Below are 72,089 nucleotides of genomic sequence, written 5' to 3'. Positions count from 1 at the left end.
GTCGGCAAAGTCAAAGTCACCTCCGAAGATCTCCTGGGCTTCCTGGAGTGCTCTGCAGGGAGATGAAAAAGGTATTTATAAATACGAGTTTGTGGTTCTCCAAACTAAAAAAATCCTAATTTAGTTTGGTCAGAAATACTTACGCGTCTGTGTAGCCGGAGAATTTCTTCCCCTTCTTTTTAGTGATGGGTTGACCATCGTCATCAACAATGAAATCGTCAATATCTGTGTAACAGAAAGAATGCAAAAAATGAGCTTTTTCCTTTTTATTATTTATTTGTTATTAAAATTTGGAACATTTTTAACTCTCACTTTTCTTCTTAATGTGAATAAAAATAAATATCCTGACCTGACTCCTCATCCTCTCCTTCTTCATCCTCTGGATGCTGAAGGGGTTCTTCCACAGTTTCACCCTCCTCCAGGTCACAGTCACCGTCCGCCCTATGAAAGATCTCGTCGGCAATCAAATCCTTTTCATCATCCTCGTCATCATCGAGGGTTTTTACACGGTCGTATTTCTTTTTCTGTCAAGTGAGACATGAATAAAAAAAGAATTAGCTCCTGAAAGCAAACTTTACAACTTCAAAAAAGTTGAATGAAAATGCCAGCATTCTAGGGGTATTAAAAATATCCTCACCCTTCTTTTTACTTTGACTCCCAAGTTTTCCTCAATTAGGTCAAGATCATCATCATCCAAGTAGTCATCGTAATCTAAAATGACAAAAAGTGTCAGAAAGAGGAAATCGACAGATGTGATTGTCAGAGAAAATCAGACAAGTTCTCCTGGCACAACATAGAAACCACCAAAAGAAAGATTAGACTTTTCTTTCATCAGGATTTTTTCCGTTCTTTAGTTAATAGCAGTATGTATTATGCATGCATTATCGGGTGTTCACAGCTCAGGTTGAAACTCATTTTAATAAACATAAATACAGTAATTAATCATACAATATTTTTAGTAACATCATTTCAATCCAGTATTAACTTACTGCGCTTTTTACGCCGGTGTCTCACTTCTTCCTCAGAGTCACTTCCTTTGGCGCTACCACTAGCAACCGCCGGCTCCTCCTCTTCCTCCTCTTCACCGTCATCAATAAGCCCACGTAAATTTCCTTGCTCGTCTTGGTCCTCAGTGTTTTCCTCTTCTTCTTCATCTGGAAAACGATAGAATTTTAAAAAAAGACAAGATGAGATGAGTATTACTGAGTCTCTTTTCATTCAGCATAAGCTGCTATAGCAATGTGAAACTGATCGTACCATCTTCCTCCATAAACCTTTGGGTCTTCTTTGGCTTTAGGTCCTTCTCCTCAAACTCCTCCTCCGACTCCTCTGCTTCACTTTCAATAAAGTCTGACATTACTGCTGCTCCTAATGAAGTTTCAATGACAAAAAGCTTTGGTGAACATTCTTGACGGCAACCTCAGAAAGGATTCTATGATCTTGTAGGTTCTTGAAAAATGTCAAAAGAAACATAATAAAACAATCCCTCGAGCAACTTAGCTTAACATTTAGTATGTTTGTCATATAATTTTTATATTTTCCATTAATTTTGTTTTATCTATTATTAATTGTATTTGATTTTTTTAACCAGAATGTACCAGAATTAAAAAAAAATCTCAAAATCTACTTTTAACCTAACAATGGAAGCTATAAAATCAGACTACATTCAGAACTCTGCTTACCGGTACTTTTTGTAAAATAACAAGCTGAGTGAAAATGCAGACATTTCACATAATAGCTAATTTCTGTGTAGTTCAGAATCAGAACTAGAATCAACTTTATTGACCAAGAGTGTATGAATACACATGAGAAATTTGTCTTGGTGACCTGTGCTCTCTCAGTGTAACATTAAATAATAACAATCAACTAGAATAAAAAATAAAAAATAAAAAAAGTATAAACATAAATATAAGAGTAGTTAGACTAATATGTGCAAACTAAATAAAATAACAAGATAATAATAATAATAGTAATAATAATAATAATAACAAAATAAAATAAAAATACAATAATAATAATAAGATAATAGTGCAGTAGTGCATTGATGAGTAGTGCAGGTGAACATTTAAATGAAAATATGTCCATGAACATTTCGCAGTGACAGGTTGATCCAGGGTTGTTTGGTTTATTTCCGTGGTTATTTCACAGTTCTTCACAGTATTTCACAATTTTCACAGGTCTGACACTCTATGACTGTTTAGAGTTGATCAGAGTGACAGCCTGGGGGAAGAAACTGTTTTTATGCCGGGTAGTTTTGGCGTACAGTGATCTGTAGCGTCTGCCGGAGGGGAGGAGTTACAGATTGTATGCAGGGTGTGAGGGATCTGCAGTGATGCTACCTGCCCGTTTCCTGACCCTGGACAGGTATAAGTCTTGGATGGAGGGCAGATCAACACCAATGATCTTTTCAGCAGTCCTGATTATCCTTTGTAGTCTGTGTCTGTCTAGTTTGGTTGTAGATCCAAACCAGACAGTGATGGAGGTGCATAGAACAGACTGAATGATGGAGGTGCAGAACATGATCAGCAGCTCCTGGGGCAGGGTGAACTTCCTCAGCTGACGCAGGAAGTACATCCTCTGCTGGTCCTTTGATATGTGCTTATCAGTTATTTCCAAATTACAACAACAATTGTCATAAAATAAATGACACTGGAAGCCTGGGGGCGATCATAAAGAAAGCAGAAATACTAACTAAACTCTTAAAAAAATAAAAAAAAATAAAAGTGAATAAATAAACGTGTGACTGACGACTGCAGGCGCAAACTGGCAATTGCCAGTCTAAACGTGTCAAGTCAAACTTTAGACAGTGCAGAGTTGTTTGTTTCATTGATGTCTGAGATTAAGCCTTTGTTAAGTCTGTTTTCTTCTATTTTATTTTATGGTTTTCACCTGTCGCTAATAAAAGGAAAAGAAAAATGACTTGATCCTCATACCTGCAAAAACAGTAAAAGCACAAGTGACTCCAGCTTGTTTCGGTTGCATATTAACAGTCGTTAAGTACTCTTCTTTTGGTAGGTAAGCTTGTATGTTCGATGCCGACTCCAGCAGAGGGAAACGGGGCTCGTGCACGCTCTCCCGCACGCGTATGCGCAGTTTTTTTGGGGGGTTTTTTTCCCCCAAAATGTGGAGGGCGTTTCTTTTTTAAACATCGTCCACAATACCTTTAACACATAACGTCGCAATGCGCAAACTACAACTATCGATAAGAACACTAACACAATTAAACAGAGCCAAAGACGATTCATTACATACATATTAAAAACCGAGATACTCGTTGTATTTAGATCTAAGGAAATTGGATAATTTAAGGTAAATCCTCCTCTAAAATAGCGTCAACAGCCGCTCTCTACAAAGGATGCTAGCGATAACTTAAGCTAACAAAGCTAGCTTGGGACGACGAGTCTTTTAACAAAAGGGTTGTGTTTACCGTTAATTCAGTGCAATTTGGTTGTTTCCCAAATAACGTGTATATTAGTTAAATCATATAAATTAGTAAAACTAAAATGTATTTACTTTGGCAAAGGCCTTCAGACCTTCGAAGCCGTGCTATGAGTAGCATTAGCATACAGGCCGATAGCATTACCTTAGTCAAAACAACAACACTCTTGGCTAGATAATATGAATTTGCTGAGTAATTGCTCATCTCAGAACAGCAGCTGAATATTATACTTACTGTTGTCAGTGCCACAGTAAATCCTACAGTGTATTCACAGCAGACGCAAGGTTGTGTTGTTTTGTGTTTCAGGCTCGATGTGTAGCACTGGTAAAAGATGGACGATGAACATCCCGGAAGTTCCCGAAAGCTCTGGCCTCGACAACGGAAAACAGCGCGTCATCTACTGGTGACCTCCAGAACTACAACTAATAGTTCTCATGTAAAATACAGTAGTTGTTTAAATAAATCATATTATTATTTTGTTTAATCAAATAAATGGTATTTTGTATTTGCAGGATTAAATCTTTTTAAAGTGAAAATTGGTTTATTGCTTTATTGTTTGTAAATTCAACACAACTTGTGGTACATCTTAAACAGTAGTTCAGTTTTTGACTTTAAATGTAGTTTGTAGACAGCTGATTATACTTGTATATTTGTATATTGGTAATATATTTGCATGTTTATTTGGAGTTGTATTTTATCCTGATTTTAATCCATATTTAATATTTATTCCTTATCCTTGTCTTAATATAATTATTGTCTTGGTCTTCCTATGTTTACCTTTAAAAAAACTAAAAACTTTGTGTTTCTTTTCACCTTGTTATAATTTATATTTCGATTTCTGATGTTTAGTTTATTGCAGGGCTCACACCAAGAGAAAGATACTATACATTTTACGTGAAACCCATAAACTCCCATTAATTCCAATAAACAAGTTGATACTACAAAAAAATGAAATAAAAAAAAAACTCTTTTTTTTCTTTTTTGTGTTTGTTTGTTTTTATATATTTTTGTTGTTGTTGAGTGAAATGTTTTATTTTTTGATTGAATAATAAAGACACAAATGTACTACCCATAATATGGCCCAAATACAAAAACGGATCACTTTGATTAAAAAAAAACAAAAAACAACAACAACCTTTTCAATCAAAAAAAGTTTACTTCCATCAAAAACACTTTTCAATCCAATAATAAAAGTTTTCAAACACTTTTTTTCTTTGATTGAAAATATTTTTTATTGAAAATTTTTTTTCCAATTGAATAATAAAGACACAATTGTACTACCATAATATGACGCCCCAAAAAAGATGACTTGAAAAAAAGAAAAACTTTTTAATCAAATTTTTTTTTAATTCAATAAAAAAAACGTGTAAATCCAACAAAAAAGTGTTCAAATGCAATTATTTTAGTCTCAAATATTTATTTATTTTTTCATTTTAACGCTTTATTCTTTGACTGAAAATATTTATATTTGATTGAAGTAAATGTTTTTTGATTCAAAAGGGCTTTTGTATTGAAGTGATTTTTTTTAAATTGAAAAATAAAAACACAAATCTACCTCTATATTATTTCGGCCTAATTTAATAATCTCTTTGCATTGTTCGAGAATCAACCTGCAGTTTCCATTCCGGCCCGCTAGGAGCGCTGTTTCCTACTGAGATACGCGTCTATTTTTTATGACGTAGCGACAAGTGACAGACCGTCAGAGTCGGTTTTCCACTGGTGGACACGTCTCATTTTCCAGTAGTAATGGCTAAATCAGTTTATAATGTATTAATAGGTTTTTTACTTTGCTTAGTCTTGTTGTTTTCCTTTGTTTTCGGGGTGTCGCTGGGCACGGAGTTAAGCTTTGTGACCTGCGGGTCAGTCATTAAACTGTTGAACATCAGACACAACGTGAGGCTTCACTCTCACGACGTACGCTACGGCTCCGGTGAGTTTAACATAATATCTTTTCTTTACAGTCACACTTAGTTAATGACGTTTATTTGCTCTGGATTTCGTCTACAGAAAATGTAAAGAGTTATTACGTTGAAAATTGTTTGAAAAGACAAAGAAAACAGTTTGCGCTGCTAAAGCAGGTGTGATCAATCTATCGCTGGTTCTGCTAGACCTCTGATGGTGTGCTGTGGTGTCTGGCCCAGAGACTTACTAATCCCTGTTAGTTTGGAGGAAGAACAGATCAAATCAATCCACAGAAAATCGATTAGATCAGTGGTTTTTATTTAAACATTATAGGGGGTACTAACCCCCATTCACAGATCCCTTCAGAATTAAAAATAAATAAAATGCGATTTCTTAAAAAAAAAAAAAAAAAAGTAGATATTTCATTCAGACCCACACATTATTTTTCTTAATTATTATTATTTTTTTGCTTTGTTCAAAAGGCTTTAATTTTTTTTTTAATGAATTAATAATTGAAATTAGAATTCAACATTGTTATCGTAATATATCATTTAATAAGTCCATATTCCCCTGGGCAGCTCTGGCTACAATGTAGCTTACCACCACTGGTATGATTGATGTAAATGAATAATGGTTTAGGTAACGCACTTTGAGTCTCCTTGAATAAAGCACTATATGAGTCCAATAATTATTATTATAAAGGCCGTGGCTATGGGTACATTAAACATATCTATAGACTGCCACTCTATGCATACGCAGCGCTCCCAGTTTAAGTCACGTGATAGGTGCACCACGTGACTTAAAGTTCCGTCAGTTGTATTTTATCTTATATTTATTTTTAGCTACCGCACTAACCCTTTTATTTTAGCCCTAACCCAGAAATACCCTAAAGTGATTATTTTTGTTTTAAAGATGGAATTTGCCACGTTAAATATGGTAATATTGTAAGTATGTTAAAATGAAAAAAATTATATGTCAAAAGTGGGATTTGAGCCCACATTAGTGGTGTGGCGCCTAGACCACTGGACCACCCCGACACAGCAAAAACACAGGCACAATACACTTCTGTAGAAAAGGTCCTGAAACATACCCATAGTCCTGGGGGCTATGGCCACAGTAAATTTATCTCTAGACAGTTTTGTTTAAAAACTAGTTAATCATGGAAATGTTTGTTGTGTACAACGTTTTTACTGTGTGTGTCTTGACCCCTCCTCAACAAAACACTCGGGTTTGATTGAACCTAGGTTAAGAACCACTGGGATAGATCAAAGCAATATTCTTGGCTTCAAACAATACAACCCTTCCTTACTGTTAAATTGGGACGTGTGCGTCATAAAGACCCAGTTGACAACATGAATTAACCATATCACAAAACTGTCTTTTAGCCTGTGTAAAGTTACCTTCACTGGGACAGTAGGACACAGTAGAACATAGGCCAAAGTACTTTAAACACCGTCAGTTAATTTACCCTCTTACAATTACGCTTTTTTCCTTCTTTTTTCCAATAAATAGTCATTAATGCAGCAAAGATATTCTCAACTTCTGCTAGATTGATTAATCTAAGTCCTGAGTGCTTAATGTTGCAGTATTTAACATTTGATGGGTTCTGAATGGACTCCCTGAATGACACCTTAGCTATTTGCTAGTGGACTTTGTCCTGGTGATCAGACCACATGGGGAACCATTCTTCGTCATCTAACGTACTTGACTCTTGGGTCTCTTGCCAGTTTTCACGCTTCACTCCAAGGAATGAATCATTAAACACGGGATGTGATGTAAAATCGTCCTTTGTGCCAAAAGATGGTAGTTACATGAGGTTTACCATTTGAGAGTGGCGTGGAAGCTGTGTCTCAGATATGGGAAGGATGTCAATTTGGGACACATCATTAGTAGTGGTCTTTTGAATCAGAGGGTGTTTCGGCCTTTTACACCACACTCGGCACCCTCATCAATTTGGAACATTTTTAACTCTCACTTTTCTTCTTAATGTGAATAATTAAACAGCACACTATATCCACCAAATACTAAGTCTAAAACAGAATCCAAAATATCTGTCATTTTGATTTTCATGTGAGAGGTAAATACAATCAATTTACAGATAGAGTTCATCTAATAAACACACAATACGGCCAACACTGGCAAATTAACTCGATTTTCAGAGCAGCCAACCCCATATTGCCAGGCGTTTTAGATGATTTTCAGTGACCTTTCAAGACCCACAGAATATTGTGCGCTATAACTATTTAAACATAGAAACCACCAAAAGAAAGATTAGACTCTTCTTTCATCAGGATTATTTCCGTTCTTTAGTTAATAGCATCGGGCAGTCGTCCAGGACGGGGGCCTTGGCGATCTGATCCCCGGCTACAGAAGCTAGTGTTAGGGACGTGGAATGTCACCTCTCTGGCGGGGAAGGAGCCTGAGCTTGTGTGCGAGGTGGAGAAGTTCGGACTAGATATAGTCGGTCTCACCTCGACACATAACAAGGGCTCTGGAACCAGCCTTCTCGACAGGGGTTGGACTCTCTTCTACTCTGGAGTCGCCAATGGTGAGAGGCGCCGGGCCGGGGTGGCTATACTTCTTGCCCCCCGACTTAGTGCCTGTACGTTGGAGTTTACCCCGGTAGACGAGAGGGTAGCCTCCCTCCGCCTTCGGGTGGGGGGACGGATCATGACTGTTGTTTGTGCCTATGGGCCAAACAGCAGCTCGGAGTATCCACCCTTCTTGGATTCCTTAGAGGGAGTACTGGAGAGTGCTCCTTCTGGGGATTCCCTCGTTCTGCTGGGTGACTTCAATGCTCACGTTGGCAGCGACAGTGAGACCTGGAGGGGCGTGATTGGGAGGAATGGCCCCCCGAGCGGTGTTTTGTTGTTGGACTTCTGTGTTCGTCACAGATTGTCCATAACAAACACCATGTTCAAGCATAAGGGTGTCCATATGTGCACTTGGCACCAGGACACCCTAGGCCGCAGTTCGATGATCGACTTCGTAGTCGTAGGCATGTCTTGGACACTCGGGTAAAGAGAGGGGCGGAGCTGTCATCTGATCACCACCTGGTGGTGAGTTGGCTCCGATGGCGGGGGAGGATGCCGGTTAGACCTGGCAGACCCAAACGTATAGTGAGGGTCTGCTGGGAACGCCTGGCAGAGTCTCCCGTCAGAAGGAGCTTCAACTCCCACCTCCGGGAAAACTTCAACCATGTCTCGGAGGAGGCGGGGGACATTGAGTCCGAGTGGGCCATGTTCCGTGCCGTGCCTCTGTTGCTGAGGCGGCTGATCGGTGCTGTGGCCGCAAGGTAGTCGGTGCCTGTCGTGGCGGCAATACCCGAACCCGTTGGTGGACACCGGGGGTGAGGGATGCCGTCAAGCTGAAGGAGTCCTACCGGGCCTTTTTGGCCTGTGGGACTCCGGAGGCAGCAGACGGGTACCGACGGGCCAAGCGGAGTGCAACCACGGCGGTCGCTGAGGCAAAAGCCCGGACATGGGAGGAGTTTGGTGAGTCCATGGAGAACGTCTTCCGGACGGCTTCGATGAGATTCTGGACCACCATCCGGCGTCTCGGGAGGGGGAAGCAGTGCACCGTCAACACTATGTATGGTGCGGATGGTGCGCTGCTGACCTCTACTCGAGACGTTGTGGATCGGTGGGGGGAATACTTCGAAGATCTCCTCAATCCCACCGACACGCCTTCCAATCAGGAAGCAGGGCCCAGGGTCCCGAGAGTGGGCTCTCCTATCTTTGGGGCTGAGGTTGCCGAGGTGGTTAAAAAGCTCCTCGGTGGCAGGGCTCCGGGGGTGGATGAGATCCGCCCGGAGTTCCTCAAGGCCCTGGATGTTGTGGGGCTGTCATGGCTGACACGACTCTGCAACATCGCGTGGACATCGGGGGCAGTGCCTCTGGATTGGCAGACCGGGGTGGTGGTCCCCCTTTTTAAGAAGGGGGACCGGAGGGTGTGTTCCAATTATAGAGGGATCACACCTCCCCGGTAAGGTCTATTCAGGGGTACTGGAGAGGAGGGTCCGCTGGATAGTTGAACCTCGGATTCAGGAGGAGCAATGTGGTTTTCGTCCTGGCCGTGGAACTGTGGACCAGCTCTACACCCTCAGCAGGGTCCTTGAGGGGTCATGGGAATTTGCCCAACCAGTCCACATGTGTTTTGTGGACCTGGAAAAGGCATTTGACCGTGTCCCTCGGGGATTCCTGTGGGGGGTCCTCCGGGAGTATGGGGTATCGAACCTCCTGATAGGAGCTGTTCGTTCCCTGTATGACCGGAGTCAGAGTCTGGTCCGCATTGCCGGCAGTAAGTCGAAATCGTTTCTGGTGAGGGTTGGACTCCGCCAGGGCTGCCCTTTGTCACCGATTCTGTTCATAACTTTTATGGACAGAATTTCTAGGCGCAGCCTGATTGCTGCCTGGTTTAAACTTAATGTGCATGAACGGTCTGATACTGAAATTTGTGTAAAGCACTTTGTGGTTTTTTACCTGTGAAAAGCACTCTATAAATAAAGATTACTTACTTAATTAAGAGCTTAATTAAGTACTCTTCTTTTGGTAGGTAAGCTTGTATGTTCGAAGCCGACTCCAAATTGAAAGCAGAGCTGTGCACGAAGAAAACGTGGCTCGTGCACGCTCTCCCGCACACTCCTCTCAACACTCATAAGAACACATGAAAGTCATCAGTACATGCTTTGATACTTTCCTTATGAAAGAACTCATAGGGATACATCATGGGAAGTCATTAGATGCCTTTGAGGAAGACTGACAGTTGACAGTCGAAACATGCCAGGAGATCAAAGTCAATTTCAGAAATACATTTCCTGAAAAGAATTGTCTAAATAAATGAAACCATAACATTTAAAAAAAAAAAAAGAAGACTAAGCATTTCTTAAAGTATGTTTGCTGTTTCTTTTATTCTCTGTCGCGTACCTCCAACAGGAAGTGGACAGCAGTCTGTGACCGGTGTGTCTGAAATTGAAGACAGCAACAGCTACTGGAGAGTTCGAGGGACGAGCGACACCTCGTGCCATCGGGGCACGCCGGTCAAATGTGGGCAAACTATTCGCCTCACTCATGTCAGCACAGGCCGTAACCTGCACAGCCATCATTTCACCTCACCGCTGTCGTCCAACCAGGTCGGTCGACGTGTGTGAGTAAAACATTAGGATGTTTGAGTGTTTGCCTGTCTAGGATTCTACTAAAAAAATCTTACTATGTTCAAAATAGTTGCAAAAACTGGCTTGAATTAAAGAGGAAGTCTCAGACTTTACATAGTCTAAACCCGACGTGGGCAACTGGCAGCCCCAGGGCCACATGCAATTCTCATTCAAATTTTTTGCTGCCCCCAAGGTATGGTAATCGCACAAAATGACAGAAAAATACACTAAACAGCAGCAAAAATACCCAAAATTACTCCAAAAACACACATTGTGACAATAACAATATACAAAATGACCACAAAAATAACTTTAACACACATTTTGATGCCTTATATGCACAAAATTACTCAAAACACACAAGACAACTACAGGAATACACAATGAGAGAGAAATAAACACAATTACCACAAATGATTTAGTTTTTTTGTGTTGTGTGTTGCTCTTGTATGGACCTTGAATCTGAAATAATATATATCTAAAAGTACACAAAATGACCAAAAAAAGAAAACGACAAATTTTCTTTTATTTTCTTTCCTGTATTAATGCTCAGATTGGTCATTATTCTAAATAATCACATTTTTGTGGCCCCCACTGTGCTAAAACTTGTCCATCTCTGGTCTAAACTATATGGTGTTACTCACTGTGTTTTGAAATGATTTATTTCAAGTTTAAGAATATTAATTTCAATAACCTAGTACATAGAGGGTTGGTTTGAATAGAGATGAGAAGCTCTGCATCTTTTTTTAAGGTCACTTCTTCATCCCAAGTGCAAAGTACATGCAACACAACCTCCAAATATAAAGTATTTTGAGGTTAAAAATATAGTTTAAATGAGACACCAAATAGAATAATCATTTTACCATAAAAGATGACTAGATGCAGAGAAATCAATTGCTTATGTTCATCTTTGGGAATTAAAATGTGTTAAAGCTGTTTGTAACTTCTGACAAGGCCAAACTGGTTTGACAGCCTTTTCCTAAACATGTTTTTGTAAGAGACTTGCTGAGAGATTTAGTTTAATTATTGGTCCCACCCTAACATTTTTCACTATGACAGTAGTATAGGGTTTATCATATCACACAAGGGTTGGAAGTTGTTTTTTGAAAGAACTCATTTTCGCTTGTGTCTGTGTGCAGGAGGTGAGTGCCTTTGGTGAGGAAGGAGAAGGAGATTACCTGGACAACTGGACGGTCCAGTGCAGCGGATCCCTGTGGCAGCGTGCAGAGGCGATCCGCTTCCGTCACAAAGCCACCGACGCTCTGCTCTCGGTCACGGGGGAGCAGTACGGGCGGCCCATCCACGGTCAGTCAGAAGTCCACGCCATGTCCAGCCCCAGCGAGCACAGCCTGTGGAAAGCCATGGAGGGAATCTTTATGAAGCCCAGCGAGAGTCCAGCAGGCAGTCGAGACCACAGCTATCCACACACAGAGTTCTGAACTTCACTTTTCATTTCTTCCCATTTTGGTTTGCACCTACCTCTCTCTGAAAACATCAGTAGAAGCACGCACTAAGAAATGTTGGAACACTACTTGAATCTTCAACAATGGTGGGGGGACACTAAATAATGGACATGTGACATGAACCTTTTAGAGGTAAACTTATGATTTAGAATAAAAAAAAAATGTTTCTGCTCTTTGTAATGTAATTAATTACACAAAAAAGACAAAACGGGCTTCAAATATGAACAAATATCAAAGAAGGACATTGTTACATTTGTGCCTTTAACGTTCGGATGCTAATGTGAAGCTATCGACACAAGACCTTTACAAACATTCAAATTTGGTGTTTTTAAGTTATATTGTACAAGCATTAATTATCAGTATTACTCTAATAACAGTGTCACACTAAAGTGCTTTGAGAGAGTAAACAGGAAGTTTGGAAAAAGCCAAAGTGTTATTGATCAAGTTTAAGGAACAAGCAGCATTGTAAAAAATCCTCTTGTTTTAATGGTTTTTGTGCAAATAAAACATTTCGCACTTTTGCAGCAAGTGTCTTTCCATTGGCCTATCTGTTTGATGGATAATTCATTATTTTAGCTTGCAGAACAGCAGCCCTCAAGAAAGTTTGACATCTCTACGTTGAAATTATGCTAAACAAAAATTATTTTTTTTTTTTAAATCACCGTTCAATCTTACGTAATACATTGTGTTTTAGTACTCTTTTTTTTTTTTTTTATTTAAAGGTTGGCAAATGTATATTTCTTTCATTTTAAACTACTTAATTTTGGCCTTTTGTTAAAAACACTTTCCCTGTTTGGTGTGGAATGTATAGAATTTATATATTTTTATATAGACCAAATAGAAGTTTATATAAAGTCGCTGAAAAGCATTTATTCTGTGGCCTCTTGAAAGTTATATAACTTAACATTGATTTTTTTAATGCCAACTAGTTTTCAAAAAAGTTTGACTTTTCAAAAATATAAAATGCTTCTCTTCTGCTACTTGGTGAAGGCGGTCACATTTTTCTCTCCTCCCCTCTCTGCCCTTGCTGCTTGTGGATCTAATAGGAGAATTTCTCTGCATTTTATCCAAAAAGCAGAATTATGGATTTGTCAGCTGGTCAATGCAATCGATCAAAGTTTTTCGACAAAGACCGGGCAGAGGTGAGCTCGCGTGTCCGGATGGAACGTTTGCGGCCGGATAAACGATGGATTCCTGGAATAAGTGGAAGGTTGTCCATGCTTTCCGTGGAAGACGTCAAGGACATCTACAGGATTGGAGTTATGGTAGCAGGGATGTTGCTGATTGGAGCTGGCAGCGTTCTGATCTATCGCAAAGTCTGCATTACATTGGAAGCGGTTTTGGGAAGGCTGCAGGTCATTTCTGAAGGGTGGGGCAGAGCACTCAACACTCAGACTAATGTGATGAACAAACTCAAAAGTAAGCAGGAGGCTACTTTGGATCGTGTATGCTGGATTGAAACCAACTTGGAAGTCTGAGTGCTCGGCTTGCAGTTTGAGGTCACATTATTGAATTTTACTACTGGAGACCAAAGTCTCAAGGTTGCTGAAATTATGCTAACCTGGATCAAAAACAAATCCTTATCACCATTGGTTGCTCCCGCAAGACAGCTGCTCAAGGCAGTCTGTCTTCTATTTCACCAAGGATGTTATGCTGACTTGATGCTCCGTCACCCTCCATCCCCCCCTCTTCTTCCCCATCACCACCTGGAATTTTCGCTGTACCAGATCTACTAAGGTCGTCTGACTGTATCAGAGGGAATGCAATTTCAATTTCCCAATTTCAAATGACTACTCCTCCGTTAATGCTCATTGAATCAGGCTGTAATTTGCCATGGATATTCTATGAGTGGATGTCAAGAGCCTCTGAGACCTTTTTGAAATCACCAATTTGTTTCAATGACAGCAAAAGAAGTGGAAAAACCTTGCACCATCATGTAAGTATTTTAGTTTTTTGGTGCAGTGAAGACAAACCGTGAAATACGGTCAAGGTTCTTGTATTCTATAGATCTAAATAAAATGCACAAGATCAGTCCATTCACAAAGGCTTTTAAACAACATTTCCCTAAACCAATTAAGACTTATTTTGTGTACTCAGTCCATCAAATTTAGCACTTTATCATGTTGATCAAATTACTGGGAGTTTTAGGTGATTATCATTTGGTCGATAAAGTCTCCTGGTATTACACACACACACACACACACACACACACAGTTGATCAAAGCAGAGGATGCATTAAAGTCTCTCGCAGCAGACTCGGGGATATTACACTTGACTTGAATGGACTGGCAGACGGTGATGTCAGAGTGAAAGGCTTTTAGCTGGAGGCTACAAGTGAACTTATTTGACAAGTTGACTATCATTTCACAGACTCACAGTTTGCCTGCAGTGTGACCTGCTCTGAATATGGTCGTCATGCTGCTTTGTCTCCAGAAAATAAACCCTAAAAAGTAACATGAAATTATGCTTTCAAGTAAATAAAATATTCTGTTCATAAGTTTGTTTGAAAAAAAATAATTACACTTAACATTGCATGCATGTTTCTGCAAATATTCACAACTTTGAATTTTTACCCTGAAAATTATTTCAAGAGTGGGAACAGGAATTTATTGTATAGCCACCTAATGATGTACAAATATTTCTGAAAAATTTACTGTGAAATTGCTCGTGCAGTAATTAAAACTACACTCTGAAATGGTAAATCAAACAGCATTTTGGCTCAATGACTGAGCACTTTTACATTTGATAATAATACTCACCTTTTCCCAACTCACCTGAATGACGTCTCCCAGCATCCCATTCTTTAAAACATGCTGACCTTACATTGAAACTTACAACAAATACAAAACACTCAAAACTGAAATGCTTTTTCTAGTACTGCACTGTATGTTTTAGCTGTTATACGGATATAAAATATTAAAAGATACACAAAGCCCAATTTATTATATGCAGTAGTAAGTGTAAATTCTAAACAGTAAATTGTTATTTAAATTAAAAAAGTAATCCACACACAGAGGCTCCGACATTGTCCTTTCAAATTAAGAGCCCTGGATACAGTCTCGACACTTGTAATATTTAAAGATAGTTTACAAATGTAAAGTAAAAACCAAGAACTGCTGTTTGCTAAAACAGTGTCCATAATAATCTCTGCAGAGGAAAAATTATTTAAGATTATTACTCAGTTATAAAACAAAGTGAATAAGTCATTGAACACTTTTTTTTTTTTATCAAAACAAGTTTTATTGCATCATATTGCAATATGATTACATATATATATATTTGCATTTTTAAATATCCATTCAGTTATTAACTATTGCTCTTTTCTTTCTTCATTTCTAAGCAGCATGCCAAGATTAATTACTTATCATTATTCAGTGTATATCTTTATAATCTACAACAGGTAAAAACATTTTGTAAAAACAAATCTCAAAAGCAACTCCTAAATAGACACGAGTAGTATTACATACGAACAGTAATAAATGACAATGTAAACATCCAAAGTGTTGATGAAAAAGCCACGTAAAGACGCATGATTGGTTTCTTGATAGAATCGTCATGGTTACGTGGTCAATGCTGGTTTAAGACAGTACGTGATGCTGACAGATGACGGTGGGTAAATGTTATTAACGTGCACATCCAATGACGAGAAGAGGTGCAGCATACAGTTTTTACAGCACTGTGAGACAGCAGGAACATCCCATTAAAACCTGGTGTGACTAAAACACACAAAGGTCAATGTGAAGCTCAAACATCCACAGTGAGACCCACAAGAATGAAGGTGACGTGACATTGGATTTGCATATTCATGAAAATGCCCTCTTATGCACTCGGATTTGATTGATAGTTGGTAGAAAATAGAAAAATGGCTGTAACCATAAAAAAAATGAACAAATACGTATACACAAAACCAAGGCTCTGATAACATATGGAAAGATAACTTAGATTCACCTGTCTTTGAAACAACAGCATGCACATTTATTCCTAATACTATACATTTTTGCTGTAATAGTTGATTGAACAATGCCCTCTTCCATTATGCCACTGAAAAACAAACAAAATTAAGGTACAATATTTAATTATTATAAATGTTGTGAAAACCCCCCAGGAATTCTCAGTTTAAAGATCTCAGAATTCTGACTTTATTCTTAGAATTCTGGCTTTTTTCTCAGAATTGTGACAATCTCAGAATTCTGACTTTAATCTCAGAATTTTGACTTTAAAATCCCAGAATTCTGACTTTAATCTCAGTGTTGTGACTTTTATCTCAAAATTCTGACTTTTATCTCAGAATTCTGACTTTAAACTTACAATTCAAACTTCTTTCTCAGAATTCACAGTTTTTTTTTCTCAGAACTCCAACTTTTTTTTTCCTCAAAATTGGGACTTTAATCTCAGAATTCAGATCAAAGTCAGAATTTTGAGAAAAAAGTCAGAATTTTGAGATTAAAGTCTGAATTCTGAAAAAAAAAGTTAGAATTCTGAGAAAGAAGTTAAAATTATCAGTTGGACTTTAATCACATATTTCTGAATCTATTCACAGAATCCTGACTTTATTCTCAGAATTCTGACTTTTTCCTCAGAATATTAATATTAATAATAATAATAATAATGATAATGATAAATATATTGGACCTTGGTTGTTCTTTCCGTTGCCATAATCATCTTCCTGTGTCACATGAACAAAGAAAAAAACCTTATGGTTACACATCTGTTGTTGGAAACAGCTCCCGGGTTTATAATGAGAAGTACTTCTCATAATCACCATAGGGAGTTTAGCGCAGTTAAGGAATCCACAAATGTCGTTATACGGCACAAATGTTGCTTTTAATGGCAACATCGCTACATTACATGAGGCTGGGCAGTTAGCTGTATTGTGACCATAAATATGGAAATATTGGGCCTTTCAAGCTTTCATGAAACCACATTTGGAAAGCTGACGATGGCTTTTTTTTAATTTTTAATAGTATAGATGACAGTGATGATCAAATTTGAAACCAAAACCAATTTGTATAGTTTCCTGCCCAGCCCCAAACACAAATAATAATAAATGTATCCTGAAGTTTAGTTTGTGACGCTATAAATTAATCCTTGGCCACAACATAAGCAGCATGAACCGTCTTAAACCCGTGCAAGGTTTTTACTAAACATTTTAATACAAAAAAAGGATGAGGTTAGTGACACATTTCACCTTCATTCTTCCAATCCTGAGTTACAAGTGAAGCCACACAAACATCCATTACACTTTCCATCATCAGAAACAGTGAATGACAGACCCCAAACCCTGTTCAGGACCAGGATAGATCCCAAACCTCAGCTTTAGGGTCCCTTTGCTTTCCATCAGCACCTTTTAAACATTGAAACTACTTTTAACCACTAGGTGGCGACATCATTTAAAGAAACAGACCCAATCCTTCCTACATTCTCCAGATGAGAGGAACATTACATTATATATGCTATGGAAAAGTTCATACATGTGTATATACACACTGGGCTTCATGGCAAAATAGAGTTAAAGTCATGTTTGGTATGGCAGTGTATATATTGGCATGCTTTTCGGGTGAATTGTAAGATGTTGATTCCCTTTTTTCCAGCATACTATTAAAACTCCAGTACAGTCCCATAAAAAATACAAACACAAAAAAAAAAAACTAATGCTGACATTGGGTTTAATTTAGCATGAATTGTGCTTTTCCTGCCCCAAAATCAACAAATACGCAACTAAAATAATATTCTCGTCCATGAAGTACAATTTTTCTGAATACCTGTTCTACATTCAGTGCCTAACATTCCTTCTGTTCACATACTATCTGACTTCTGAGAAATACATACGTGTATGGGTTTTTGGAACATTTCCAATATTGTAAAATCAAGTTTTAGGCGCAGGGTCTGTCATTATTAAACCCTGGTATGTACAAACTGGGCTTTTAATGACCAGACCACCACTTCCAGTGTATCTACATGATGGCACCCTCAATGCAAAGCACAGCATTGCTTTACATTTAATTCACAGTTCATTTCTACACAGTAAGATTAAATAAAAGTTTTGTTTTGTTTTGTTTTTTTAAAAAAAACCTAAAACAAACAAACAAGAAACATTTCAACTCATTGTTGGAGAAGTGCTTGGTTTGTGGTCCAGCTTTGGCTGCAAAGATAAGATGTGAGGTCATAGCAATTGGCTCCATTCCCCATGATCACAGTGGGATTATTTTTTTACTCCATGCCATTCCGCAGCATCTGATTGGCTGCGATAAGCATGACGCTGATGATGAAAGCCATGGCGAAGGCGCAGATCAAGCTTTTCCTGACACACGTTTGTCGATTCTTCTTCTTTGGGTGGACTGTGGGGTATGAAAGAGGCAAAGACGAGGATTGTTTACTCACCGAACACAACTAAACAGCCTCATGTCTTTCTTTAAAAGTTGATTTTAAAAACTTTGGCAGAAGTGCCATAAGTACTCTCAGCGCTGGCTGCTGACATCAAAGGTAAATGGCGCAAAGTGGGACTTTTTCTCCCTTTTATCTCGTCTGTTGGTTAAAACGCCTTTCTTTCATCATCTCAGGAGAGCGAGAGATGGCGATCAGACAAATATGTCCTCCAACAAGCCTGACAGAAAGAGGAACAACTAAGCTTTCTCTGTGTCCGCCTGAATGTCTCAGTTTGTTAGAATCACACGGTGCATCAATAAATCAAGTCAGAGCTCCGATTGGTGGATCTGAGAGGAACTGTAAAAGGCTTTGAGGTCCCATCAGATGGGAAGGAAATGGGAAAAGGCAGACATGAAAGAGAAGTTTAAGGATGTGGGATGAATGAGAAGAGGGTTAAAGCCTTTCTTAAAGGTAGAGATGAAGAGGCTCCTCATCTCTTCTTAATCCGCTTCTCACCTGTTTGTAGAGCCTACATTTCTTTTAACTTTTCAATCCTTTCTCACCAACCTGATGGTGAGCTCTTCCCTCAATGCCAAAACCTTTGTAAGAAAGAGAACCCGCAGCTCCTCAATGCAGTCTTTACCCTCCAATAAAGACATAAGCAAAACAAAACCCCCAAAATATGTCATTCAAGAAGTTAGGAGGCATATCAAGCTCAACATAAAACAACAGCAAAATGTCACAAAAGTATACAAAGTAAGAAAAACAAATTGATTCCAAAAATACACGTAATGACTAATAAAACACACAAAATGACTACAAGGCACAAAAAACTGCAAATAATGTCTGCAAAGACACAAAACTGGCAACAAAATTACACGAAATGACAGAAAAATACACAAAAACAAAAAAAAAACTGTAAATGACTCAAAAAATATTACAATTTGACAACAAAAATTCCAAAAATGAAAGAGAAATATACAAAATGACAGAAAAATACACAAAAACTATTAAAAAAACTGTAAATGACTCAGAAAAATGCACAAATTGACAACAAAAATTCCCTAAATGAAAGTAAAAAGACAAAATGACCCCAAAAACCAGAAAAATACACAAAACATCATAAAATACATTAATTGAAAAATGCACAAATTGACAACAATTCTCCAAAAATCCCCAAAACATATACACAGAATGTCTCCAAAAACACTCAAAGTGACTAAAAACTCACAAAGACGAGGAGCAAAGACACAACCCTTCTTTGTTCTTCCTTGTATTGTTGCCAGATTGGTCATGATTCTAAATTCTGACGTGAATGTTGATAATTTAGCCCTCGGATCAAATACAATCACATCTTTGTGGCCACTTGAGTTTCTCCATTGCTGCATCAGTGTCCTGTTGGTGTTTTCTTTTTCCTGTGCTCTGTGATGCAACATAATTTAATCTTATGCAACAGGAACAGGTTTTCACTGAAACTTTTTAGCAACTTGTTCAGTTAAAAGTTTGTAAGCCCCAAAATATCATGGATCCGTTACCAGGGAGTGATTGTCATGTTGAAAATATTTCTGTCAAATTTCATATTCAAATGGAAGATTTGTGTTAATATTTTGAAAACTGATAGATTTAGAAATGTCTTTTTAAAGATGATCTTTTTTCTCCAACTCAAATATACTGTATTGTTTTTGACTGAAGGCGTCCTCACGGCTGTTTGTTTGTCTTTTCCCTGAAGTGTTTGTATCCTAGTCTAAATCCTATCGTGATTCTTAAAGGATATGACAAAAAGCTTTGTCTCAAACAATTGCACTACACCGTCAGAGTACTTCTGTGAATCCTGCCAAGGTAAGTAAATATTAACTTTTGCATGCAGAATAATTTTAATGGACTTAAACCAAGCAGACTGGCAATAATGTGGTTTGCATAAAGAAACCATAAATTGCTTTTTTCACCGTAGCAGCTAGCTTAGCATCGCAAAGGACTCCAGCATAACACGTCTAAATCCAACATGTTAAAAAGTCTGAAATGTTCATTTTGCATCACATTTGCATAATTTGTGCACTAATCTGAGTTGCTAAAGCGACAACTAAATTTGCACAAGTGATTATTTGTTAATAACTTACAACACGTCCAAGTACAAATTTCATATTTCAGTTTGAAAGCTTTAAGGTAAATCACAAAATGTGCACACTGCACTTGCATCAACCTAAGAGCACCTGCTAATGTATTTGGCTGTTTTTTGTTGTAAAATATTGCACGGAAACAGGATGTTCCTTTTAATCCCCTCCACTAAACTGATTGCTAATCAAAAGCCACCAGGGGACAATAGAGGAGATGTTTTGCAAGGCAAATTAAGGTTGACAGATGTCAGCTGTATTTCAGATATTTGGAAGTAATGTTTTCCTACTTGTCTTCATTTTTCTAACTTGGGGCTGATGTATATACAAGCATCAGGAGCTTGAAGTTACTCTGAAAACATCAGATCTTGTGAGGGTTTCCTCAGTAGGTCTATTAAAGTAAATCAATGGAGAATTATATGCATATGGAAAATATGCAAACTGAAAACATGATGAGCTATTGAAGCTTAATGATGCATCATCATAGCATTAGAGTACATGGTGCAATGCAGTTTGGGTTTTTTTTTTTTTTGGAAGAGCAAAAGTGAAACCTTCATAGGGTCATTCCATGCCGTTTCACAAATGGCCCACGCACTTCGGTCTAAAAAAAACTTATAGTTACTAAAGAAAAATTGTTTTATGTCCCATATTTATACTATTAATTAAAACCAAGATTGTTTTCTTACATTTCTACATGCAGTTATGGACCAATGAAAAAAAATGTGAAAAAAAGGGTTTTTCCAGATTTGAAAAGACTGTCACTCAAGAACCAATGCATATACGGTATGTGTCTAATCATTAGTGATTTGAACAGTCCTGGTCACAGTACAGTGAGGATGGGGGAGGGGCTTAACACAACTAATAGGCCGATTACATCGATGGCTTGTGTCGCCTTTATATGTGAATTGAACCAAATTAAATTGGTATTTTGCTTTGTATTTTTGTATATCTTAGTTACTGATTATTAGTTAGTCTGATTTTTTTGTATTTTATCCTATTCTGTTTAGTATATTGTGTATTTTTACAAGTCCAAACAGATGGAAGCAATATGACAAAAACTTGTTGATTAAGAAATGGGGGTGGGATTAAAAAAGTCTTTCTTCTTCCCACTCCCCTTTGAGCAGACATATTATTACAATTATGTGTATATGGATCATATATATTATTTTGAACATCTCTGATTTTTTTTCTCTGTTGTAGTTTCCTGTGCACAGTCTTTTTTGTTCCTTTTGTTTTCTTGTCCCTGCTAAAAAAAAAACAAAAAAAAAAAACAATTTAATGAAAAAATAAATGAAAACAGTCGATGTACATACTGTAGATCAAAGGTGATCAAATTACAGGGAGCTGAGTCATATGCAAAAATATTTACTGAAGTCCCAAACATGTTCGAGCCCAAAACCCCAACAAACCTTTTTCCAATTTTGAGAGTCTGGCAGGTCCACCAGAAAGAATGTATAGCACATCTTATTGTATATTCTGAGAGAGTAGGTAGAGCTGTATTAGTATACCAAATTACAGTTTCCTATGTGGTGTAGTTATTGAGAAATTGGAAGCTGAAAATGGAAGAAAAATAAGAACACGGAAATCGACACACATCCCCTCACTAAATTGTCCATATCTCAAAAAGTATTCATTCAATCAAATAAAAAAAATTACAGTAAGCCAAAGGAATTATTCAGGAAAATATTGCAAAAAAACAAAAAATGAGACTGAAGTGCATGGGATGTCCTGAAAATTCGTTGAAATGACATGGAATGACCCTATAGTACAGTTGGATGACATGAAGTTGTGGCTGGTCAATATACTGTATTACACACAGTTTCATCAATCAATAATTTATTACCTCCACCAAGGAGGTAACATTTTCACCGGTGTTCATTTATATGTTAGCAGGATTACGTCACAACAAAGAAAAAGACAAAGATAACACTTATGCAAAGGTATATTCCATTAAGTTTTAAAGGGGACCTGGATAAATATACAGATTTTTGATCAGTTTAAAAAAAATAATAAAATCAAAAATCCCTCTCTCTCATTACTGGCAAAATGTCAAAAACTCATCTCATGGTTTGTAATTCAAATTTGAGTTTATTAAATTTTGTCCATTATGTTGGGTTGGTTCCTCAAATACCCCAGCAAATTTCATCTAGAATGGATTGCGCATTTTATTGCAATTTTTTCTCCCCGAAAAACAAATTTGGAAAGAAATATCATTGAATGATCATGGTACCATGATGAGGATCACTGATCCAGATTACTGCCAATGGGGCAAAGAGAAGATTTGGTACTTGGTGGAGGTTAGAGCACTCTGAGTGCTCGTTACTTAGATTACTTGTGTTTTCTGTGTCCTTTCTAAACATATCTATCATACAACACGTTACAAGACGGTTGTGGTATTGATCCTTTGTGCTATACTCTGGTCTCTAATTGATGTTTGGTTGTTTGTATTTAAACTCCTCCCCTCCGGCAGACGCTACAGATCACTGTACGCAAAAACTACCCGCCATAAAAACAGTTTCTTCCCCCAGGCTGTCACACTGATCAACTCTAAACAGTCATAGAGTGTCAGACCTGTTTCTGTTACTGTGAAATAACCTGGAACTAAACATAACAACCCTGCATCAACCTGTCACTGTGAATGTTCATGGACATAATATTTTCATTTAAATGTTCACCTGCACTACTCATCAATGCACTACTGCACTATTATCTTATTATTATTATTGTATTTTTTATTTTATTTCATTATTATTATTATTACTATTATTATTATTATCTTGTTATTTTATTTAGTTTGCACATATTAGTCTAACTACTCTTATACTTATATATTTATATTTATGTTTATACTTCTTTTTTTATTTATTTTTCTTTACTCTAGTTGATTGTTATTATTTAATGTTACACTATATGAGAGCGCACAGGTCACCAAGACAAATTCCTCGTGTGTATTCATACACTCTTGGTCAATAAAGTTGATTGTGATTCTGATTGTATTTTTGGCTGTAAACTTTCTTGCGTGGACAGTTTTCTCACCTCCTTCGTACTCAGGGCAGTTCCCTGAGGTTTCATTGAGGCTCTCCTCTTCGGTGATGATGATGTTCTCAATGTCCTTCATTGTCAGATGGTCTCGGAAGGCGTGGAACAGCACCTGCTTCAGCTCATCCAGAGACAGCTGCTGCATGTCAAACTGCGGAGACACCACACCGTAATCATTGCAAAGGCACACAGTCCTCCTCACCAGGGCAGAGAAATACAGGAGACAAGTGAAGGATACGCTAACGATAGTGGGAATGTGAAACACATGTCGAGCATAGATACATGGCTCTGTCAGATGTTCTGTAAAGCATCCGTGTGGTGCTATTTTTGGTGGATGAATCAGTTTGCAATGCTGCACGTTTGTATTATCATAGGGGGATAACTGTCCCCACACAATGCCTTTAATAGATGTATCAATTAGTATGGAAACACTGTTACACACACGTCCACGTAGGCGGTTGTATTATTAGTTGTGGAGGAAAAAAGGCTGATGAGGCGCTCTTCACTTCCAACTCTCCCTGACTTTAGGACTGAATCTTTGTCATCTTGTCTGTGCGCCCTTCTAGAAAAAAAAAAAAAAAAGAATTCACATGCCTTCGGCGCTCTCTCTCCCCCATCTCTATACCACTCTCTACATCATCACACCCACTTGTGTGTCTAGATTATTTAGCTCGCTGACAGCCGGAAATACAATCAGCCGCTTGGTTTAGCACAACAGATGGACACATGGAGACAGGCAAGGCAAAGATGAGGCAAATTAGGGGTTGACAGGTAGATGAAGGAGACAGAGGCTGTAAGATAAGAAAATGTGAACGTGTGATGAGGTCAAAGCAAGGAGAAGGACAACAAAGTAAAAGCAGACAGAAGCAGAAAACAGGTTTGCGATACAACAGGGGTAGATATGGAAAAAAACTGTGCTAATGACGAGGAGATCCTCATTTCAATAGAACCTATAGCTCATGTCTCATGGCAGTCTACTGTATATTCTATGAGTGCTAGCAAAAGTAGCTTTTTATCTGTTTGCTTTGGGTGAAAAAGAAACTGGCTGTGTTCGAAATTGCATACTATTGTACTACTCATACTAAGTCTGGCATCAAAATAAGTATGTAGTGCGTTCAGGTTAGATAGTATGAAAAGATTGAAACACCCAGATGTTTCCTATATCAGGACATTTTTTAAGTATGCACAGTGGGCACATAATAATAATGCATTGGATTTTATATATTGCTTTTTCATAGACACTCAAAGTGCTTTATATTGATGTAATAATACATTTTTTTTTTAAATCAGAGCCCAAGGTCACTTTACAGTGCATAGTATAAAACCACAATAAAAGATAAGCTAAAACAGTATAAAAACAACAATAAAAGTGAAGCTAAAACACACAGACAGGGCAGGGGTGGTCAGGTGGGAGATGCTGCTATAAATAAGTGGGTTTTAGTGCACTTTCACTCTATACACAGTGGTGGTAAGCTACTGTTGTAGCCACAGCCGCCCTGGGACAGACTGACAGAAGCAAGGCTGCCATCGATTCCACCACCAACACTCACTCACACACCACATTCATACTAGCAATGTGGGTAAAGTGCCTTGCCCAAGTACACAATGACAGTGACTTGGATAGAACAGGATTCGGTTATTGGATGACCCACTCTACCATTGGTTCAGTGCATGGTCATGGGGCCTCATACTAAACCGCCCCATGATGCATTGCGAGAGGAATGTAAAATCGCCCTGGGACCAGCTTCAAGCTAAGAGTCAAACATCATCTTTTCAAAACAAAAGCATTTCCACTTTCTCTTTCATTAGTTCTTTAACACTCTTGTAAATAGGGCTTTCGTTTTGAAGTTAACCAGAAATTTTGTCAGTAGCAAAATAACGGGTCTACAAAAATCTCCGGAATGTCGGCATGAAATGTGTTTTCCGTGGGTTTTATGGATCAAATGACCACATGCTGATATTCTACTTGGTCACTTTCTTGCTTAAAATGTTTTCAGAACTTTTAAAGTTGGAGAATCAACGGATATATTTAACCTCAGTGTGCTTCAGGTTTTTTTTTTTGTTGTAAGTTCAAAATGCATCTTGGGAAATTACAAAGTATACTTCAGTGGGAACGGTCATCATCATAATCCTCCTAACCATACTTATGAGTACACCATTTCAAACACACTCACTGTGATGACTAGGGAACCTAAGAGGACATATTTTAATATCAGAACTGGTAGAAAACACACATTTCCATGTTTGAAATTTATTCTAACATATTAATCCATACATTGTTTGTTCTTAAGGTATGTTTTGCCATTTAACCACATTCCATCATCTGACAACACAATCGGTATTGTGTAGTTGTGCTTTAACAGTACATTTATTTAATCTTCTTTATCCTGTGCGGGGGTTGGTACTAGTAAACCTTGGTCGTGATGCAATCTACACATTAAATATACAAACACACACTCATATATATAGTCACTCCTTTGGGCTATTTCAACATTTCAATAAACCTAACTTATATGGGCTGTGGGATGAAGTCTGAAGGCCTGGAGAAAACATTGGCGATATTACAAATGATGTTGTTTTGTACTTACACTTGGGCAATGAACCACAGAACCAAGGTATTACAGCCGGTGGATGGTGAAATAAAGGCTTGAAGGGATGACGGTAGATTACCGTGTCAGACTTTGACAAAGACAAAGTTGCACTGTTTTTTGTTAATATTGGCAATCACACAGCCTGATATGTCACTGACATTTTTTTGTGTCTGTATTTGCAAGCAGTTAGGGAAGTATTTGCAGTTGTGGCACTGTTTACGATGAAAATATCAGATGTATGTGGTAGGTCTATCTGAGTCTCACACATTTACATACAGTATATTGGTGTGTAGCATTATTTTTGATATTTAGTTACATGAGGGTATTTCTATGATATGATAGACAAAAATGGACGATACGATATTTTGAAAAGGAAAAAGGATAGAAAATTGCACTTTGATGAATAATCATGCTTTTATTTAATTTTAACTCTGGACATACGTACTTTGGTTATGACCTCTCCAACCCATTAGGAATATTAAAAAAAAATAAAACAAACCATAGAAATCTGGTGTCTAGTAGATTTCTTTGTTTATATACCCACCCCAATGATACCACGATGACATTTTAATATTAACAATATGTTGCTGCGCAATATATTGTCAATATATTTTTTTCAGGAAAGTATATTTACTGATAAAAGTTGTCTGAATAAAACATTAACAGATATATTGTCCCACCTTCATTTATTTCTCTGACTTATTGTTTGAATTTTTTTTTTTTTTTTTTTTTAGAAAACTTTGCAATGTATATTGTTTTACATTCAATATTAGGTGACCCCCCCCCCAACAGTCACAAACATGGAAATATAAACCAATGACACCCCCCACACACAGTTATTAGGTATTAAATTAGGTCTTTAAGTATGCGTGCTACTCTTCGCCCTGCAAATGCGTATTGATTCAAATCGAAACATTTATACGATATTTCCAGGTGATTTACACTGTAATCACGGATACATGGATCGGAATGCAATACCTCACACCACATGTATAGAAAGCCAAGCTCACTGCAGTAATCCAATAATAAAAAGAAGACAGACATTTTTCCCCCTCACACAGCACAACATATTTCTGCTTTGTGGAATTACAACCTTTTGGAGTCATTTATTTATGACACAGCCTGAGTGCTATTGTGACAGTGGTGAATGAAGATGAAGGACACAACAACAAACAAGGATGTGTGCAGGAGTATAGGCTGTGATCCGCTAAATAAAAACATCACACTACTTTCTGCACAACAAGCTTTTTGGACGTTGGCTCCTCATGACCCTCACGTCTAGATTGAATAACAACGCTCATGTAATATTAAAGGAGGTTATTAATATTCATAAGGAATCTTTGAGGTTTGTTTGTTCACTTTTCTCACAGCAATGCAATGTTTGGCAATTTTCAGATGTAATGCTTATTATTATTCTGTCATTCAAAAATTCGATCTCCTGTAATTTAGACACAGTATATATTTGAATTGGTGGTGGGACTAGAATAAACATTTTTATCTAATTAATTAGAGACTTGGTAGTTATTTAATTGCATAACATTATTTGACACGACAAACAATGTTTTCCAATTGAAATGGATTTTGGAATATGACTGAATCAATGAAAACAATAAATGAGCTTAAACAACAAAATTGTGTTAATCATTTTCATTATGCAAACATAATGTGCAATATGAATTAAAAAAAAAAGGTTATGATTGCATTGTTTACAAAGCACAAACTTAAATTTAAGTAAGCTGTATTGATGCTTTTCTGGATTTTTAGTAAACTTTGTTTTTGTGTATTAAGATAAAAGCACATGCACTTAGTCCAGAACATTGAGGTTCTCCCATAGTCTGTGTATCAGTATTATGGGTGTACCGGGAACTCGTGAAATAAGAAAAAAAAAAAAAAAAACCCAATATATGGTATACAGTATATATTTTTTTTAAGTTATGTTATTTTTCTGTAATTAATTAATCACAATCAAAGTGTTAAAGTCCCAGCCCTATGGAAGAGGATTAGGGCCACTGAAAAAAAAAAAAAAAAAAAAAAAAAAAATCACAATAATAATCTTAATTTTTTTTTTTGTCTTCATTTTTATTTTATTTTTGTCTTGGTTTTTTTGTTGTTGTTTTTTAGCCCTAATTTAAATGATATTACATAATTGTATTTATTTACACTGAAATAATTGCATTTAAGTCATGCATTTTTGGCCTTATAACATTGCACTGTTAAACTGGTTTTGGATCAATTTAGCACAGGTTGCATCCTCATCAATACAGTGAATTATATCAGGATTCGTGCTACAGAGGCAACACAAATCATGTCCATTGCAGAGCACAAATGGGAACCTTTTACCACCTCTCTTAACTTTTCTGTTATACTGCCTCATTGGGCACCTCAGGGTAGATCTTCAGGAATTGACGGCAGTAGTTTGAGGGCACGAGTCGCACCTTCCTGCCATTGCTGGCTCTGCCTGGAATAGCTACAGGAAAATGGAGAATCGCCTCTTTAAACTGCAGTCCTGGCACAGCTGACATGACAGCCAGGGGAAGCAATGTGGAGAATATACAAGATATCTGTCTCATGGGCAAGGTCCTCAGCGGATGCTTCGACCTCAGTGATTTCTTTCCCCTGGTTGGTCTCTGAAGGACTCAGACACCCACGGATAAACATGCTTATTGGATGGCAGGGATAAAGACTCGAGTTGAAACCATCAATGTCGTCTTTAACATAATGGACGTAAACCTGTGATATTTGTCCATTAACCAAAAAAAAAACAAAAAAAAACAAGGTCGATTAAGTGAAAAAGCCAAGATTCGTCAAGTGTGACCAGCTGCAGACGTTGTCATTTTTCTCTCCAGTCTAGCTTCCCTTTTCATCTCTTCAGTCAGACTCTGCACTGTCACAATCCCCTGACATCTTGGATGGAGTATCATTTACTAGATTGAAAAAAACAAAACTAATTCTAGCAATAAGAACAGTTCTTATACAAAAAGATGAAAAATGCCATGAATAATAGACAGCATCCAGAAACACACTGTCAGGGTTGAGGTCAATTACGTATTTCAGTTATCCATGTTCAATTACAATTGCAGTGACCAGCATTTTTTTTTCAAATTACACTTAAATTACAATTATTTTTTTATCCTCAGAAAATCAATTCCAATTATGTTCTCAATTACTAAAGTTCAATTACAATTAGTCACAATTACTGAGCGTGAAATAAATAACCTAATAAAAGTTAACATTCCTTTTGTGTCAGCTTTCTGTTAGCATCTCTTATGATAACGGGTCCTAAATCATCTGTAAAATACACTAATACACTAATTACAATTATAATCACATAGTTGATTGTAATTTTAAAAATCTGCTGCCGTTGTAATCGTAATTAAATCGTAATTGAGTTCAGATAATTGTAATTGTCATGAAAATTCTCCAATTATGAAAACATGTTTCACATCAAGCTTTCACACATTTTACCATTTAAAAATAAAATTAAATGGAGGGGTATACTGACACAAAAAAGGCTCAGATACCCACATTAAAAATATTAAAACCTATATTTTTATTGATTAGGAAGTCTAACAAAGTAACCAATAGATAGGAAATAAATTAGATAGATATTTGTTTTTAGTGTATTTTACAGTTGATTTAGGACCAGTTATCATAAGAGATGCTAACAGAAAGCTAACACAAGAGGAAGGTTAACTTTAATTAGGTCATTTATTTCAGGCTCAGTAAATGTGATTAGTTGTAATAGAATTTGAGAACTTAATTGTAATAGACTTTCAGGAAAAAGAAAATAATTTGGAAAAAAATGCTGGTCACTAATAATAACTGAATTGTAATTGAACATGGGTAATTAAAAACAGTTGTAAATGAAAAATGTAATTGACCCCAACCATGCATTCAATGTGATGCAATGGCAGAAAGCTGCTAAAACATTTACTGTTTTTTTCAATCTAATGTGCATTTCTCCTCTGTAAAGGTTGTGAAACTAAAGACATTATTACCATTAGCATCCTGACAGAAAACATCCATCAATTGCCAGCAGTTATATAACAGATACACCATGATGTGGCAGAAATCGCTCAACTCAGTCTCAACATTATTGATGAAGGAGTTTATTGGTTGTTGAACTCGTTCAGAAATGTGATGTGAATATTTGACCTAAATTAGGTATAAATATAGCAGATTACTTTCCTGAAAAAGCATTTTAGTTCCACCAGCGAGTCCTAATGTTGTTATATGATTCACATCAGGCTGGCTATAAACAGTTCTAAATCCATGTCCCCACAGCTCTGCATGCCCGTAGAGCTCCTTATTATCACACTTTAACAGATGTTTGATGACATCTGTTTAAAGGTCCCATGTCATGCTATTTTTCACCCGTCTCCATTTGTTTAAAGAACCCCATAAACATAGTATTTGAGGTTTATTTTCCTAAACTCGCCTGTTTTCCAGAGTTTTAGCCTCTGAGCAACTCTACACAAACAGGCTGATTTGTGTCCCACTTATGCATATTCATGAATGGGCGTGTCTATAGACGGCACAATGACTTCCTCCTCCCCGCACGGTGATGTAGGGCCAGAGGACGGCCCGCCCTCCTCCCACCCACTTCATAGCCGAGCTCATGCTGCTTTATAAACACGAGACAGAGCGTGGGGGCGAAGCGTTCACTGGTACATACATAGACTGTAGAAAATACATACATAGCACTGTGCGAAGTACGCTGAAATGCTGACCTTTGTGGGCGTGTCTGTTTACATGTCAACCACGGCAGAGAGCTTCCTGGAGGCGCGGCTTCTCCAGCTCAGTGTCGCGTCAAATTCATCATCAAAGTGGGAACGCGTCATCAAATTGGAGCGAGGTGTTTATGCTCACCCTGCAGCAAAAAAGGAGCAAATCACCTTTTAACTAACGATTGAGGGAATCAATGAAAAAAACACTTTGGACATGTGTATGAAGCCCTAATAGCACTTTTATATCGTTTAAAGCACAGAAAAGTTGGTTTAGCGTAACATGGGTCCTTTAACTGAGAGACATTTAAAGCAGCTGTCGGAATATCGCCAGTTTTGAATCTCAGGGTTAGTACTCACTCCTTCCAAAGAGGTGTCGTGAGACATGATATTATGAAGATTAAGCTGCAGAATGTTCACATTTTCCACAACATGCATGCTGTAAATTATATGTAATGTAAAGAAGTTAAAGAGAAAGTATTCGTATGTTAATCACAGCTGGCATTTAAAGAGAAAACATCTGTCATCTTTTTTGCACTAAACAGGATGACATTAGGGCCACAGATCTCACTCCATCCCCTGTTATTTACTTTTCTCAGTTGGAAAAATACAGTGACTAATACAGATGTTGTTTTTCCCACTCCTACAAACCATCACTGTTATTTTTTTCCCCTCCCTTTCTCTTCAGTCTTTCTCCATCTCATCCATTAAAGCACAATATTACAGTTTTTGCAACGACATTAATTCAAGTGATAGAAATGACAGAAAAACCACCAGTTTGTACTTCAACCAGTGATCATTGGTTTGAAGGTTTACTGCGGCTTCCATCATTATGCAGATGCCACTTCTTGTATTCCCATACAACATTTCAAGTTTATTTTTGCTCATATGGGTTTATAAAGATTTTCTTTTTTGCAGTTGCACATCTCCAGGATTGCTGAGCAATGACAGCATTTTAATACATAAATTAACTACATAAACATGAAAATATAATATACCTATGGACATTATGTATAATACAACGGCATATTTGTGCCACGTTAAAAAACAAAAAAACAAATCTGGCCACTACAAGATTAATGTTGTGATTTTACGAGAATAAGGTTGTATCTTAATTACATCGTAATTCTATTAAATTAAAACTTGCGCGTCACATCACACATTAGTTGCGTTCACTTCAACAGGGGAGTTTTTTAAGATACGGCTTTATTCTCATAAAATTATGACTTTATTCTCAAAATATTACAACTATATTCGTAGTTCTCAGATTTCTTTTATTTTAATGTGGCCCTAATACGCCATCATAGTATAACGCATTTCTAACATTTTATTTTACTTATTTATTCACTTTTACTGAGTCTGCATATGTTTTCAAAGGTTAGCACTATGAGAAGTGCAATCCTTTTGTGACATCTATGCACGTTTTAGATTTATAACTGGGAATTCCCATTCATGGACTTCACCAACATCCACAGTCTGAATTTAAAGGGTTTGTGAACCATTCATGAAAAGCAATTCCAACACCACCCCGCGAGTAAGGCTTCGAATCACTTTCTGCAGAAAAAAAAAAAAAAAAAGACTTTCCGAGGCCGTTTAGTTACAGTTCATGTGAGCTCCAAATGGTTTTTAGATCATGTTTTTATGGAGGCTCAGGTGGTTGAGCGTGCTGGCCATTAATCACAACACGGGTTCACGACCCGACTGTAAAGCTCATTAAAAATGTGTTCGTCAAGCAAAGCTATGTGTGGCTGGCCCCTGTAAACGTTTTTGGAATGCTTGGTTTTACAATTCTACACACCAGATTTGGGGTCAATCATGGCATAATTATAATAGTAATTGTAATCTTTTAAATCTGTTGCTGTTCGTAATCGTAATTGCATTGTAACTGATTTCAGATAATTGACTTTGTAATTGTAATTGCCATGAAAATTCTACAAAAATTGTCAATTATAATTAAAGGCAAAACTGGGGTACAGCACAGTACACATATGTAGTAAACAATAAAATAGGTTTCATATCAAGCTTTCCCACATTTTACTATTTAAAAAAATATTAAAACCTATATTTTCATTGATTAGGAAGCCTATTTCCAATAGATCGGTAATAAATTAGATGACAGATGACAGAAGAGATGCTAACGGAAAGTAGGTTGGTAACTGTAATCGTAATTGAATTGTAATTGAACATGGGGAATTGAAAACATAGATGTAACTGAAAAATGTAACTGACCCCAACCCCGCTACACACAAAACTGTATCTTTGAACCAATGTTTTATTTTCAGACGCACACGATCATAAATGTGGCAGCAGCAGGAGTGTCGAGAGTTTTTCCAAGACATAAAAGCCTCCTGAATGTTCTACTCAGAAAAAAAACACCACACCAGTAAAGCAGGGACTGTTTCAATAAATCGAAAATACAAGGCCATGTAGAAAAGATTGATTAAATACTAATATTTACACATAAAAGGCCTGACATGTTTTTCTAGTGGATATTTCATGAACACACTAAACTGAGTCACAATGACCCACAGTGATGTATCCATCAGGGAGGCTCCTTCATTTCTCTTTTCGACACAATCACACTGCCTCTGCTCCGTCTCCCTCTCAGTTCTGGGAAATATAAACAGACACAGAAAATCCTGCTGCCACAGTCCTCAGAGACACGCTTCCACCTACCGATTCACTCTCCCTTCCTCCCCCTCCTCACTCTTCTCGCTCCCTATATTGGTTTGCAGTGCTCTTTCATTGCTCGCTGCCTCCGTTCTCTCCCGTCTCTGGTCTCCTGTCTCGTCTTTTTCTTCTCCCATTCTTCCTAATTCCTATCTCCCTCTGTAGGAGGTCAACATTTTTGAATCACCTCTGAGAAACACACTGTCTGCTAAACTGGTCTTTTGTGCACGTCTCTTTTTCATGTCTCACTTGGAGCCTGTCCTTTATATCTTATTGTATCTTTATGTGGGGCATCCCCACTATGCACCCCCTCCCGCACACTCAGCCACACAAATCCAGTTGTAATCTCCATCTTTCCTCTCCATTGTGTTTCCTGTTTTAGCCTCACTCCATTGCACGTTACAGTTGGTCTCGCTTCATCAACCTGGTTGAATATTCATTTCCTGAGTAGCTGCGAATATACGATGGTCCAAGTCATTTTTGACCCTCAGATACAGATGCTTGCAAACACTAACAAATAACCTTTTTCTTTTAACTTTTCATTATTTTTGCATACTTAAGAGACACAAAGACATTGTGCATCCGTTTACCTTTTTTTCAGGATTCTTCACATCCTGCACCAAGAACTCTGACAGTCTCTCACGTCTCCGTATCACTCAACTTCTTCAATGTCTAGAAGCAAAAAACCACTTGCTCCGTTCATGGTCTGCAACTTACTTTAGCCTGTACAAGCTACCAGAGATGCTAGCTCACACAGAGAGAGTTAGAAGACCACCAGAGGGGCTTAAAGCTATACAATTTCTACAGTTTTGAAGGGCAGTGCAAAATAATATTGAAATGCAGACATTCACACTTAATAAAATACCAGCATCAATAAGATATAATGCTGCCTTATATCTGCCACAGGGTTTGAGACAACTGAGTTTAGTTTATCACAGGGCAAACAAGAGCATTCAGAGCGCAAACCTCCACCAAGTGCTAAATCTCCTCTTGATATTGGCATTTATCTGGATGAGTGATTCTGATCATTGATCCATGATCATTCACACTTTAAAGGCTTGGAAGAAATTTCTATTCCCATTGATAGTGATACAGTAGGTCCAAAGAATCGCAAAAAAATGCGTAATCTGGATCTGATGCGGATGAAACTTGGTGGGTCAATCGAGGTACCAACCTGACACAGCTGAGTCAAATTGAATATAGATCGGTCAGTTACGGACAGAGATATGATTTTTTAAAATTGATGCCAATGATGATTTCTATTTTTGAAACTGATCCAGAATTAGTATTTTGATCTTGATGCCATCTTCCATAGTGTACTGTCTATGTTTAGTTAAAATTTTGCACTTTTGACGTTATCCTGCTGACGGACCAAAAAATAAATACACGTCGGTGAAAATATTACCTAATTTGTGGTGGTAACAAAGAGAAAAAAAAGAAAGATTAACAGACTGGTTAGATGCTCAGGAAGATCTTGCAAATTCTTCGAGTCAAGTAACAGCTTTAAATACCACTATCCTCAGCTGGATTATCTTCAGATTGTCTTGTTTGCCAAAAAGAAAGAAAGTAGATCTGCAGAGGAACAACAAACTTAGGTAGTGTGTCCAAGAGTGTGTGTGTTTTGGTGAGTGTTTGTTCAAACTAGGGCTTTACCTTAAGAGGCAATGGCTGTTCTGAGTCCAGAAATACACAAATAGGTAAGTGAGCAAGAGAAGTCTCAAGGATTGGGGCTGATAAGTGATGGAATATGAGAAATGAGAAACATTTGACTCACCTGCCAGAAGATATTGTCAATGGTATTGCCCAGGAATCCTTCCCTGTTGTCAGATGACAGCAGCTTGGGCCCCAGTATTGTCATGAACTCCTCAAAGTCCACTTGGCCATCGCCTAGAGGGAGGTAGATCCACAGAGATGCAGGGCGTGAAGCCACAGGAAAGAAAATCACATACTTGGAAAGGCATGCAGAGAGGCCAGAGCTAAATAATGCAATGCATGACAAAGTTTGTTTGTTTCAAGAGACAGAAAGGACACATTAACAGATGGCGGTCCTCTCATGCATAGAAAACACTGGCGTATCATTAGCATTGATTCACCATTCAAATAAGGTGTGTGCACCTCTCTGAGTCTGTGCACGAGTGACCATTGAATTGCAATCCAGGGACCGAATGATACAATTCAGAAGCATTAAACTGACAAAAGTTTTGGGACTTTGAATTGTGTTAATGTGTTTTGTTCGACACATCAAATCAGTGATCAATGAGCCGTGCGACTCGGTGATGGCTTTACATAAACAGATCCTAGTTACTGGTAATGCACTACACATGTTCACCAATAAAAACTGTATAAACATTTCTTCGGGATGGAAATAACGTATCATTTAATGTGAGGCAGCATATTAGCATTGGCAATCTGTTGACAGAGGTGTTGCATACTCAACAATATTAGGATAGCTGCTTATTTTATTTGCCGGTTCTGCTGATGTCCATTTTTCCACTAGAAGTTTTTTTAATTTGCCAGGAAAGAAGACACAACATGATGTTTAGCATATACGAGTATGCATTCTTTTACACAAATAACTTCAAATTAGGGCAGGGACTTCATCGCGCTAACTGTGATTAACACACTAAGCTTTCTCATTGCACAAGTTCCCATTATACCAAGAATACTGGTGCACAGACTACAAGAAACAGGAAAACCTGAGAGGAAGTTGTTGTTTTACTTTCTGGATGTTAATTTTAGTTTTTAAGAAAACACCGGATGAAAAACAGAAGTTCATTTGTGTGCAAAAAAGGGTTAGCTCTTCCACCTCAATGCTAAACATGTAGCGGCTAGCACGGACAACGGCCCTAGTCTGAACAAGTAGTGTCTCCAATACAGGGTTCAGATCCAAAATGAATAAATCCATGACCAGTGTTTGGAATAACCGCGTTTAAAATAACGGCGTTTTTCAGTAACGGGGTAATATAACTAATTACTTCTTGTGTCAAACAATTGTTAGAAGATTAATTTAGATTCATTAATTATTACAAAGTCTCTCATTTTTTTAATTTATTTTTTGATCAAGGCCCACCTCTACTTACAATATATTTTTTGGGGTACTGTCTAAAGACTCAGATTTATGCAATGTTTCTTTAAAACCCACTTTACATCGGAAAGTGAGATAAACAAGAAGGAAGTCGGATGTAAGAGATGTTCTGACAGATATTCACGTCTAAAAAATAAATGGCTGTACAGTTCTCAGCTGGTCGGACGACTCGTGAAAGCTAAAGCAGAAAGCTTTCAGCTTTGACCTTTGATATTTACCGTGAGCAGGAGAATCAGGAGCAGGTAGATGAGAACCGGATAAAAGATTGACAGGTTGTTAGTAATGCAGGGAATGCTTGCAGGAAATTGCGATCCTTTAGGCAATTACAAGCAGCAATGGATCTGAAGAAGTAGGAGCACGTGGTCTTGTCTTATTACCAGCGAGGAATTTAATAGTGACATGTGATTGTAGTTTAGTATTAGGAACCACGTGTCCAATATAATATCGTAATATATATATATTCTAATGTTGTACATATGGACTTGTAAATGGCTGCCGTCTGTTAAGTGTGGGTGTGTTTCCCTGCACTCGAGCGTGTCTTACCATCCATGTCCAGTCTCTGCATGATGATGGCCAGCTCCACTTCACTGGGCATGTAACCCAGTGAGCGCATTGCCATTCCCAGCTCCTGCTTGGAGATAAAACCATTCCCATCGCGGTCCAAAACACGAAACGCTTCACGGATCTCTGCAGATCAAAAGACAATGTAAGGAATTCATAAAGACTCTTGAATCTGTGGCTGAAACACATTAATATCTTTGCTCATCCTGGTAAGCAAACAGCAGTATTTCTTTATGATACAAAAACTGATTCTGTCATAAGAAAGGATTTGTTCGTAAACGCATCGATAGCTTAACAGTGCTTCCACTGATACGTCATGTTTTTGTTCGGCATTTTACAAAAGGTTGTGATGAACATTTGTCTTCATCCCGTTTCTTTCATTCTTAAAAAGCTGGATTTCTTTTAATTCCTCAGTTTTAGTTCCATCAAGTGATATTTATATGTTCCTACATCGACCAATGGCTGTTTGTGTTTGAGATGATTGATTAAAAAAAGATTTTTTAGTTTCCCTCCATGTTATTATGTCACATATTCAAATTAGGATCGATCAGCGGTTCGTAACTGGTCTCATCCTGGGATTTTACCACGGTCATTTAATCACGACCCAAACTTTTTTTTTAAAGAATTCAACCAACCAAATATATTTTTTCAAAAATATCCGTTTAAAACACACAATCTTTTTTTTTTTTTTAAACCATCAATCTATATATTTAATCTCTATATGTTCCTGTTCAATATGCATTTCACAGCATGCCTGTCAAAATAAATGTTTCTTTCAAAATAAAAGACAAGTTCAATCTGAGAGGATGTCAGTTTAAATCAAAACCACATCAATTTGACTAAAGTTGGCGTTTGTGTAAAGGAGTGAAATGTGTAATCATGTCTGCAGCCATTTTTGCTATCTAGTTAAAGCACACATATGAAACATGCTAGCTATGTGCAGTGGAAGTCTTTATAAATAAAATAACTTCACAAAAAAAAAAAAACAGTGCTTGGGGTTGCTTGTTAACAAATCGACTTTTCCTGATGGTAACCATGGGCTGTTTTCCTTCCTACTGCTGTATATCCAGTCTTTTTGCTTTGTCCTGTTGTTGACCGCGTGCATCAACCATCCATTTACAGCACAAGTCCCTTGTAACCTACAGCCAAATATCTGCTCTGCACCAAACACAAGACGGACAAGTCAGGAACGAGCTGGCAGACACAGAGGAGAGAGAGAAAAAAGTGCTATGGTGCACCAAAACAAAAAAACTACGATTCTAGCAGCTTTTATGACTAAGTGCTGGCCGATACTCATATTTATTCGATACAATATCAGAACAGATCATACATACTTTTATTCATTATTTGGTAAAGTGGAATTTTAATTAATACTACTACTCAAACAGAGAACAATAGTCAACAACAGTTGCTTTGAGAAAAAGTGATCCATTTATTATCAACCAATGGGTTGCATACATTTTAATCTTAAACCAAAGAATATTTTTCATCCATCCATCCATCCATCCATCCATTTTCTGACCCGCTTGCACCTTTTTTCAGGGTCACTAGGGGTCTGCTGGTGCCCATCTCCAGCTCTCAATGGACGTTAGGCGGGGGTACACCCTGGACGCATTGCAGTACATTTTACAATTCAATAAAATAAAAATCCAAAAAAAAAAAAAGATTAACATAAGCATATTCCTTAACTGAGTTAAATGAATAAAATATGAAGAGGAAGACCCTGAAAAATAACCTGCTTGTATCGAAGTGGTTACATAAGAGATTTTAAAAGCAGGCAGATATAAGCCGATAACCTTTTTTTCTTCTTTTTTTGCTAATATTGGACCATTATCTGATATCAATCGGATCGGGACACCGTTATTTGTGACCAACTTACACCTACTGGGATGAACAAGCATGGCTTCATTCCTGGTCAGCACACACGTTAAAAACAAGAATGCTCATTCACTCATTTATTCATTACTAGCAGTACATTTTCTGCACCTGAAAAGCCTAAAAAGCATTCCACCCAGAACAGGATGGAGGACTATTGCAGGGCTAACCCAGCGAAAAGACACATTTACACATATACACTACATTGTGTCCAAACTTTTGAATAGTAGTGTATATTCTCAAATACAACCCTTTCTAGAACATGAAAGGACATCTCAAATACAAAAATAGCAGGAATGCTACTTTTAGATGCAATCAGAAACTATCTTTTCAGTTTGATTGAAATCATTTCAGTCTGCATCCATCCAACCATCCACTCATCCATCCATCCATCCAATCCCATGAGAACTCAATATCAGGGTGGACTCAGATCAATATCAAACCCCTAATTTACAATTACAACAGAGCCCAAACAGAAATAATATTTAGTTTCACTAATGAATCAGTTTAATTTGAAAGGCAAATGGTGAAAATCAATTAGCCTTTCACTGTTGTAACAAGCTGCAATGATTAAAGTTTGTGAGTACGTTGTAACGCCGTCTCTCTGATAAATGAACAAACGCTAACGTGAGTCATCAGATGGTGAAAGAAATGGATTAATTATGAGAGAAAATTAAAGATGAACAGATTTCACAGCTCTGTAAATGTTGCTGACTGCTTCTTTCTAACAGACGTTACCCTTGACTGCTAATGCTGCAAAGATTACTCCCATAGCAAACCAAGGTGAACGCCAGCTCCACTCTCCCTCTCTCTGCTATTCCTACACTCCCTCCTTGTTTTGGACTCACATCTTTACATACTTATTGTATTATACAAAGCTCAAGGGCCCTGCATGCGGCACAATCACCATCAACACTGCCAAGACTATTTCCGACTCACTCCTCCCACATAAAAGGCTTCCTTAAAGCTTGAAATTGTAAGTAAATGCTTCCGTGGTGCATCTCTATTCATGCAGCAGAATTACTCAAACCTCGAAGGACTCCCCAACAAAATACCCAGGTCAATGTGCAGCTAATTACCTGCAGATCAGTGAGGACTATCTGATCAGAGATGGAAGTGGAGCAGAGGGAGAGCTGATAGTTAGAGGTGTCTGAATTTAATGACTTTATGAATACAGCAGGGATAAGACAGACCGTGCAAGGTTTATTGGGGCGCCAATTGTAAAGTTGCACATGCTAAAACAAACAGCGACTTTTTGGAACATTTAGCAACAAACCTTATTTAATGTTACTTTTGACCAGTATTCCAGCAATATTTGCGAAATTTGGGGCTATTTAATTTCCTCGTAAAAATGTAATGTCAATGGTAAATCTAAATGTTGAATATTAAATCTAAAAGTAAATGTCAAATGTTAAATTTAATTATGAATGTAAATGTTAAATCAAAATGTCACAGGTAAAACTAAATATTTGGCTAAATGCAAGTTCACCGGAATGAACTTTTATTATTGATATTATTGGTGAATAGCTAAATATTTAGTTTCACCCGTGCATTTAGATTTAACATATAACATTTAGATTTATATTCAACATTTAACATTTTGATTTAGATTTTTAACGTTGACATTATATTTTTACGGGAAAATGCATTTCACAAATACTGCTGTAAATCTGGTCAAAAGTAACAGAAAAAAGAAAAAAATCATACATGTGTTTTAAATGACGTTTGTTGCTAAATGTTGCAAAAAGTTGCTGTTTACTTTATCATGAGCAACTTTGCAATGGGCGCCGAATAAGGTTTTGCCACAAAAGCATTTTATTTTTCCCACAAAATGCTGTTCGGGGCGGGAATTAAAATGTCATGTCAGCTGTTCATATTTTACAAAACTTTACTGAGGAAACACAAACAAGACTTCTGTTTCCTCTGACTAATCCGTTTCCCTGACTGAACGATGAATTTTACATGAAGTTCATTTCTTAGTGTCTCACTCAGACCGTGTGTCATTAATATTCTTCTCCTGACATGCAGCTTCTCCATTTCTCTATGCGTTAAGGTGGTCTCAATCTGCCTCCCCATGCCCGTCTTTTCTTTGTCAGTTTTGTGAGTGTTGAAGTTGAATCACAGCCCCAGCCCCCCCTACATCCAAGCCTGTAATATCCCCCCACGGCTGATAACCAGACTCGAGTACCGTGCCATTCCCTCTCACTAAATAAAGTGAGAATCAGAAGCGAGAGCCTGGCAGTGTGTGTGAGAGAGTGTGCAGCCTCCCAAAACCAAGAGAGAAATATTTGTATGCAGCTCAACAGACAAGAGTATTTTTTTCAATAAGGTACAAATGAGCTGCTCTGTGATGTATTACCGTCTGTGTATGTATTACAATGCAGGTCTGTCGTGTACATTTCACTTCTGCTTGTGATTATTGATGTTTCTCAAACAATATATATTGTGCGTGTATATATATATATAAAGAGAGTAAAAGCGTAACTATCCTGTACCCATTGTTGGGAGTAACACAATACAAAAGTAACGAGTGATATATTCCTTTTTCTGTAACGCAGTAATATAACTCATTACTGATACAAAAATCAGCAACATATTACTCGTTACAATCTCAGTAACCCAAGTTACATGGAGACTTTAATGAATTCCACAGATATTCCAATGAAAAGTCAAAAAACTGTTTTACGACACCGCCGTAATTCTACCCCTTTCTGTGGCGTAGAAGAAGAATCTCCGCATCATGACATCATCATTCTATTATTTAGATATAAGGTTTTTGTTTAAATTATACAAACTTTTATATGGCATATATAGATTTTTTGGCTCTAAAGCATATTTTTTTTAATCTTATTTCAAATACATAAAAAAAATATTTACAGCTACATTTTACATTTCCAGTCATTTGTTTTATGATGACTGATTGAATGTTGTATGTTTTTGCTAGCAGGTTTTTCAAATGTTGCAAATTTTAAAGCATTGATAATATATTTAGATTGTTAAATATGTTATGGTGCTGATGACTGATTCAAAAGTCAATAAATTACGAGAAAAAGGCAAGTGTTTTGTGGTGTCACGTGTGTAGACATTAATCTGTAGTGGTAGCCTATAAAGTAGTGTAACTCAGTTACATTTTGGAGGTGGCAAGGTAGACTGGCCATCTTGCATGGGCCATTGACCTGAAGTGGGTCGGTCCCGTCCTCCATGTTATTTTTTTGGCAGACATGGTAACAGGTGGCCAAAAATGTTCCAAAAGTGGCCATAACGTGGCAAGAAAAGAGTGTAAAGTGACTAAAATGGGCCAAAAACAGTCAAGAGTGGCCAAAGAAATTGGCAGACAAAGAGGAACCAGGTGGTATGCAATGGCAAAGGGTAGCTTAAATGGGCAAAATGTGGCAATCAATAGTGAAAACTGGCAAAAACGTGAAACAAAAAGAGGCAAAATGTATGGTAAAAAAGGAACAAGTGCTATTTATTGGGCAAAAGTTAGCTCATTTGGATGAAACGTTGTCAAATACAATAAAAGAAAGACAAAAATGACCAAAGGAAATAGGTAAAAAGGGGTCAAAAATGTTCCCCCTTTTAAGGTTTTTTGGGGCAATAATATTTAGAATTAAGACATAAAAAGCCACATGTTGAACATTACTGATGTAATAACATCTTCTACATGGTGTACACTGGTAATGTAGTGGGCTGGTCTAAACACGAAATGGCAGGGCTGAATTTTTGTCCCAGTTCACCCATGGGAGGTGGTAATATTTTAATACAAATATTTTACGTTTTTTTTATGCCTGTAACAAGTATAATAAAATGTATTACAATTTTAGAGTAAATTGCCCAACACTGCCTATACCAGCACACAGAAAATCCTGGACCTTTCACGTCTCTCAGAAGTGGGATTAAGATTTCTCCAATGCTGGCAGCTACTACTGTGAGTATTCCTACCACATCAAACAATCCCATCGGCTGCGTCGCATCAGTGACTGACAGGGTCACGATTAAGCCTCATCACAGCGTCTGGAGTCAAGTATTTGTAAATTCAATTTATGTAACAGCTTTACATCGGTCCACACAACATTCACCTTCTCACTGCCCTTGACAAACAAAGCACGGGCGGAGGCTAGCCTGGTCTAATGAGGATGAGACGGTTCAGACGGTGCAGTACAGCAGCCCCTGCATGCAAAAAAGCAACTGTTTCACTCATCTAAAGTTGAGTTGTGCACAGGGGACATTGGGATTAAAAGATTTATGCAACAAAGTGGTTCATCGCCAAGCTCGTTTGAACAAACTACAATAGACCATGTATTCACAAAAAAAAAAAAAAAACAGCCACAGCGATTCTCTCACGCTCCTGGTCTGCACTCTGTGACTGGATTATACAGTAGCTCTGTTAGAGCGGCTCATGGTAGAAATAGGTTAGAAGGCCTTATAGTGGATCAATAGAAGCATGTGAAGTGACACCCCTACCAAGTAATGGAGAAAAACTGCCTGCCTAGGAGGTAACACCTTCACCACCATTCATTCATTACTTTCAAAAACAAAAACGGTTTTTGGAAGTATGTTGGCGAGTTTGTTTGTGTGTGTGTTTGTCTGTTTGTGTGTTTGTCTGTTTGTGTACAAGATAACTTGAAAAGCTATAATCAGATTATGATGAAATTTTCAGGAAATGTTGATAATGGGACAAGGAACAGCAGATTAAATTTTGGTGATGTTCTGGCAACCAAAAGAAAATATATAGATGTAGTGTATATTCCACAATTTTCCCATCCACACTGTGGAACTCCTGTTAAGCATTGTTTGAACATAGATGATGTCATCAACAGTGATGTCATCAGTGTACGATCGTGTACACAGACACACACCCACACAAACAGACTGACTAACATACTTCCGAAACAGTTTTCATTTTGGAACAGTGTCTCCGTGGAGACGTACGGATCTGATCGGCCTTTTTTTGAAAGTCTGCGCTAAACGAGCGTGGGTTCATTTATTTGTTTGTTTGTTTATGAGCAGAATTACGCGAAAAGTAATTAACAAATTTTGACAAAATCTTAACAAAAAACCCATTCTCTCATCACTGGTGAAATTTAAAAAATGTTTCTCTGTACAAAATGAGCCCATCTTTATGAAATTTAGTTACGTTATGTTGGGTTGTTTTTTTAATTATCCCAGAGTTTCATTCAGATTGGATCGAGATACTGGATCCAAATTTCATTGCGATTCTGTGAAACATACATTTGGACCTACTTTATCAATATTAATGAGGATATACATTTTTTACAAGCCTTTAAAGTGTAAATGATCATAGCACTATGATCAGGATGACTGATCCAGATAACTGTGAATATCTAAGAGGATATTTAGCGTGTAGTGAAGGCTTTTGCTGTTTTTTTTTTTTAACTCATTCTCCATTGTAAATAAATTTGTATCATTGGCAGAAGAAGACGGTGTTCAATTTGTGATATTAGACCAATGAAAATGTGTATACTGTATATACCAGCCTATATACATCTGTCCCATGTTATATGTCTTTTACCTGTAAAGACGACCATCCATACTGACAAGGAGCAGTAATCACAGAGAGGAGCAAAAACCCACAAAACACAGACAGGGAAAACCCCAACACTGACTACTAACCCAATATTAGAAAGCAAAAAAATTACAAAACAAAAAAAAAATCACTGAAAATCAGTCAACTAGGAATCAAACTCACAAACCTGCACATGCAAACCCAAAATATTAGCATTTTGATAATTCTCGCAACACAATCTCAAAAGGAAATGTGACATTTCGGATTGATGTTTCCATTTACGTGAATACAAACACGATTTCCTCATTCTTTTTGTGCTGCGGAACATAAATTTGAATGATTGTGTTCTAAGCGGGGGTACACCGTGCACAGGATGCCAGTCCTTTGATTGGAAGTTATTTTATGCAATTACATCTTATTAGAGCATTTTTATTCAGGGTTTGGGTTATTATGGTTACTGTGAGGTGATAAATCGCGTTGGGATACAGTACATCTGTTTGCAGCAGCTCCACACAAATTCGTATCACGCAAAACAAACATTTTCCTCCCTGCAGCATGAAAAGTGTGAGGAAATTGTGTATTTTTGTGACAGTTCCACGAACTCCGTGAGAAGAGGCTGATTCTAGGTTAAAACTTTTGGGGATATACAATACGACACCCCCCCTCTGTCTCCACCACCCATGTGTACAGGGACAATGGATGCCTTTAAGTTGGAGAAGTGCACCTTTAGGGTATCCATTTGGAATCATCATTCATCTCCACCACCAGGTCCCTGGTTGGAGAGGATGAAAGGAACAATCTGCCTCCACCCTGATCACTACCGCAGTGTGAGCAAGAACTTGTGTCTTAATACAGAAATGCAGCAGGGGAGCTGCCCAGGGCTTTCCAGGAATCACCGAGGATACATTCAAAGGGTTTATCCGACTAACATGATTTAATTCAACTTATCCATGTTAGAAAGTGTGTAATTCAAGAAAGTTAGAGAGCAACCTAAACCAGACCTGGATGTTTAATGTGAGTTCCTTTCAAGGAGATGAAATGTGTGCTTTGTCAACGGTAGAAAATTAGTTTTGGTAGTTGCATCCTGAACCTGTTATGCTCATCTTATTGTGCAATGAAGGAAGGAACCACAGATTTATTTCAATTGACACTGACTCAGAATGTAAATTGTAAAAAAGAGAAAACAAGTACAAAGATAAACAAATTGATAAATTCAGCTAATCAGGATTAAAGTCTAAAACATATATGGTTAGTAATGCACAACTAAAAGTCTCCTAAAACACAGCGATGACGCACTGTAACAAGATGTAATCCCACCGCATGTTTCCGCCCTTAGGCCCACACAGTATGAATCCAACCTGCCATTTTTGTCAGCAAAGCTGCCATTTTATTTCAAGGTGCCTCCATAATGATGCTACGCTGATGTAAGGAAACTGCAGGTACTGCATATTTCAGGCCCTTCTTTCTTAATAGTGTGGTGGGTGTTTACATGAGCTGCACTTCGTACTGTTCGCTGTTGTTTCCTGTGGATTTTATTGCCACCTACCTATGTGCCACTGAAAAGGTAACCCCAGTGTGTGTGTGTGTGTGTGTGTGTGTGTGTGCGGCCCAATTTGACCTATTTTTAGCAGCATTGCTTCTTTCCCCAGTAACTCAGCAGCATTATTATTTTCTTGAGTGCTAGTCTGAGAAAAATGGTTCTCTAAAAAGAGCTATTTTAAAATGTTGATATATATCACGGATAAAAACAGTTACGTGTGTCATGCAAGTCTAAATATTGTATCGAACTACTTTCTAATTCATGCTTCATTTAAAGGTGCAATAAACTCTTTGCACCTTTAAATTAAAAGTGACTTTTTGTCATATTTGCTAAAACTGTCACTATGTAAAGACGGCATTACATGAAACTAGTAATCTGTAAAAAACATGCTCATTAAATCCCATCTACTGCTCCGACTGCAAATTGCCAGAATCCACAGCGACTGAGCAAAAAGAACCAATCAGAGCCAGGATTGTGTTTGATGGACTTTCCCGGCAAAGGTGCGTTCACACCGAACACGATTACAGTGATTGCAGTCACTTCAATCACCAGTGATGAGTCGCTTGAACATAGTGATGCTTTTTGGTCACTCTCTTACTTCATTGCTCAAGTGACACAATGACCAGGGAACAGTGTGTGTGTGCATGTGTGTGTGTGTAGAGCCGGTGACGGGGAGCCATACGTTTACAGCACTTATCATAGACAGTTCCGCTTTTAAGGTTTAAATGATCAACTTAGTTCACTCAGAATGTTGGCTTATTCAAGAAGTTAACTGCTTAAATTTTGCCCCAGTAAGTTGAGGAAGTGTAGTACAGCCCCCCGCTGCAGCACTCTCACTATAACAGGAGGGAGGAGCTGCTGCCTCAGCTCTACAGACAGTGAAGGATGGGGGAGTTGTCACTTGAAAAGTTGCTTGAAAAGTTTAAATTTTTCAACTTTGAGTGACTAGGTCGCGCTTGACCTAGTTGCTCAAATCACACAAGTTGCGTCGGTTGAGGGGAGATAACTTGAGGTTGCGTCATTTACATTGATTTGAATGTAACCTAGTCGCTGCAGTTACTTCAGTCACGTTCGGTGTGAACGCACCTTTATTGGTTTTGTTGTGTGGTTTACTGGCCGTTTATCAATATTCACACCAGCTTCCTCTGGGGGGAGAGACTTTGGAGGCAGGGCAGGAGAGCAGGGGAGAGAGAGGGAGAGGGATCTGAAAGTTGTACTTGCTCAAATTTAATGCAAAGTCCTCCCTCTCCTCCAAGTTACCGACTGCACCTTTAAAGTCTGCACTAGCTCTTATTTTCTGAGCATCCTAATTGGAAACCACTACATCGAGTCGAGCTCTGACAACATGGCTAAATGGGAAAACTGTTCCTCAGGAGAATTGGAGCATTTTACTTGCATTGTTCCAGGCTCAAACCATTAATTACTGGTACCTTGTGCTTTTCTCAGCCTCCTCTTTCTGCACACACACCAGGGCTGGGGTCAATTACATTTTTCAGTTACAATAATGTTTTCAATTACAATTAAATTATGGTTACAGTTACCATTACAATTTAATTACTATATTTTTTTTTATCCTCAGAAAGTCAATTACAATTATGTTTTCAATTACTAAAATTCAATTACAATTCATCACAAATACTAAAAATAACCTGATAAAAGTCAACTTTACTCTTGTGTTAGCTTTCTGTTCTTATGACAACAGGTCCTAAATCTACTGTAAAATACACTAACAACAAATATCTATCAATGAAAATATAGGTTTTTAATATTTTTCTAAAGTGGTGAAATGTGGGAAAGCTTGATATGAAACATTTTAATAATTGTTAACTACATACCGAATGTGTAGAACTGTACACAGTTTTGTGTTAAATTATAATTGACATTTTTTTATGAAATTGTCATGGCAATTACAATTACAAAGTCATTGTATCTGGACTCAATTACAATTTAATTACAATTACGAACCACAACAGATTTTTAAAATTACAATTACAATAACAATTACGCCATTATTGTAAATAATTGTCAATTACATGATTACAAATATAATTGACCCCAACCCTGGCGCAAACACACACACACACACACTCACCCGCCAGCTCTTCTGTGGAGATGCTGGTCAGCTGGAAGGCTTCGGTGCCTTCAGTCAGCGAGCTGCTCAGGTAGTTGTCTGGGTAGAGCAGACCCGCCCGCACATGGTGGAATGGCATCTTCTCCCTGCAGAGCAAACACACACATACACACACACATGCTCAAATATGTATAAACATTTAACGTGTTTGTTGGAAGTGGAAACGTATCTGTTAAAATTGTTAGCTATGAACTCCTGTAGACACTTTTGTTCCTTCCTTCTATCGTTCCAAGTCATTTCAGGGAGACACAGCTGTCTCCTCTTTTCAGAAGCACACTGACAAATTATGTAATCACATTATAATTCAGAAAATATCCCACTTTTATTGTTCTGCCAAAAGCTGCAGACGACAGTCATTATTCTCTCGACACGTTTTTGTTCATTCTTCTTTGTCCACTAAAGCTCTTTAAACCTTTGAAGCCCGGGCTTGTCAGATCAACTGACTTTTTTGTCCTATCAGACAATCTCTGCAGCCACCAAACCAAACTCTTCAGACACATCTCCAATGCCCTGAGAGCACATCAATCAGCAAGTGCTCCTGCCTCCGGAAGATCAAAATCATTCTCCACTTTGATTCACAAGATTGTGCCCTCATTGTAGGAGTGATTCTTTGACAATTCAATAATATGCTTTGCACTTTATTCCCGCCAAAATGCATGTTGAGCCACACTAAGGAGAGACAGAGAGAGTGAGAGAGAGAGAGAGAGAGAGAGAGAGAGAGAGAGAGCGAGAGAGACAGAGAGAGAGAGGGTGATAGATGGAGATCCCAAGAGAATTGTGTGAGCGAGCTGGAAGCATCCGCATTCATTCTTCCTCTCCTCGCTGATGTTTGAGACCAAAATACTTTGTGGATTTTGTTGAATCCTCAAAAATTTATTTATTTATTTTTTGGTATGTAGGTAGCAGGGGCGGAGCTATTGTCCACCCAGTGAGATTCATGAAAAAAAAAAAAAAAATGTTATTCTATTTTGTGAAAATATATTCTGTGAATTAAGAGCTTTGTTCTAGATTTATTAGACACATTTCTATGTAAAATCTGGAGAATGAAGGAGTGGAATGGTAAGTGGAACCTTTAGCACTGGAGTTGTTTAGTCCCGGTTGCATATAGTTAATGCACTTCCTGGTTCTTGCTGTGTTTCTTCCTCTGAGACTCTGGCTTAACAGAGCAATACTTGGTTAAAGTCACCATAAATGAAAGCCTTCAGCTTTGTGTTAGTTATAAAAGAAGCTGTAGGTAATGTAGTGATGATTTGTGTAGCTTTTGGATCGTTTTGTAGAGGTTTAATAAAGCACAACAGTAAAACAGAGCTGGTGCTGATAATAGCTATCGCAAGAGTTCGTCAGCTTGTGCTGAATGTTTATTTTAGAGAAAATCTCTATAGAGGGTTTTCACCAACGTCACTTTCTGGCCAGTAACCCAGATGCGCAGCCATGTTGGGGGTAAGCGGATGTTGACACTAGATGTTGGAGACTCACAGAGGTGTACTCTGCAATGGATAAATCACAGAAAAGCTCCTCAAAATGCATTATAGATGTAAAGGCATACAGGGAAGCACTTGGTCCGCGGGATAGGGCACAATATTTGGAAAAAATATGGTTTATTGGTCGTGCAGATCAATACGAGTCAGCTTTCTCGTCTTGGATCAATGACAATTCAGAGTCTTCCATCTATTATGTATCCTGATATGGTCAATTAACTGGATTTCACCAAGCCCATACACAGCAAAAGACCTTAAATCTCATCGAAGTTTGAAGGTTGTCTGCAGCTGTAGAGGCTCGCGTTAGCAACGGATATATATTGGCAGATACTGTAACTCGGTCAGTTCTAATAATTTCACAGTGACCCTGCAGCGTAGTTACTGTAAAATAGTATACGACCGCCAGACAATCTTAGATTTAGGCAAATCTAACAGTTATAGTCCGACTACTCTGTACCTCGGGCTGCTACGCCGGCTACATCCAGCCGCCAAGGAAGCAGCGGAGCTTCGTACCAGCGGTGTCCGCCAGCGGAGAAAACATAAGCGGTGTGATCGGAAGCAGGAGCAGTGCTAGCATCCGAGCTAAAAGCTAATCCTCAGAGAACGCTGCTTCCTTCCATCCTGCGTTCTAATGTCCGCTCCCTGGAGAACAAACTGGACTACCTGAACCTGGATTTAAATGCAAGACAGTAGATGAGGGCGGCGGTGTTTGCATATACACCAATAACAACTGGTGCAACAAAGGTGAGCTAGTCTCATGTCACTGCTCTCCTGATGTAGAACTACTCACTATAAAATACAGACATTATTCTCCCTGATCTGTTACAACAGTCTATAAAACTCCACGTTTTTCACGGTCTGACCGATTAGTACAGCCAAAAACACGGCAATAGTTCACCATTTTCTCTCAAACTTCGGGATTTGCTTGTTTGTGTGCAGTTTGTAAACCTGCTGCTTTTCTTTAAAATGGCGACTTCTGGGTTGATGACGCGCTGTGAAAACCCTCTATATTAAGTGGATGTACATTATGTATTTTGCTCCAGTTCATTCCTAAGACTTCCTGATGTGGCTTTAGTCGTGAGTTGAAAGCCCAATATATAATCTGTACATTAAATGAACAAAAAGTGCAATGTGAGAATGTTTATTTATTATTAAATAATTTAGTTTTGCTGAGTAAACTAAGCTAATGACTGTATGTATATACATGTTTTGAAAATATTTGAGCAGGATTTATACACAAAATGTAAATTGTAAATGTGTTTGAAAATAAGTTAAATTGTAAATATGTTTTAAAGGAAATAAGAGACAACGTGGAGAAGGATATGAGTGCTCGTGTGTTTCTTCCCCTGAGACTCGCTGTGCCTTTATTTTACAGATTTAATATTTTTGTTATTGTGGTCGCCACGCCTGGGACCGGTAACAAAAACAAACTTCATCTTTAAAGTGATTGACTGATGCCCGGTGCCAAACTTAAGTTCACCAGCGATCAGAAGGCGGGTTACTGGATCAGCTAGATACAGCTGTTGGACAATGGCTCAACGGGCTAAACAGTTATCTTTGAGGAACTTTTTCAAAAAACCTCGTCAAACTGAAGAAAATTCGGACCACGCTGTACTCAAAGAGGTCGCTGGTCATCACGAGGCGTGCTCAGGGAATGAGGGAAACACGTCCTCATCACTATTGCAGGAAACAAGTCATACTAGCTTTTGTAGTAATGAACCAGCTCAGACCCAAAGACCGCCACTGACGGTATCTACTGAGAAAATCCGGGCATCTTTGGATTTATCATCGCTGGAGGAACCAGCTGATGAGATTCCCAGCTACTGTAATAGGTGAAAAATCACGATCATTCAACGCCAACTGGTATGGGTTAGAGTATACATGGGTAGACTACAGCAAAGAGCAAGATGCTGTGTTTCGTAAAGCTTGAAGACATTTTCTGGAAATGCACACAGACTACTTTTATTCATACCATAGGATAATTTATAGTGGCCCGGCAGATTTTATTATAGCCCATCATAAATCGTTAACATACAAGTCATATCAGCTTTAAAAATAATCAGGCCTATCCTGATTTTTCCAGGCCTACCCAATAGCTACGTTCTGGCTCCGCCACTGATAGGCAGCACCATATACAGTATACTCTACTCTCCTTGTTTTCAAGCCAATACACATTACTCAATCTGAACCGTTTGATAAAAAAACAGCCTTAAGAGGATGGAAATATTTGTAGTCTCATAGTCATACTTAAATAACTCAGTTGTACTGATACCTACAGTGTTGATGGAGAAACTTCAGAATGCTATCTTTCAAAACAGACCACCCCCATGCATGTGCACCAAAGGGTTCAAACACATATCATTCCAATTTGGGAATGTTTTGGACAGGCGTTTTGTCCGAAAAAGGGATTAACCTTAAAAACCCAAAGGTGTGACGGATGAAAAGCCCACTTTACTGATCTGTGAAGGACAGTGTGAAGAGAGCATGAGCTGGTGACAAAGAAAGACAACATGTATGTGTTTGAACCAAAATTCACACTCCTGTAAGTAATGATGACAATTTCATCGATTTACCTGCACACCGCACAGACAGCTGTACCTATACTGCAGCACACGCACACACACGCACGCACGCACGTACACACACTATCCTCCTCTGAGAGGGATCAGTTTCCTGTTATTATCTGCATGTCTCTGCATATTGTTATCCTTCACTCTATCAAAACGAATCCAATTTTAAAAGGAGGCTGCATTAGTTTAAGAGTGAAAAAAACAGTGTCTGCTTTATTGCAATAAAGTCCAATTTGCAAACAATACCATGCACCACTGATCGGATCAATGCAGCACAGTTTGCTGCTTTCACTCGAGTTGAAACTGACTTCTTGTCCTATTTGGGTCTCCTGAGTTTTCTAGTTATGTCTACCTTGGTTGGTGTATTTGACTTGTTTAAGTCAAAGGACACCAGTTAAAATCAGTGTTTCTCAAAGTGGGGTACGTGTACCCCTAAAGATACGCAATGGCACTACAGCAGGTACTTAAAAAATTAACAAATTAAGTGTCCACCCCAGGAGTGAGATGACCGGAAATGATAAAAACTATAGAAAAAAAATCAATGCAGTAGCCACTAAAACACTGTTTTTCAACCTTGGGGTCGGGACTCCATATGGGGTCGCCTGAAGTTTCTGAAAAATTAAAATAGATTTTTGATTTTTTTTTTTAATTTGTCTTCTTTTTTAAAAAAAAAAAAAAAAAAAAAAAACACTTAAAAACTGTATTTCTATACTTTAACTTTGTAAAATATAAATCTAGTTCATCTATAATGCAGTAAATTATATATATATATATATATATATATATATATATATATATATTTATATAATTTGTGAAGATAAATGAGCTCAAACATGATCTAAAACTAATTCTAGAAAAAAAATGTCTTTGGGGGTGCCAGAAATTCTTGATATTAAAAATGGGGTCACGATGGCAAAAAGATTAGGAATTTCCACACTAAATACTGTTTCTTTCCACTTATTTACAAAATGAGATTCTTTAAAATTCGTGTTATATCTTGTTCATTCCATCATTATGCTCTATATTTGTTTTTAAATAGTTTTCTAAGCAAAATGTTGTAGTCGGACAAAGGGGGTTCTAAGATTCAGAAATAAGAAAAAGGGGGTACTTGAGTCAAAAAAAGTTTGAGAACCACTAGCTTAAATGACAGAAGAATACTGTCGTTATCCACCCATTAGTTAAAGAAGTGTTAACAATTGATGGTTCGTCATCAACTATGGGGGCACATGTTGTCCTGAGCAAAGTTAGTGAGTCATAAGGTTAGATTTTTTTCTTTGTCAGGGTGACATTTTGCTTTTTTTATTGTTTGAATGAGTTTCCTTTATTCCCTTTGCTCCAGGTTCTGCCCTTTACCAACATTCCCACTGCCTGGTCATGTTCCACGCTCACCTGCTTCTTAAATACCTTCTGATCGGTTACCTGCACATTTTCACTCAGTATCAATCAAACCCATAGGTGAAAGTAACGGATTACAAGTACTCACGTTACTGTAATGGAGTTGCTTTTATGGACCCTTGTACTTTTGAGTATTTTTCTAAATCAGTAATTTTACTTGTACTTAAGTAGATTTTAAAAGAATTAAAGTAATTCATTACATTTCTACATCCCAACCGTTACTGAGTAAATTATTATTTTGTGTGATTATTTTTCTATTTCCGTTTCATGGCACATTGAACATAATCCATAAGTTCTTATTTGTGCCATTTTTGATCAACGCCACTTTCTAGGGTTCAGGTTGGGGTTTCTACCTTTAGTGTTGTTACCCAGATGGCACAAATTGGCAAGGCACTGTTTTAGAGTTCATAGATTTAGCTGCACTTAGAGCCTGAGAATTGTTTTATTTTGAACTGAATTCAATGGTATTTTATTTAAAAAGTAATTGTATACAGATGCCTTTGTGGAAAATAAATGAAGCTCCAGTTGTGCAAGATTTCGTCTTTTTCTTTTTAAATTTTTACACGAGATGTTAACTGTATGCAAGGGAACCCTGGCAAGATTTATTACCAAAAATAAACATGGGGGGGTGAAAGTAACTTGTAAATTTTACTTTGAGTACTATCTAATTGAGCTACTTTTTATTCGTACTTGAGTATTTCATGTATGACTTACTTGTACGTGTACAATTTCAATCAAGTAACAGTACTACTTGAGTAGGATATATCAGTACTCTTTACAACTCTGATCAAATCCATTCACTGCTCTAAAGCTTGCAGTACATTGCAGTGTTATGTTGCAATATCATCAACTAATGACTTCCAGCAAAAACATACATAGAAATTATGAAAATATTAGATTTTTCCCTCGATAGCTATGATATCTGCCACAGTTTTAATACTTGTAAAGCCTGTTAATGAGAAATGCTGCATGCATGTATTCATTCATGGATTATTGATGAATGTGTATCATGTTTTTTAATAATATTTAGTCCAAGAAAACACGGTTTGAAATGCAAAGAACTATAAATAGCCGTAGAGACGATGCAGATATTGTAGCCAAATATCAGCCATAGCAGAAATTTCAATCATATGGGAAATTATTGACATGAAATTAATAGAAGAATGTAATTCCACAGTTTATCTGCTTTCACTTGCTCCCCTGACACCAACACCCACACATTCATGGAAAAACTAAGCAGACAAGCATAAACAGAGAGTCTTTCTTTGTCTTTCTCAACCTTCCTTCAATATATTTGGAGACTGATTCTTTTCGACATGATAAATCAATCACGGATTTCAGGAAAAAAAAAAAAAAATGATGCAACACCTGACAAGCATAAGCTTGAAAAAAAAGATCCTCAGATAAGATTTACTGCCTCTGAGAGGTGGCAGGTGTGTGTGTGTGTGTGTGTGTGTGTGTGTGTGTGTGTGTGTGTGTGTGTGTGTGTGTGTGTGTAAGGATGTAAGGATGGGTGGGTGGGTGGTTAAAAGGATGAAAGGGGGCGATTAACAGTGGGCTGACTGACAGTGTTTGAACCGTGGGGTCACATGCACCCCGGGGAACACAGTTTCAAGTTTGCTAGCAGGTGATCACATCAAATCTAAGCGCACAGAAAAAAGTCTGAGAGGAAGGCAAAGGTAAAAAATAAATAAATACTGAGGCAAAACCTCTGATTGCAAAAAGTATGGAGAAGTTGTTTTCTCCTCTCATCTTCCTCCCCTCGTCCCCAATGGGAGAAATGCATTAGCCCAATGGCAGGATGACCTCAAGGGAGTCACAGCAGTGTTTTCCCCAGCAGCCTGTGCACAATATAGTTACAACAAGCTTTACCTGGACAGAAACAAGCCTACTATGTCAGATGATGGAAAAACTGGTTGATAATTCAACTACAGCCACGAATCAACCTGTGAAGATGGAAAAACTCTAACATGATATAATCCAGACCGCTCTGTTGTCCATCAGATCAAAAAGCCACAAATATGTCTGATATATTAGACTTTATTTTGAAGGTGTAAAGCAGTTGTAAAAAATGATAATGATCAGATTTTAAGCACCCTTGTTGGGAAAAAGGGAGTAGGATGATATATTGTGCAACAACATATTGCAATATTAAAATGTCACAAGATGTATCGTCCATGGTACGAGTCGTATCGCAATATTGGCGGGGGGCGGGGCGTTCTAGTTGCAGAGTGGCACTTTTTGCACTTTAAGTAGAAAATAATGGTTTTATTTATTTATTATTATTAAATCTATATAACTTCACATTGAGTTAAAAAAGTCAAACCTAGAGTATGTAAGCATGCCCAGACTTAAAGCTGATACCCAGAGTTTGAGAAACATCTCGATGTCCCGCCCTCAACAGGTCCACTTCCTCCCCCTGCCTCTGCCAATCTACCAGAAGCCACACCTCTAATTTTCTGCATGCACATCACGGAGCATAACAAGGTTGCATCGGGGTCGCATTAATATAATCAATCATAAAATCATATATACCTGTTTGCTGTTGTGACGCGCAGCCTTGTTTCCATGCACAGTTCCGCATTCACTTTGATTGACAGTCTCAAAAACAGGAAGTCAAAGCTTATTGGCTGGGCGATCACGACGCTCGTTTCCATTTCTAAAGGGGTCTGGAGGACATAGGCGGGACTTATATACATTAATGTATAAGAATGACCACCGGCAGTAGACCATAGTAAAAGACTAGTTAGGTATTTTTTTCGCATTTCAAAAGAATCATACATAAATATAGATTTTGCAGAAACTCTGGATATCAGCTTTAAAGTAAATGGTGTTTTTTGTGTTTTTTCAATTTTTTAAAAATATGGTGAGTCCAGTATCGAACATTGCATCGCTAACTGCACTCTCAAACTTTACAGTATATCATCTACGTCTAGTACACCAGAGTATTTTGTCACTGGTTGAGTTTGACCACAAAGATATTACAGGATAAGACACCGTGCCTTGTTTATTTTGGAATTAAGAAGTCGTCCATGTATAACAGTTTTTTGTGTAAAGATGTCAAACCTCTAAAAAAAGAAGATTGTATTCACAGTGACGGGGAACCAAAACCAGTTGAATCAACTCGGTAATTAAATATTTTATTCTTGCGGGATGTTTAATTACGGAAGAGGATTAAGGCCAATTATGATTGAGAAAATAATTTTGGGCAATCAAGTTGAAATGTCGAGATTAAAGTAAAAAAGACCAGATTAAAGTCCAAATTTTGAAAATGATCTCAAAGTGATAAAAGTCGAAGGTTTGCTATAAAAGTCAAATCTACGGAAGCTAACGAGGACCAATTCACCATATGACAACAAAGAGCAGACTGTGGCCATCTACAAAATGCCATCGAAGAATGCGTTAAATTATACTTTACAGTTGGGTTTAATAATAAAGACATTTTTTGTCTTTTAGCTCATGAACGCGCTGTTGTAATCTTTTAAGGAAGAGATATTGCCAAAAACTGAATCTGTTCAGAAGGAAAATCAGTCATGTTTGGTAGAGGTGGAGCATTCAGTCCATCTGTGGCTTTGAGGAGCTGTACGGAAATAGATGCAGACTGTTGTCATATGGCCGTAGTCCGCTTCCGTAACCCATCATTAGCAAATCTTTGACTTTAATCTGGTCATTTCGTTTGTATTCTTGATTTGCCCAAAATTGTTTTCTACATCAAAATTCCCTAATCCTCTTCTGTAAAGGTGCAAACCGCTTCAGCTCACTGTGCAATAAATAAATAAATATATACATACAGTATATAACATTTGTTTCCATACAGTCTAATTACTCTGTCCTTCTCAAGTCACCTTGAGCGAAGACAGGTATCTACCATTCAATGATATGTTGTCTTTTTATCACATCAGGGCTATAGTTTTCCACATCCCCTGCACAGAAGAACTAGGGCTTCTTCCCAAGTGGTCAACAACACCTTAGAGTTCAGCTCAGGTCATCCTGATGCTTCATTCATATCCTCAGGTGCTGCAAAGCAAATCTGATGCATCACCATTATATCTTTGGCAAAGGACGCCAGGAGTCAGGAGTAGAGTGCCCTTGATCTTATATCAGGTATCTGAAAGATGTGTTGTGGATGTTCAAAGAGTCACTCCCAGGGGGAGGGAAGGAGGGAGGGAGGAGGGAAGATAATGTGCCACACTCTGCAGCGGATAAAGCAGAAACACACATGCACAATCCAAAAAAAAAAAAAAAAAAAGGTGTCATGTGTGAGGAAAACCTGTTTGAATATCAGATGATGCATGAGTGTTAGACAGGTGGGTGATGATGGTGGAGTTTTACAGTAATAACAGTGAATAAGTGCAGCGTTAGTCTGCAGCCTCGTGTGTCTGAGAGGCGGAAGGATCCTGATGTATATGGAGTGATATGAGCGCCTCGCGCCCCGCTGACACAGCCGCTCTGTAATTACACTGGCGGTGTGCGCGTGCGGCGGTAATCACCTCATCACAGCCATCAAACACGCATGACGCGCACGCACACACGCTGTCAACAATAAGCTTCTTCTTTTTTTTTTTTTACAACCTGTGCACGCGCGCCATCACAACAGGTGCAGTGCATGAACGCATTGATTGGTGCGTCTCGTGTCCTACCTGTCCGTGGGTCGCGTGTCAGTCCCTCCCCCGGGGTCGGTTAGAGCGGAGTGTGCGGGGCGGCAGAGGGGGGCTGTAGCGGTGGACCAGCTGCTGGGTTTAGAGCTTCATCTGCATCTCCAGGAGTCCGTCCGACAGCCAGAGGAGGACTCATCCAGTCTCAGTGACTCAGGAGCTGCTCCACACTTTTTTTTTTAAGGGAGTTTATTTCAAAATGTATCAACTGTTGAGGAGGAGGATGCCCTACAGCAGAAGAAGCCCAAGTCCGGTTTCTGCCTCACTACCGGGCATCATACACTATGTCTCCAGGGTTTTGGATGCTGATGAGAGTAAACACAGCAAAGCCAAATCAACGCCCACGGGTCTGTGTCTAAGAACAGATATGTGCTGGTGCCATTACAAAAAAAAAAAAAAAAAACATACACACAAAAACAAAATGACTAAATTGTCCTTATCTGTCGAAATTCAGCTGAGAATTAAAAAAATAAATAAAAATGAAGTAGAAGATGATGCAGGCGCGAAGCTCCGAGATGGGAAAAGATGTCCCGATGCTCCCAGGGACAGACTTAACCCATTTACAGATGCTGCCACCGGTGAGGGAGGGGCTGCCTGGGCTGCAGCGCGTGCATAGGTGAGCGTGGGGTACCAGCTTGCCTCCTCTCAGGTGTGCGCGTGTGGTCTGGCCAGGGAAGCTGCACCATCCATCCTCCCCTGGGGAAACGTGTGTGTGAGTGTGTGTGTGTTCATTTAGCCATTACTCACTGCTTTAAGAGTCATTGATGACCAATTATGGTGTGAGGAAATGACATCAGAAGCAGTATTAGATGATGCAGTGTGTGGACCCCTCACACCATCCCTCATTCTTCATCAATCCTGGCATATATAGCTCATTCTCCTTCTTTTCTGGGACATCCTCTCTTTGTTTCTAAATAAGACTATCCTCCTCAGTACTTCCCATCCACCTCTATACTAATTACATAATAAGCCATGCATGTGGAGCTACCTGCTGCTGCAGTGAGGACCATGATGCACAACAGCTCTTCCTTAAGGTTATAAAATGTCTCTCCTGCACAGCTGTGCAGTGTGCACTTATAAAAACACATTTGAAGCTTCTTTTTTAGAATCTTTGCACAGATTGCAAAAATGCTTATGCATTATGTGTGTGCGCCTTGAGGGATGTGTGAGTGTGATGGGCCACTGGGCTGCTGTTTCTCACCAGGACACAGAAGCACCAGAGAAATGTAAAGACACAGAGCAAGTGAGTGCTTTGCCTTAAAAACTAACACATTATGTTTGTTTGAAACACTGAAAATTAGCCCCAACTTACAGTCTTTACAGTTTCATGTTTCAGAGGAATGGTGGGCATCAGGTGCTCTCTGCACATGATGAAGAGGAGCACTATTCATCCAGCAGAAGAAGAACAAATGAAGGTGAACTCATGCTCCAACTTTGCAGGCAAGACATATTATCCCAAAAATAATAGTATAAAAGGATAAATAGCAATGACAAGTCTTTATCAAATCCAGCAACAACTCAAAATATGGAAGAGAAGTTTGTTTATGTTCCTTTGTAGCAACATCAGTCAAATCTCATAGAGAAGGTTGTGGGTTTCCACTGAAGGTGTCTATATTCTTCATACAGGTTTAAATCTAAGGCATGTCAAATACGTGTGGAAAAAGCAGTGCTGAAAACTAATTTGCGCTTTAAAATATTTAAATTGAATTCATGATTTTTTGTTTTGTTTTATAAAACATCTTACTATCTGTAGGTTGATATAACATTTTTGAATAATGATTAATTATTTAATGCACATTAATATATTGTTTTGGTATCTAACTGGAGTAATATTTATTGAGGTAAATTTCAACCCATATCATTGTTTAAAAGTGTAAATCCAAAGATGCAGAGGATGTATCTCTTTATGTCAGGAATAATATATATATATATATATATATATATATATATATATATATATATATATATATAAGTAAATGATCCTATATATACTGTAGCTACATCTCAAATGACCATGTGTCAAATGTGTTTGTAATACAGTAGTTTGACATAATTTAAATTAATATAATAATTAATAAATAAATTAAATAAATTATTTGATTATTACTATTTATTTAATTCTGATTTGGTGATGAGCTACTTTATTGTGCACATTGCAGATTTTTTTTTTGTTTTATGTGAGCTTTAACTGTCAGTTCTGAAGATTTATTTTTACAAGCAAATTATTTTGCCAAATTTGGATCCTATCCAGTTGCCGCAGCAGAAATAAAGACTCATTAGATAAACAAACCAATAATGTTGCACTCGGCTGAGCGTGAGATGCATCAGTTAACCCAGGTTTACTGTGCGTCCCTTCACGCTAGCAAGGTCGAATCCACATGTGTTCAGTTGGGTCAACCAACCATGCTACGGGTGTAAAATAAGCCTTTTGACACTTCAGCCTGCAGAATGTTAGCGGTGTTGCACGTTTAGCCAGAAGCACCATGAAACATGAGTCTAAACCCTTTTTTTTGTTATGGTTTCATTTATTCAGACAACTGTTCTTCAGGAAATGTACTTGGATTTCCTGACACGTTTCGACTGTCCTCTACCAGTCTTCTTCAGCGTCATCTGCTGATCGCTTTGATGTTTCCTCGACTTCCACGTAACAATTCTAGCAAGTTCTTTTTGTCTTCTTTTTGAATAAGCTTTTATTTATTCAGACAACTGTTCTTCAGTAAATTTGCTTTGATCTCCTGATATGATTCGACTGCCAACTATCAGTCTTCTTCAGAGACATCTGTCTTCTTTTTGAATATTATGTTAAGGTTTTATTTGTTCAGACAACTGTTCTTCAGGAATTGTTACATGGATATTAAGGAAACATCAAAGTGATCAGGAGACTCTTCTGAAGAAGACTGGCAGTTGACAGTCAAAACAAAACATGTCAGGAGATCAAAGTAAATTTCCTGAAGAACAGTTGTCTGAATAAATAGAATCTTACATATTATTCAAAAAGAACTGTGATTACAAAACGTTATTGATTGAGGTGAATATTTATATATTTTTTATTTAAAAAAAGAGGGTGGGGGGAATCCCAACTATGTAGTAGCCAACTTTTTTTTAATCTCTCGTGACACTTTCAATCAAATAGAGATTTTAAAACAATTTTCTTTAAGTGCAGATAAGTTGTGGATGAGCTGTTTTTTTTTCAATGCTGCAAACGTTTGCAATTTATCGAGAAGAAAAAACAAAAACATCCAGAAACTTAAAATGTCAACAGGTCTGTTTTTAATTAAATTTTATTAATGCATGTTCTGTCAAATGAATCACCCTCACCTTTTCCACATACTGATTTAGAGCATTGCAGTGTGAGGAACAAGCGTCACAGGCAGGATTACAAAGATTTCCCAGTCAGCTCTGGATCAAACAGAGCTAGAAGAAAAATCAATGATCAACTCGTACTGTGTTCAGACGACGCCGATAGCTACACATGTGGTGTGATCAGCAAGAAAACAATCATGAAAGCAATCACAAAACCAATAAACGCAAATAAAGAATCTTAGAAATGAAATATCAACTATGGATATACTGAATTATTGATAATTCATTTAAAATTGTCTCTCATCTGACTCAGGGAACAAAGTTCAACACAGTGGTTGCTCCTTGTTCTGAATCCCTAAACACATACTTTTAGATTGTAAATTTGAGTAGAATTCAATTACAACAATAAGTCTGTACTGATCAAACAGCAGCTTTTCAAGGACAAATAAGTATAAAATCAAACTGAACAGATGCAGACAACAAAAGTGGAAATCTAATTTTCACTTCTTTTCAATGATTCTTTACTTAATTATTTTTGACTTTATTTTTAAGTCTAGTTTAGTGTATTTCTCCATAATTGGGATATTCTTTCATCTTGTCTCGTAAGTTTTAAATCACTGCTTGGCAGAACCGTGACAAAACAATAGCCCGCAGTTACAGGCTTAACACTTAACATTTTAATTATGCTGTTGACAGTGCAGAGTGCCAAGAAGTTAGAAGGAATACATGCAATTAAAAGCCTTAGAAGGCCTGGGTACAAAGCCCAGTCCTGTTATCAGGAAGTCCCACGAGTTAAATCAGGTCAAACCTTCTAAGTGGCTAAGTAAAACCAAATAACAGGCGATTTTATCAGTACTGCCTCATAGAGATTGCAGGATGCTGTGCATGTTTATTCAGGTAAAGCTTTTTTCAACAGTTCAAAAGCATTGACTCTGCATTTTGGGAAGGACTGACTACTTTTCAGGGTGTTTAAATTACACTCATAAAATAAAAGCAAAACTACACAAAATAATGCACCATGAAGTATAACGGTTATTAACAGAAACTGTGATTAGAACAATTTTTAAAGGGATTCTTCACTGTTTTTACAAGTTTGGCCTAATATCTTTGAAATGTACTTATTAGAAGATACAGTATATGCCTTACAAAACACATTTTGAGCCATATTCATTTTATTGCCTTTAAAAATGGAACTACTTTATAGTTTTAGAGCCTGTGTTCCGCCATCTTGAAATCACGTGATTGAAGATGTCACGTGGCCTCACTGCCTGTAAACATCCCATTGTTTTCTATAGGAGTGAAGCATTCAGCTACATTTTTAGATCATTTAGCAGCTTTTTTAGTCAAAATTACAACTTTTGCTGCTTTTGGTCGCTCTTAATAATTAGGAAAAGTTAAAGATGCTGATGTAAATCTCTCTTTACCGAAAAAGGATAAACCCACGTCATTTGTAACGCGTTACCGACCCAACGTTGTTTTTACAGTAATAATAATGGCTTGGATTTATATAGCGCTTTCTTCAAGGAGACTCAAAGCGCGTTACAAAAACCATTAGCTGACAGAGGCGTGGCTGCCATTTTGCACCTACGGCCCCTCTGACCACCACCAACATTCATGCAAGGCAATGTACCTTGCCCAAGGACACCACAACAATGACTCAGTTAGAGTGGGATTTGAACCCCCAACCCTTCGGTTACTGGACAACCCACTCTACCACTGAGCCATGGTTGCCCACTACCACTGAGCCGTGGTTGACAGTAACTAGTACTCTAACGCAATTTTTGTTCTAAAGATATAAACTCAGTTACTGTTACAATATGGTGCTATTTGTCCGTTTGTTTACTAGCTGCAGTGTACTTCCTGTTAACAGTGGCGCTACATTTTTTTTTGCGGGATGCCGTGCCAACCTCCGTAAAACAGAAGAAGTGGCATTGTTGGTGTGTTTCTGTTTACTATGACGTGCAGTAATCATGGCGTTGGTGGACGTGAGGGAAGCCTCTGCAATGAAGCAACAGCACCTGGATATTAACCAGATGTTAGCCAGGGACAGATCAACAAACGGTAAGTTGTTAAAAACTACTGTGGAGTCACTGCTTTCAGCAGCTCATTAGCCTGATACCATATCCTATGTTTTGCATTGTGTAGCTTTGAAAAATGCTGGGATTTTTTTTCCATATTATATTCAACAGCAGAATCTGCACTTGAAATATGCACAGCTTACTTTACATATGTTAAGGTGCAACTATTAACTTGCGCTAAGGTTGAAAAATGGCTCAGTCTTAATTTTGGAGCAGCTGTTTTGTGCTTTATATACACATGATTTATGGTTGTTTTATAGCAGTTTTGGCAAAGCAGAGTTGGTCAAGAAATTTATTCTGAACGTTAATTCAGATTGCTTTCATTTATTTTAGAAGGTTTTCTTTGTTTATGCTGTACATTGTGGCTTAGGGTTAAACACCCGTTTTTATGATGCTGAAGCCACTTTATTTTTTAAAAAGCTTGATTCTGAATAATATTCAGGTTGTTTTGTGTTATTTATTTCAGAATTCCTTGTAACATTTTCAGTTTCTGCTGGTCTCAAGGTAAATAAACTGGCATTGGTGTTTCAGTCAGATTGGTGTTTGTAAATTCTAATACTGAGCAAAGTTTAGTACTGTGAATGCAAATTATTAGAAACTGTAGGGTTGAATTAAATACAATTTCCTTTATTAGAGGCTTTTATCCAAAGCAATGTTAATACAGGAGCAGTTGGGGTAGGCTGGATTCAAACCAGTGACTCTCTGATTACAAGCCAGCTTCTTTAACCACTATACCCCCTCCGCAGAGTTGAACAACAGTGGATTATTTTCTGATACAGCACTGATATGAAGCTGTACAGACACAAATGACCAAAAAACATAATGCATTCTTTAATTCTAAGGAACTTAAAAGTTACTTTTTCCTGTAACGCATTACTTTTTGTTGTAAGTAATCAAAATAGTAACTGAGTTACTTTGTGAATGAAGCAACTAGTAATGGTAACTAATTAAGTTTTTTCAGTAACTTAAACAGTGCGCCGACATGCTATGATGGCTGAAGTTAGCGAGAAAATCACTGGCTGTTGTAGGACTCCCACCCAATAGGACTTCCTCAAGGTTTGTGTTGTTCAGAGCAAACAAAAGCAGCACAAGTTGGCGTTTTGACCAAAAAAGCTGGCTAAATGATCACAGACAGACATCATACATCTCCCTAAATACTGCTTTTCTATACCATTTAAATATAGTCATCATTCATTACAATTAACAACTCAGTTATGGTTTTTTTTTAACGACTGACCTTCCACAGAAACAAAGGACGCTGTCAGCGAGTGTTTGGCACCACATGCATCACTGAAAGGTTTAATTTGAAATCTTCACATGCACTGATGTCCTCAAGATTATGATCAAAGACAGATCATAAAACAATCCGCGCGACGGTGCCTTTGGGAGGCTACAATGTGTGAAAGATCCTGATTAGACACTAAGATGTTAACAAAATGAGACAATATGGAAGCGAGCGACAGAAGGCGACCAGAGGAAATCAGCAGTGAGCGAGTCGACACTACAAAATAAAGCGTGAAATAAGCAGCTGAAAGGTCACCCAGTCAAACACTTTGTCCTTTTGTATCATAAAAGCTTGCCTTCACATAAATCAATGTTATGTCAAAACAGCCACAGGCGAAACCCTATGCTATGTTTCTGTATAAGAAATAATATAAAACTTCTAATGCGTAGAATTGGAACTTTTGGAATAACATTTGTAAATAAAGACTATTGAATATTCCTCCATTCAAACCAGCCCATATCTCCATATTAAACATGGCCGTATTAACGTTTTGCTCTCAATACAAATCAATGACTTTGTAAAAAATAGTAAAATCAATAAAATTAAAATAAATACAAAATAAATACAAAATAAATAAAAAATATCAAAAAGTTTTGCTTCCGAGCCAAATGGGGTCAAAAGTCCCGTAATCTTATTGTTCAACAGTTTGTTTGGTTTTGTAGAGCGCTACACAGTAAAATCATCACAATACAATAACTTGTAACACATATTTTAAAGCACATTTGATTGATCCATATTATACAAAACAATGCATGCTTAGTGTGCCTTTTATTTATTTTTTGTCATTCTACGGGCCGCTGACAAACTTTATGCTTGATACCAAGGGTTATTATTACGCTAAAACCTGCACATGCTTTTTAATGGACAATAACCAACATCCAGAAGAAATTAACGATTCAAAAAATGTAATCTATCTAATCAAACTAAACGAAGCAAAAAGAAGATAAGTAGCTAGAGCATGCATGTAGCCGTGGTGTCGAGAGGTGCTAAAGATTAATCAAACCAACAGAACATTTAACCAAAAACTAACAGCCTGAAGCCTAGCCTGGAAGGAGAAAGAGGAAACTGCAACTTCTGACCTCTTATCAAGCCCAGCCAATCAGAGAGGAGGAAATAGGATGATTGAAATTGTCCTCCTCAGACACTGCTTGTCTGCCAACCAGGAACAAAAACAAACCAATATTAAAGAATGGATGACCCAATTTACTTTCAATTAATTTTTTACGTTTATTTGATGTAAGTAATGTTTGTGCTTGCGTACTGAAAAACTACTACAATTGTTTACTCTAATAACAAACCGGGGACTGGGACGCATTCATCGAAATCAACTTGCAGACTATTTTCTCCTGTTTTTCAAAGGCTAAACTTGGTTCCGACTGCCTATGAGGAGTAACGACGCTTCAACCTGCTAACAAGGATGTTGGGCAGTGCGCTGTGACTACTCTGATGACTTGTGAGTACCTGCTGGAGATGGAATATGATAGATGCATCCCATTACGCTGCTTCCACTTAGAGTGCTCGGTGAATCACCATCTATTTAATTTAGATAGGTTCACTTAGGAAAACACATGCAACGCTCCAACACACAGACACCCCGACATTGTGGATGTCTTTGATCTGATGATTCACCCCTATGTCTTCATTACAGATTTCATTTCCTCATTTAATTATCCAGCGATGGTGGAGTAAATTAAAAGGTCATTTTTATCCCAGAGTTTGCCAAGCTCTAAAAATGAAATAAAAAATGGAGCAGCTAAATACAAACAACTTCCTTTTAAATGAGTTTCAGTTCAAGTTTAAGTGCATCATTTGGCATTTCCAAGGCTATTTTCACCTTAGAGAAAATTATGTAAGAGGTGCCGACAATTTCGCTCTGGGATGGCTTTGTTTGAAAACAATGCATGATTCATCAACTAAAGAGAGTTCGAGGTAAAAGTACAAAAAATACCTTTCAAAAGCAAAGAAGATTAAAGCTAATGAGGAGGAAAAAAAACTCCAGGCTCACACAATTTTCTTTTATACACTGCCCATACTGTCCCATAATAGAGATGTTTGCTCTAATATTTATGTTTGCACTTCTTATGCTGTCGGTGTTGGGAGTGTCATTATTCTACTTGTATACTGAAGCATTAAGTGTTTTTTTTTTTTTCTCGGTATTTTATTTTCCTCCGCATTATTAATTTAACTCCCAAATCCTACTCCATAACTGTAAGGTTGGTTTTGTTTAAGGTTTATCTACAATTTTGTGCATAAAACAAAATAATTAGACTTGAGTTGTATTTAGTGGTGTAAAACTATTTTGTAAATACATTCATTTAAGGTTTATTTGTTAGGGACAAATAGAATAAATATAGACAGCTGAAAACAGGCATCCCATGCTAGCATATATAGCGAATGCTAGTTTGTGACACCTGTCCTTAGAAGGGCTTTTGTAAGAATACAAGACTAAAACAGTTGATTGGAAAGCAAGCTAGTGAAATGGGTTCACTCAGGACAATAAAAACACATTTTACAGTCACAATTTTGCAGAAAATCAGACATGAGAGCAGTTGTGTTGCTGAACTAAGCAAGTTTGTGATGTGTTTCAGATGTTTAGATAAATAATTCCAGATTTTCACTCCTTTCACATGTTTTCATCCAACAGCAACAACAGAACACTGATCCAGGACAACATGATGTAAATGCAGTCCCTCTTTGTGATCTTACTTGCATTTTCATGGAAATTCAAAATTTTACCAGTTTGCTAAAGTTTCTCAATAAAGTTCTTAAATTAAACAAAAAAATTGATAAATCTTTTAATGAGTTTAATGCAAAAAGCTAACGCGATAATATTCATATGCCCAATTTTATCATACAGACTGTATGCTTCATATTGCTCGTAGCAGTAATTTTGTGTGTCAGTTGGTGTCTGTCTATATATGGGCTTGTGACAGACTGACCGGCTGTATAGGGTTTATTCCTCTATCTACTTTCCTATGAGGGGAATTTTATTGGGAGATTTGTTTTTGTCTTAATAGCCCTTGGCTTGCCTTCATAGCCTGTAGCAGATCGGGGATAATTCCTAGTAATGAGTAACCTTCCCTGAAGCTAATAATTCCTCTGTCAATAATGCATGAAGTCATATAAATCACATTTGGTCTGTTTGTCTTGCTCCTCCAAGGTCGCTCCCTCCTCCTCATTTTCTTCCCATCTATTTCTCCTTCAGCACTACATGTTTCCTCCTAGGTAAGCCCATTTCAACATTACCGCAGATTGTCCTCCCGTTGCGGTTTTCTCTCCTGTTGCCAAACTTTCGCTCAGCCATGTAAATAAATGATGACTAACTTGGTGTGATTGTGCCTTAGTTTGTTTTCACTGAGCCAAACCAAGGTTTACAAAAGCCAAACATACTTGCAGCACCGAACGGCACATAGACTGCATCAGTATTCACTGTAGACGCACCGCAGACGCACCAAATACACACACACACGCGCACACACTCCTCAATCCCTGCTGAGACATCACAAGTCACGGCTCTCTGAATGAAAATAACATCAAATTAGATTAAAGTAATTGAAACATCACTGACAGGATCTAGGATGAGGGGATGATTCAGGAATTGCAAAGGATTTGGAAGAAAAAAGTGTTTATAGGAAGTCAAGGTGAAGGAGAGGTTGGAGAGGGAGAGTGGGAAGAAGACTAAGAGAAAGAGAAAAGGTTAAGTTGAGGACAAAAAGTCAATAAAAATAATTGTGAATGAAACCCAAATAAAAAGCGGTTTAACAGTTAAAAGGCTTATTGAAGTTAAACCATACCTGTGAGGGAAATATATATATAACATCAAATAGTTCAGTGTATACTAAGCACAAATAAGCAAAGTGTTGTACAGTATATAGACAAAAATTCAATTGTAGAAGTCGTAGCCAATTTCTTCTGAGTAAAACTGAATGTCCATGTTAGCTATATGTGCACATGGCACAACCACAAGTCTGATACCTTAGCCACACCTTGATTAATCCACAAAGTGGAGCCTGAGATCAAAACATGTTTGCTTGTTCTCAAGTGGAACCTTGGCTATAAAAAGCCTGGTAAGACAAATTCAATTAAAGTTTCTCAAAAGCAAAGAAGCACCACTATGTTCAAGCAACTCATCTCGGGCGATTGAAGTGACTGCAGACGCGTTCAGTATAAATGCATTTGCGTACACACCGAATGCGACTTCAGTGAATCTGGCGACTAGATTAAATTCAAAATCAAGTTAGATGACGCGACATCAAGGGACCTCCCATCAAGCGACCGGACTTGCACGATTCCACCGACTATCGCACGATCTGAGTCATTGGCAATTGCTGAAAGTCGAACATTTTTAAATTGGCAAAGAGTTTCCCCCAACGTCACTCTCCAGGTTGTCACGTCACTGGGGTTGATGAAGCTAAGAAGTGAGCAAAAAGCGCGACTATGTTCAAGCAACTCATCACTGGTGATTTAGGCATACAAGCACCATAGTTCGATATGAACCCCACTAAACATCTTAGGGATGTTCTGGATCAGTTGGGTTAGAGTGATCAAATCCCACAGAGACAGATCAACCATCTGGACACGACTGGTACATGCTACAGGCACTTCTGTCTGCGAACGGTCGACTGTCGACACTTCCCAAGATATTTATCCCTAGATGAGTCAGTCTGATAGCAAGTTCTTTGTAAACTCTATGGAGGTTTACAGAGGCAAAGTAGAGAATTTTCTGCATCTGGAAGAGCCTCATACTTATTTCTAAGTAGGAGGAGGAGGAGGAGTAACTCTGCCTCTCTGCTGGTGAAGTGCCCTATAAAGCAGCTGCAGCAGCAGGCAAATAGTGGCAAAGACTTTCCTCAGGTGTTAAAATCTCACCTGGGAAGGAGCACTAATAAAAAGACAACCAGATTGTGTGTGTGTTGGGGATGTGTGAGTGAGATTTTCATTGAGCGGTGCGCAGTAAATCAACTCTTGCTAATGGTACAGGGTGGGTGATAGAGCTCCATCTCCCATTGGCTCAACTTGTTCCGCTCACCCCAATCCGTCCAATTTACTTCCCTCTTAATTTACCTCCACTGCCTATACTTTTCTAGCCCTGAGCATTTTTCTACAGTCCATGCACCACCTCTGCGGCCGGCCTCTTCATCTCATTTCCCTGCTTCAACCTTTACATTTAATTTAACCCTCTACCTCTTTCCACACAAACCCAATTTACTAACGTCAGATGGTTTTTGACATCATGCAAGTCTCCATTTCAGCACCATCCTCCATTCTCACCTCCTGCTGGCCAAGTCTCCAGACACATGAGAAAAAGGAGGTCAGCTTTGTCACAACATGGGTTCACATTTCATTGCTGGAGTAAGAGCTGCCAAGGAAACAGAATGAATGGTTTAAGGGTTTTACACTGGCCCTCAGAACAGAGGAGGATATTTTCATTTACAGAAAGAAGAAAATACGAAGAAAGCTACCAATCGCAAGATGGGGGGTGAGGGAGGGCAAAAATCCAATCTATAGAGAGCTTAAAGTCCTTACAGGGAACACAATAGTTATCTTGCATTAGATCTGACAGAAATGAAAAATCAGGCTTTGGTTTGTCCTGCATTGTGGGTCATTTTTCTAACAACGTGATAGATTTCACTTTAATATTAAAGGACAAAGACATAGATTTAAGCTTTATTTCATAGCCTTCTCACCTAAAACTAATTTTATAAAGTACCCCTGTTGCACACTGATGTCCTGTCAAGGGCGGATCCTGAGAGCTGAGCTGAGAGACAAAATAAAGTATAATGGGGTGTGAATGGGCACGGTTTGTTTAAAGCCGCTACCCCCGATTCGATTATTTGTATCCTCGTAAGATCAATGAATCAAACATTCTTTACTCGAAAAATAAAAGAAAAAGGACCATATTTTCACTTAAAAGGTTGTTTTTTATCTCCACTGTAAACACTCCGTTTGTTGACATTTTTGAACATTGCATTGTGGGATGTGAAGTCCCGTAAACGGAGCCACAGAAGTGTTTTTCATTCAATTTTATCTGGATTTATTGTGTTTCTTTACCAAACAAGGTCAGTGATTCTCTTGACACCAGTTTGTTCCCACAGTGCAATATGCAAAGTTAAAAAAATACATTATAGCTCAATTAGCTTGAAAGATACAATTACCCATTAGTATTAAAGGGGATATCTCACACTTCGTGTGTGCGAGCTGACACATTGAGAGTGAAGAAAGTTGGACGTCAGGAAAAAAGTAGATAATTAAGTTCTTCTGTGAACTGTAATAAACAAATGTCTTGGTTTGATGCCATTTTCTAGCTGCAGGATGAAGTACTATTTCCTAATAAGGTTCTTTTATTAGATTCCATGTTACCAAATCACACAAATCTCATTCCGAGGCATCTCATCTAATCCAATTAGTTTCAGAACAGATCGGTTTCTTTTGCAGATGCCTTGTTGTGATATTTAGTAAATGTGAGATGAAATGTATTATTCTCACCTTGCACCACATGTTATCTGAAATGGGCACCAGCACACCCTGTAGAGGATGAAACGTGAACAAAAGAGGATTTATTAGGGTTAATATTAGTATGTTGTATTGTGCACCCATCTGTGCACAGATTTAGCAAACACGCGAACATTCTGAGATGCTCTATGCCATACTGGCTTCTTCTCTCCCCTTTTTTTTTTTTTTTTTTTTTTTTTTAAAACATGTTCAAATTAATACAAAGAACATTTAAAAATAAGATTTCTGAGTCAGTTTAATCCCTGCACCCCAGCAGGGAACCTGGTTTAATTAACATCTGTGCTACTGCCTGTAACTCCACAGTGTACCTGGTACTTGAATAATATACACTTAAGTATATACCTAAAATATATTGACATGAAAACGACAATGTAAATGATTGCCTTTAATCAGTTAGATGTGGTAAATAAGGAAGCAAGTGAACATTTTCTGTTTGAAATGGACAAAAGAAAGAATTTGAGTAATTTCATCAAGGGTTAAATTTGGTTGTCATCATTGGCTAAGAAGAAAATCTTTTCAGCAGCAGTTTGTGCATAACGTTCAGTCTGTGTGGTCAGGAACAATTAAGATTATTACGGCGATTGAGAAACATTGAACCTGTTCACCCCGAGGAAATTGTGGTTCAATCCAATGGGC

General features: G+C 37.9%; 3 protein-coding genes across 3 annotated transcripts in view; 1 reads left to right on the top strand and 2 right to left on the bottom strand.

Moving 5' to 3' along the window:
* Positions 1–3,810, bottom strand: part of supt6h (SPT6 homolog, histone chaperone and transcription elongation factor) — a 16,876-nt gene extending 13,066 nt beyond the window's left edge. The window contains exons 1-7 of the mRNA XM_028466764.1: positions 3,674–3,810; positions 1,258–1,368; positions 990–1,154; positions 638–711; positions 350–524; positions 144–225; positions 1–52 (exon numbers count right to left, since the gene is read on the bottom strand). The exon at positions 1–52 is cut by the window's left edge and continues 204 nt beyond it. Of these exons, the coding sequence (XP_028322565.1) occupies positions 1–52; positions 144–225; positions 350–524; positions 638–711; positions 990–1,154; positions 1,258–1,357 (648 nt within the window). The 5' untranslated portion in view covers positions 1,358–1,368; positions 3,674–3,810. The remainder of the gene's footprint in view (positions 53–143; positions 226–349; positions 525–637; positions 712–989; positions 1,155–1,257; positions 1,369–3,673) is intronic.
* Positions 3,811–5,127: 1,317 nt separating this feature from the next.
* Positions 5,128–12,484, top strand: sdf2 (stromal cell-derived factor 2). The gene is made up of 3 exons (XM_028466844.1): positions 5,128–5,369; positions 10,276–10,472; positions 11,633–12,484. Exons 1-3 carry the CDS (start codon positions 5,186–5,188, stop codon positions 11,930–11,932), a joined length of 681 nt encoding a protein of 226 aa, XP_028322645.1. The 5' UTR covers positions 5,128–5,185; the 3' UTR covers positions 11,933–12,484.
* A 4,105-nt stretch (positions 12,485–16,589) lies between these two features.
* Positions 16,590–58,654, bottom strand: caln2 (calneuron 2). Its single transcript, XM_028466773.1, has 6 exons — positions 58,260–58,654; positions 48,138–48,262; positions 37,086–37,229; positions 35,232–35,344; positions 23,470–23,623; positions 16,590–18,294 (listed from the first exon to the last, which is right to left on the bottom strand). Exons 2-6 carry the CDS (start codon positions 48,253–48,255, stop codon positions 18,167–18,169), a joined length of 657 nt encoding a protein of 218 aa, XP_028322574.1. The 5' UTR covers positions 48,256–48,262; positions 58,260–58,654; the 3' UTR covers positions 16,590–18,166.
* Between the last annotated feature and the right edge of the window lie 13,435 nt (positions 58,655–72,089).

Source organism: Gouania willdenowi, chromosome 14, assembly GCF_900634775.1.
Source record: "Gouania willdenowi chromosome 14, fGouWil2.1, whole genome shotgun sequence".
Taxonomy (NCBI): Eukaryota; Metazoa; Chordata; class Actinopteri; order Blenniiformes; family Gobiesocidae; genus Gouania; species Gouania willdenowi.
The sequence above is the reverse complement of the archived record's forward strand: the minus strand, read 5'-3'. Positions and strand labels throughout refer to the sequence as shown.

Bases quoted from the DNA above. Each gene is read 5' to 3' on its own strand.
- caln2 (XM_028466773.1), bottom strand. From the start codon at position 48,255: ATGCCATTCCACCATGTGCGGGCGGGTCTGCTCTACCCAGACAACTAC. The intron at 37,230-48,137 runs GTGAGTGTGTGT...TTTGATCTGCAG, and splicing joins CTCCACAGAAGAGCTGGCGG to AGATCCGTGAAGCGTTTCGT. The intron at 18,295-23,469 runs GTGAGAAAACTG...CATACCCCACAG, and splicing joins CTGCCCTGAGTACGAAGGAG to TCCACCCAAAGAAGAAGAAT.
- sdf2 (XM_028466844.1), top strand. From the start codon at position 5,186: ATGGCTAAATCAGTTTATAATGTATTAATAGGTTTTTTACTTTGCTTA. The intron at 5,370-10,275 runs GTGAGTTTAACA...TACCTCCAACAG, and splicing joins CGACGTACGCTACGGCTCCG to GAAGTGGACAGCAGTCTGTG. The intron at 10,473-11,632 runs GTCGGTCGACGT...GTCTGTGTGCAG, and splicing joins CACCGCTGTCGTCCAACCAG to GAGGTGAGTGCCTTTGGTGA.